The sequence below is a fragment of the Tiliqua scincoides genome, chromosome 9 (genome assembly GCF_035046505.1).
Source record: "Tiliqua scincoides isolate rTilSci1 chromosome 9, rTilSci1.hap2, whole genome shotgun sequence".
Taxonomy (NCBI): Eukaryota; Metazoa; Chordata; class Lepidosauria; order Squamata; family Scincidae; genus Tiliqua; species Tiliqua scincoides.
In genome coordinates this window covers 13,626,626-13,698,470 of record NC_089829.1, presented here as the reverse complement: position 1 = coordinate 13,698,470, position 71,845 = coordinate 13,626,626, and the positions used below count along the sequence as shown (strand labels likewise).

Here is a 71,845-nt window from a genome sequence, read left to right as displayed (position 1 = left end):
TTATGGAAATGGGCTGCCAAGGGATATGCAAGTGAAAAAGGTTGGCAACCACTGCAGGAGATCCATGAATCAAATGCACCTTTAAGGTGTCTGGTGTGTTAAGCCAGAAGCTCTACATACAACACACACATAACTGGGAGTGTATAACACATAACTGGGAGTGTGCAATTCAGTTCCCTGTAGAGAGATGCAGCTGCATATATTTGCAAGCCTTTTTACTCAGAAGTAGACCCACTGCTTTCCATGGGTGTTATTCTTAAGTGATGCTGCATTGAATTGTAACCTGGCAATTGTTGCTTCAAATGGAAAGGGGATCCCATCCTGGTATTGAAAAAAAAAGACCTCTGCCAAATGCAAAGCCTTTGCAAAAGGGAATCAGGTTGCAGCAGCAAAAGGGAATGGAGGAGAACAAAAGGTTAACTTTGGCTGGAAAGTCCCAGGAAAGTTATTATAGCAACTAACCAGCTGCCTGCCTAAGCTTAGAGGAGAAACAAAACTGTTCAGAGTTGAAAGGCTCTGCCTTCTGATTGACCCGGAGATATGGCGAAGTGAGAATTGGAGCTTGACTACTTGGCAAAAATTTCAGGTACTATACATGAGTATCTATGGTAGCTAGCATTGGGCTGTACAAGTGGACTAAAGGGGCATGTTTCAGAAGGGGAAGTGTGTGTGTTGCCATCAAAACAGCCAAGTCCTGCAGAATCCTGAACATTAACTAAGCATCTGTAGCACAGCCTCATCACCAAGCCAAATTACTGCCATCTACCTAGTTTTTCAAACAGCTGCGGGGCTCTGGGGCTGGAGCAGAGGGGCACAAATTCCTTAGGAAGCTCCGGATCAAGACATTCAGGGACGGCTCTGCTCCTCTGAACACGCGGGTCTGCGAAGGGTGCCTTCTTGAGCCCGTTCAGCTTCTTCACCGACTCCAAGGAGAACTTGAAATCCTCCACCTGCCAGGGAAACAGAGACAGAAGGTTGACACTCGCATGGGTCATGATATATGGGTCATGAGTGGCACCACTGCAGGGCACATCCGTGAGGCCACCTAATGTGGGTTGCATAAGGGGCAGATTGTGAGGGGTCTGAGGGGGCAATGGTTTGGGGTGCCTTTCACCCCGAGTCTGCGGCTGCCTCCCTCCTCCCTTCCATCAATGGAGGCCACAAGGACCTGCCTCCCTCTTGCTCGAGTGAGAAGCAGTTCATTCCCCTCCTTACGGTGCTCCTGGCATACACACATAAAACCTGAAAGTGTGGAACTTCTGAGTTCATTTACAAGGATGGCGCATTCACTCTGTCCATGGAAATGAAACTGGAGATCCCACACTTCCAGTTTTCCCAGCAGTGCATGAGGAGCATGGAAATAGATTTGTTTGTTTGTTTTAATAACACAGAGGTGGCAGATCAAAGATGGAATCAGGTCACATTCTGAGTTGTGCCATCCCAGAATAGCACTTCCTACTGAGTTGACCAGCTTCCATACTGACTGGTTGCAAACTCCATAAGCACCAGAGGGCCCAACTGGGCTGGACCAATCCCTGAACTCTCCAGTAGGTGGCAGCAATAGTACAGGTTGCTCGAGAGACAGACTTGGCATGTCCCTCAACAAACCTTGCGTTGTTGCAAGGCCTCTAAGGATGCTCCCATTGGTTAGTGTGGATAGTAGAAAGAGCTACCTGTTGCTCATCATCCATTGCTGGCCAGCTTGGATCCAGTGTGCCATAGGGGCTATGTATGCAGTGCTTTGCTCTATGGCAGGGGTGCCCAAACCCTGGCACTGGGGCCACTTGCGGCCCTCAAGGACTCCCAATCCAGCCCACTGGGAGCCCCAGTCTCTAATGAGCTCCGGCCCGCCTGAGGCTTGCTGGAGCCTGCACTGGCCCGATGCAACTGCTCTCAGCATGAGGACAGCTGTTTGACCTCTTGTGTGAGCTGTGGGACGAGTGCTCCCTCCACTGCTTGCTGTTTCGTGCCTGTGATTCAGCAGCGGCAGCGAAGGAAAGGCTGGCCTTGCTTTGTGCAAGGCCTTTTATAGGCCTTGAGCTACTCCAAGACTTCATTCATTCATATAAGTTCCATCTCTAATAAATTCATTTATGTAAATTTATTCAAATTTTAAATGTAAATTAATTCTTTTTTTTCCTCCTGACACAGTGTCAGAGAGATGATGTGGCCCTCCTGCCAAAATGTTTGGACACCCCTGCTCTAAGGCCTCAACAACTGGGGGGACGACGACGACGACTGACAGATGAATCAGGACAGACAAAAGGAAATATTTCTTTACCCAGTGTGTAGTTAATCTGTGGAACTCATTGCCACAGGATGTGGTGATGGAAGGAGTAGGTGTCTTGAAAAGGGGATTGGACAGTGTGATGTAGGCAAACTCTGTCACAGGTTACATAAGAAGAGCCCAGCTGGATGAGGTCAATAACCCATCTAGTCCAACTTCATCACAGTGGCTCACAGTGGCCCAGGTTACAAGCCATGGTGACTATACGCAACCTCTGGGTTTACAGTAAATAAACCTATCTCTGAATGCTCGATGCAAGGGAGTGACACCAGGATGCAGGTATCTTGTTGTATTGTGTGCTCTCTGAGGTATCTGGTGGGCCATTATGAGATACAGGAAGCTGGACTAGATGGGCCCCTTGGCCTGATCCAGCAGGGTTCTTCTGTTAACCTGTGGGTATTATGGGTGAGATAGAAAGAAGCTGCACTGGTGACTGAAACCTGGACCACAAAACTTGTGCCGCTCTTTTAGACCACAATTGGAGAGGATTTGAGTACATGAGGAGCCCAGGGCAGGAAGACCCCGGAAGAGTCAACTCTTGTTTGACTGCAGCTTGAAAGGAAAAAAGTGGTCCAATGAATGAACCTGCCCTGCAAGCAGATCCCAAGGACAGGGGTGCCACCTGCTGCCATGTACCATATTTGCAATGTATTGGCCAAAGAAATTGGACCCCATTCTAACAAGGTTGGCTTCCAGGGCTTTCTGTTTGTTGCCTATGTTGGTGTCCTAGAAGCAACCGAGCCCCATCAAGACTCTGTCTATTTGCTGAGACACTCCAGAGAACAACCTTTTCAGTCCTGTCTCTCTGTGCAGGACATTTGTGTCCCAATTGATGCTGACATTTACACACGTCCTTGCGGGTCCTTGTGTGACCCACTTAACTCTGACTTCCTGCACCATACCAGGCTTCAGGTTGGCTGGCTTCTTGCACAAAAAAAACCTGCTGTAATGTAATGACCTGAAGAGGCCACTGACTTCTAAAAAGGGGGCCTGACTAAATACTCAGTCTGGTGGAGCACCTGCTTTGCATGCAGAAGGTTGCAGGTTCAATCCCAGGTAGGTCAGGATAAACTACCTGTATGAAAGCCTGGAGAGCTATTGACCACACTGAGATGGATGACATGATATCATGATCCACTAGAAAGCAGCTTGCTATAAACTAATGTAGCACAGAGACTGAGCTGCATGCAAATCAGGACTTCCCATGTTCAAATCCCACTTGTGCCTCAGTCTTCCCATCTACAGTATAGGGATAATTTCTCTATTGTGGCACCACAATTATGGAACTCCCTTCTCTCATAGCTTTTGGTTGAGGGCTCAGCACATTTTTTGTTTCAACAAGCATTTGGGCCATGGATTGGTGGTTGCCTCCTGTGCCTCTGTATATGGGGTCTCATTTGCTGCTTTCCCCCTATAGAAACTGCTTTAAAAAACAAAAACAAAACTGTTATAGTTGGTTGGTCTGAACTGCCGACCCCTGGCTGATTTTTATTCCTTGTTTTATTTATTGCAAGTTTTATTCTTATTTTTATGAAACTTTGGGAGCCTCCTTGGGCATTTGCCTTGGCAAGGGAAAAACAGGGTATAAATGTCGGGTAGCCCAATCCAGTGGCGTCGCTAGGGGGGTGCGGAGGGTGCGGGCCGCACCAAGTGACATGCCCTGGGGGGGTGATGCGCTAAAATTGCGCCTTTACAAGCTACTACATCATGCCATACACTGTTGTATGCGGAATGACCAGCAGAACACAACGCAAAAAACCCCGTTGAAATTACTCCTTTTGTTCAAAAGGTATAGCCAAAAAACCAGAAGGAAAAAAATGCTTGGAGCCCTATGGAAAGTGAAAGTGAGCCACATCACGTGTTTACTCGCGAGTAGGCGCACTGGCTGAGAGGACTCTAACACCGTCGGAATGGTCCTGATCCAATGAGCGCAGCCCCCAAAACACCTGAAGAGCATGTCCCTCCCCCCCAGCTGAGAATGTATGGAGCCCTATGGGAAACGAAGCAGCCTCATGTAGCGTTTACTCTCGAGTAGGCAGACGTGCCTTGGCTGGTGGCCAGGTCAGGCAAAGAATGTGAGGACACCAGAATGGTCCTGATCCGATGGGATTGGAGTGCAACAAAAGCCCCAGAAGGCAGCCTCCCCCCCCCCCATTAGAAAGGACCAACAAAGAGGCTTGAACTGGTAAGGGGAAAGTTTTCTATTTTGCACTTGCAGTTTCCCTCATAGCCCAATCCTACCCATACTTTCCTGGGAGTAAGCCCAACTGACTCTAATGGGACTTATTTCTGAGTAGACATGCATAAGCTTGGGCTCTGAGGCTGGACTCCTATCCCCACTTTCCTGGGAGTAAGCCCCATTGACTCTAATGGGACTTAATTCTGAGTAGACAGGCATAGGATTGGGCTCTCAGACTTGTAAAGGCAGGTGGGTCTTTGTATTGATGTGCTTGAAATAGAAGAACTTTAAACTGGGCACTCCTCTATGGAGAACTCATGTAAGGAAAGTGCCCTACAGGTAGACCACAGCTGCGATACAAGGACATCTGCAAGAGGGATCTGAAGGCCTTAGGAATGGACCTCAACAGGTGGGAAACCCTGGCCTCTGAGCGGCCCGCTTGGAGGCACGCTGTGCAGCATGGCCTCTTCCAGTTTGAAGAGACACTTGGCCAACAGACTGAGGCAAAGAGGCAAAGAAGGAAGGCCCATAGCCAGGGAGACAGACCAGGGACAGACTGCACTTGCTCCCAGTGTGGAAGGGATTGTCACTCCCGAATCGGCCTTTTCAGCCACACTAGATGCTGTTCCAGAACCACCATTCAGAGTGCGATACCATAGCCTTTCGAGACTGAAGGTTGCCAACTACTACTGTAAACTGGGCACCGGGAGGGCTGAAGATCTCACTGATTCTTTTGGTGGGTGTTATTGCAGGCAGACTACAAAGAAAACTCACTTGGTGGAACAGGACTGGCTCCCCCTTATTTAATTATTTCTGTTATTTTAATTTAATTATTTATTTTAATTTGCTTGATGATGTCACTTCTAGCCATGACATCACTTCCAATGGGTCCTGGACAGACTGTCATTCTAAAAAGTGGGTCCCAGTGCCAAAAGTATGAGAACTGCTGCAATAAGGTGTTAGTAAGTTGACGTGTGCGTGCGCGCACGCGCGCACGCGCGCGCATGTGTGTGTGTGTGTGTGTGTGTGTGTGTGTGTGTGTGTGTGTGTGTGTGAGACTCCACAAGTTTTCAAAATCACTAAAATCAGAATTTGGAGGAATAATACCATCATGTTATATTTCAATCAATGCGTAATTTCATGCAGAATGCAATGAAACAAACCACATTGAAATATCTGTGTTCTATGAAAAGGTACTGCCAAAAAAACCAGTGGGGAGGGGCAATAGTACATCACCTCGCCCACCATCTGGGGTGTTGCCCCGCCCACTGCATGGGGTGACGCTCAGGCCTCCCGCACCGGGTGACACGAATCCTAGTGATGCCACTGGCCCAATCCTAACCTGCCCTGCTACCAGAGCGGGTTGGGGTCAGTTGCGGCTCAGCCTGGGGTAAGGAGAATTCCTTCTCCTAACCCCGGGCAAGGCTGCAGCAGCCTCAATGAGGCTACTCAGATCTGTGCCACCTAAAGATCTATGCCACCTAAAGAGGCTGCCCAGGACCAAGGATAGGTGCCAGATCCTAGCCCCACCCCTCCCCACTTACCAGCTGCCTGTTCACAGGTCCACCTGCTGCCTGCCCTCCTCCTGCACTGAAACGCCTCCTCCCAGACCTCCCCATGTTCCCCCCAGACCCACACACCAGCCTGACTCGGCTAGTACGGGCTTACCTCTTGTGTTGGCCAAACAGGGCTCACGTTGGCCTCTGGAGATTGGTGCAGGTCCACGCACCGGCCTCCCTCCTCGAATGGTGGTGGGCTTTACAGTACTTTTGTGACACCACTGGGCTAGAGCAAGGGACTTGTGCTGGCCCATCCCATGGGCTTGATTGTGCCCTTAAGTAATCAATTACAATACCCCTGCTAACTGGGTAAAGAGGCACTCTTAGAAGTGGTGCTCCTCTTATATTTAGTAGGGGAGACTCACTGTCCCTCTTCATCCTAGCACTTTGTTTTTTTAATGACTGTTTGCTGGTGTCTCTTCTGCATCTTTTTAAGATTGTGAGCCCTTTGGGGACAGGGCTTGTTATTTGATTGTGTCTGTAAACCACTTTGTGAACTTTTGTTGTTGTTGTTAAAAAGCGGTATATAAATCATCATCATCATCATCACTGGCATCATCTTGGCTAGATCCTGAATTCCAGACTATAAGTAGCCCAGCATAAGCTATGATGAAGCAGTAGTAGTAGTAGTAGTAGTAATACTTGGCTTGTAAAGACAACAAGTATTAGAAATGCATGAGCATGTACATGGCTGTATATATGGTGTCATCCTTTCTTTTTTTCCCCTGAGAAACACATTGTCCCTTCTCCGTCTTGTCCCAGGTTCTACTTGAATTAAGCTTTTATTCACTCAGCTATTGGGGCACTTCCAAAATTCTCCCTGTCCAAATTTCTCTCTGAATTTTGGAGTTTCAAATTGGGTGGACTGGGGTCTTCAGTGGGACCACCTGTCTTGTTGCTTCTTCTAGCGGACACCCAGAAATCCCAAGGCCTCCAGACTCCAAGCCAAATGTGATAGCCCCAAACAACTCCACTCTCCTGGGAGGATACTGGAGCACTTACCGTGACCGTCACCCCATCTGCAAAGGCTGCCACAGCACACACGCACAGTGCCACTGTCAGATAGGTATTCATGATGAGCTGCAGCTCCGCGCCTCACTCCAAAGTCTTGGGAAGGTTGAGAACTTGGGCTGCGCAGCGGACGGGCCAGATTTTTAAAAGCCCCTTCCGAGTTATTGAATAACCAGGGTGTCGTGGCACTGGCTGGGACGGTTTGGGCTTTTGACAATTATAAAATGACAACTAGAAAGAAATGACCCCCCCCCCCGGCCGCCAAAGATAACACCCTCATACATTTATGGTGGCCCTTCAGAAGTGTGCGTCAGTTTATGAGTGTCATTTGCTATTTTCCAGCTGGGATGGAGATGGTGGCCAGGTGATTGATGAATCAATGAGTCAGGTCAAGGGCAGGGGAACCACTCAAGGTCTAACAGTTCTGGCTGCTAAGCAACTCTGCTTTAAATTACTTGTTGCACAACAAGGACCCATCTACATTGGGATGTGACACATGCAAGGAAGACCCCGTGGGGTCCCTCTCAGATCACCTGGAGAAGATAGTGTGCTCTGAAATGACTGCAAAAATGGGGTGGGTGGATTCTGGGATTTTCAAGGGGCAGCAAAGCACAATGATCCACTTTCCAGGGGGATTTGGGAGACTTATTGGGGTGGTGGCACGATTGCTTGAAAAATGTTACCAACTCGGAGGGCATCAACAGCAGGGGAGAACCCCTACTGCAGCAATTTTCAACCACTGTGCTGCAAGTAGTCCACAAGTGTGCTTTACTCAAAGTATTTCTTTACTCAGCGCGTGGTCGGTCTGTGGAACTCCTTGCCACAGGATGTGGTGCTGGCGTCTAGCCTAGACGCCTTTAAAAGGGGATTGGACGAGTTTCTGGAGGAAAAATCCATTACGGGGTACAAGCCATGATGTGTATGCGCAACCTCCTGATTTTAGAAATGGGTTAAGTCAGAATGCCAGATGTAGGGGAGGGCACCAGGATGCAGGTCTCTTGTTATCTGGTGTGCTCCCTGGGGCATTTGGTGGGCCGCTGTGAGATACAGGAAGCTGGACTAGATGGGCCTATGGCCTGATCCAGTGGGGCTGTTCTTACGTTCTTATGTTCTTATGTGCTGCGGGAATTTGGGGGAGGGACTTACACTAGTAGGGCCATTGGGGGATGTGAGTCCCTCATTGGCAGTGCAATGTGCCTTGTCAATTGTCAAAAAACGGATGGTGTGCCTTGATAATTTTAGCACCTCTTCAGTGTGCTGTGAGATGAAAAAGGTTGAAAAATCACTGTCCGGGGGCGGGGGGGGGGGGGATGGCTGTTGTCACAAGGTCAAACTTGTGGAAGTAGCATGTGGTCACCCATGGAATTCTGGAGCAAGCAAGGCTCCATCTCAGCCAGCCTGATAGAGTGTTTTGAGCTTATTGCCTTATAAAAATCCTGATAAAAACAGCCAATATTTTAAAAAATATCAACCAATGGGACTTACTTCTGAGTAGGCATGCCTAGGATTGCAGTATTAGATCTCGTGTTTAGTTCAGGCTCCTTCCATGTAATTAGAAGGCATTCTAAGAAGGGGTCTGAGATATGCTTAATCCATGCCCCAAATTTCTAAGGGGTTGGCTCAGAAATATCATCCAGGTGGGCCCAGAGTGGATCAATTGTATTCTACCTGTATTATCTAAGCTTAGTTTGTACACACTAAACTGGGAAGGGGTAATATGCAACCCAGATAAGGTCAAAGATCAATGTTTGTGTGTTTCGGCAAATGGGAGAGAACCCAGTCAGTTCCTCTTTCCAGTGATATATTAATAGAATCTGCGTCAGTTGAACCACTGTCTGGAATTATAATTTGTCATTTTTTTAAAGAGTTTTTAAATAGTTAAAGTGAGAACCAGACCTTTCAACAGGTGTGTCCAGTGTCAAAGTTATAGTCTCCCCAATCCATCTTCTTGAGAAGACAGAAAAGTTATCAGGATCCCAGGCCATGAATTCCCTTATCTAAAGTTCATCGGGCCATATCAAGACTAGCAACATTTCATCTTTCTTGGCAGATGCTTTATTTGGACTACCTCCTCTGCAGGGATGTTAATGTTTTTGTTCAGATTTCAGGTATAGTGGGCCTTCGGTGTCCACCAGGATCAGTTCCTTGATCCCCCCATGGACACCAAAATCCATGGGTGCGAACATTCGTGGGAGGCCAGGGTTGTGATGCAGCAATAACTTACCTGGAGGCCAACTGGCCAGCCCCCCAGCCTCCTCAGAAGATCTCCTGGATGGAACCAGAGATCACCAATGAGAACTGGAAGTGGCTTCCGGTTGCTTCCGGGAGGCCCTCTGAGGCATAGGCATGGCATCCTCGGATGCTCAGATCCATGGATACTGAGCCCATGGATAGGAAGGGCCCACTGCATTGTGTTGGTGGTTTTTACCTGGCTTGGAGTACTGGCAGTTGAATAGTACCACTGCAGCTTCAGACAAGAAACTGCCTTCTCCCTGGGTGTGCATGCCTTTTTCTAGTGGAGAAACACCATTTAAGCTGGAACTTAATTATGGATGTAAGAGCAGCCGCTGTTCAGCTTGGAATGGAACTGAACTTCTGCATGTTTTCCAAGCGAATGCTCATGAGAGTTTTCTCTCGATACCGAGCTAAACAAACGCATCGGTAAAGCAGCTACCACGTTTTCCAGACTCACAAAGAGAGTCTGGTCCAACAAGAAGCTGACGGAACATACCAAGATCCAGGTCTACAGAGCTTGTGTCCTGAGTACACTTCTGTACTGCAGCGAGTCATGGACTCTTCACTCACAACAGGAGAGGAAACTGAATGCTTTCCACATGCGCTGCCTCCGACGTATTCTCGGCATCACCTGGCAGGACAAAGTTTCAAACAACGCAGTCCTGGAACGTGCTGGAATCCCTAGCATGTATGCACTACTGAAACAGAGACGCCTGCGTTGGCTCGGTCATGTCGTGAGAATGGATGATGGCCGGATCCCAAAGGATCTCCTCTATGGAGAACTCGTGCAAGGAAAGCGCCCTACAGGTAGACCACAGCTGCGATACAAGGACATCTGCAAGAGGGATCTGAAGGCCTTAGGAGTGGACCTCAACAAGTGGGAAACCTTGGCCTCTGAGCGGCCCACTTGGAGGCAGGCTGTGCAGCATGACCTTTCCCAGTTTGAAGAGACACTTGGCCAACAGTCTGAGGCAAAGAGGCAAAGAAGGAAGGCCCATAGCCAGGGAGACAGGCCAGGGACAGACTGCACTTGCTCCCAGTGTGGAAGGGATTGTCACTCCCGAATCGGCCTTTTCAGCCACACTAGACGCTGTTCCAGAACCACCTTTCAGAGCGCGATACCAGAGTCTTTCGAGACTGAAGGTTGCCAACTCAGCTCATGAGAGCGTATGCTTCTGCGAGCATTGGATGCAGATGTTCGCAAGGCTCAGAAGCGTTCACCAAAGCATGAACCTGCTGTGAGTGATCAAATTGCTTGAAAAGGCTCAGCTACAATGGGCATGGCTTCCTCCCTGTTTCCCTTTCCCCAAAGCAAAGTGCACACCTTCGTGGGTGAGAAGAGAGTAGGCACTCCTGGGAAACTTTGCCCTCGCTCTGGTTTGGCTTTGTCGCCTAATCACAGACACCCTTTTTAGCTAATCTTCAGCTGTTCATACAAGGTGTTATGGCACCGTGATAGTAGTAGTAGTAGTAACTTTATTGTCATTGTGCTACAGCACAACGAAATTGATGCACCTTTGAGATACAAGCATAAATATACACTGCAATTCCAACAATCACACTCTACACACTCATCCACACATTGTATACAACATGCATCATAATATAAAACAGTGTAACAGACCATAATGCCCAGGAGCATGGTGACAACTATATAGCCTTATTCAATGTAATTATGGCTGTGGGATAAAAACTGTTCAGGAGTCCTGTGGTGCTGCTCTGATAGTTCTGTATTGTCTACCCGAAGGCAGCAGTTCAAAGAACTTATGAGCCGGATGGAAGGGGTCTCTCAGAATACTATGTGACTTCTGCAGACAGCGAGATGTACAGATGTCCTCCAAAGCTGGTAGATGAAGGTTGATGATGTGCTGCACGATCTTAATAATTCTCTGCAGAGCTTTTTTGTCCCCTGCAGAGCAATTTCCGTACCACACCAAGATATCATAGGTTAGGACACTCTCAATGGTGCAACGATAGTAAGACACAAGCAGCTGCTATGACAAATTTAACCTCCCAAGCTCCCTCTGAAAATATAACCGCTTTTATGCCTTTTTTATCAACATGCTGGTGAATAGTCCATGAGAGGTCCTCTGTGATGTAAATACCTAGGAATTTGACACTAGCAACCCTCTCTGGTGATGCAGGCTCCACTACCCCCAGCCTATGCATTTTCATTGTAAAATCTGAAATGAGCTCCTGCATGCACAGCTTATGTGCAGAATGCTCTCTCTGCAGGATCTTTGGGAAAGCAGGTGTGCTGATTACATGGAGAGAGCCCTTAATGTAGACCAGGGATCTCCAAACCCCAGCCCAGGGGCCAGATGGGGCCTGCGGCGAGCCTCTGATCCCCTGAGATCTTCTGATCCCCCAGTTGACCAAACACAAACAGAGTTGTGCTTGTGGGGCGAGGGAAAGGGAGTCCATTTGCTTTATTTCTTGGGCTGTATTCATACTTGTACATTTGAGTCCATTCATTTATTCATTCATTTACGTTCCATCTCTAATGTATTTATTTAAATTTTATATTTAATTTTTTCCCCCAGCCCTCGACACTGTGCCAGATATTTGATGCAGCACTTTGGTGGAAAAGTTTAGAGACCCATGATGCGTAGTATACATTTGAAGATGGGTCCAAAGCTCAATGGTGAGGGGGGGGCGGAGCTAACTCTCAACGAAGTTGCAGTGAACTTTGGGGGTTCCTGAAGAGACTGCGAAATAGATGTGTTTTCATGTGCCTAAACAACTAAGGCACGCTTCGGTGCCAGGAAGACGGTACGAAGAGCTGAGAGCTTGAACGGGGGGGGGGGGTCCTTAGAAACAGGCAATTTCAAGGATTTCTCTCTGTTTTGCTCTGTGCTGAATCATATCTATCCTGGGCGCCATCTTGGAGAAGCTCGGAAAGTTGAGAACCCGTCCTCCCATGGCCTAGATACAACAACATCGCAGCGAAAAAATTATTATTATTATTATTATTATTATTATTATTATTATTATTATTATTATTAACAGTATTTATATACTGCTTTTCAACTAAAAGTTCACAACGGTTTACAGAGAAAAATCAAATAACTAAATGGCTCCCTGTCTAAAAAGGGCTCACAATCTAAAAAGATGCCAAGGAATACCAGCAGACAGCCACTAGAACAGACTGTGCTGGGGTGAGGTGGGCCAGTTACTCTCCCCCTGCTAAAAAAGGAGCCCCCTCTTGAAAAAGTGCCTCTTACCCAATTAGCAGGGGTACAAGCTATTAAGAGTAAGTGAACTTGGCTCATTAAAAAGTTTTACCGAGAACTGTAAGAAGTCTGGAGGAGGAGGAGATAATACAAGATTATTCACGCTGGCCGTTAGCCACCCAGGGGGGGAATAGGTGGATTGGTATTTCCCCTGCTGGAGTAAGTACAAGATTATTTTTTCAATGGTATGTATCGAAGATAAATAAATAAGTAATCTTCAACGAAGGAAATAAAGTCTACTTTCATTTTCCCAGCAAAACTCTTGATTTAAGTCTGGTTACGGCTACTTTCGGTTTCTCAGCAAGAGGCTTGAATTTTTTTTTTTTTTGGTCATTTAAAGGCATACTAACTTAATTTGTGTGTTGATTTGACTGATTTTTTTTTGGATATTAAAATTGGAAAGTAACCCTGGATACAAAATTGGAAAGTAGCCCTGCAGGAAGTGGTTCCAGTTGGTGTTGATAAAAATGGCTTTTGAAAATTTAAAAGATGGTTGTGAAAGCCAGGCCTTGTTGATTGACTTTGTGATGGATTTTAGAAGAGAAATGGAGCAACAGGTCAGAGAACTGTCTGAACAAATTGGGCAAATAAGTTCCTCCCTTGTAAACTCATAAGAACATAAGAACATAAGAACAGCTCCACTGGATCAGGCCATAGGCCCATCTAGTCCAGCTTCCTGTATCTCACAGCGGCCCACCAAATGCCCCAGGGAGCACACCAGATAACAAGAGACCTCATCCTGGTGCTCTCCCCTACATCTGGCATTCTGACTTAACCCATTCCTAAAATCAGGAGGTTGCGCATACACATCATCGCTTGTACCCCATAATGGATTTTTCCTCCAGAAACCCGTCCAATCCCCTTTTAAAGGCGTCTAGGCTAGACGCCAGCACCACATCCTGTGGCAAGGAGTTCCACAGACCGACCACGCGCTGAGTAAAGAAATATTTTCTTTTGTCTGTCCTAACCTGCCCAACACTCAATTTTAGTGGATGTCCCCTGGTTCTGGTATTATGTGAGAGTGTAAAGAGCATCTCCCTATCCACTCTGTCCATCCCCTGCATAATTTTGTATGTCTCAATCATGTCCCCCCTCAAGCGTCTCTTTTCTAGGCTGAAGAGGCCCAAACGCCGTAGCCTTTCCTCATAAGGAAGGTGCCCCAGCCCCGTAATCATCTTAGTCGCTCTCTTTTGCACCTTTTCCATTTCCACTATGTCTTTTTTGAGATGCGGCGACCAGAACTGGACACAATACTCCAGGTGTGGCCTTACCATCGATTTGTACAATGGCATTATAATACTAACCGTTTTGTTCTCAATACCCTTCCTAATGATCCCAAGCATAGAATTGGCCTTCTTCACTGCCGCCGCACATTGGGTCGACACTTTCATCGACCTGTCCACCACCACCCCAAGATCTCTCTCCTGATCTGTCACAGACAGCTCAGAACCCATCAGCCTATATCTAAATTTTTGATTTTTTGCCCCAATGTGCATGACTTTACACTTACTGACATTGAAGCGCATCTGCCATTTTGCTGCCCATTCTGCCAATCTGGAGAGATCCTTCTGGAGCTCCTCACAATCACTTCTGGTCTTTACCACTCGGAAAAGTTTGGTGTCGTCTGCAAACTTAGCCACTTCACTGCTCAACCCTGTCTACAGGTCATTTATGAAGAGGTTGAAAAGCACCGGTCCCAGGACAGATCCTTGGGGCACACCGCTTTTCACCTCTCTCCATTGTGAAAATTGCCCATTGACACCCACTCTCTGCTTCCTGGCCTCCAACCAGTTCTCAATCCACGAGAGGACCTGTCCTCTAATTCCCTGACTGTGGAGTTTTTTCAGTAGCCTTTGGTGAGGGACCGTGTCAAACGCCTTCTGAAAGTCCAGATATATAATGTCCACGGGTTCTCCCGCATCCACATGCCTGTTGACCTTTTCAAAGAATTCTATAAGGTTCGTGAGGCAAGACTTACCCTTACAGAAGCCATGCTGACTCTCCCTCAGCAAGGCCTGTTCGTCTATGTGTTTTGAGATCCTATCTTTGATGAGGCATTCCACCATCTTACCCGGTATGGATGTTAGGCTGACCGGCCTATAGTTTCCCGGGTCCCCCCTCTTTCCCTTTTTAAAAATAGGCATGACATTTGCTATCCTCCAATCTTCTGGTACCGCAGGAACAGATTATACTCGCAGGAACAGATTATAAACAATAGAGAAGAAAAAAGAATGGATCAGATGTCCGGCGAAGTTAAAGAAGTGGAGTATTTTGAAATGGACACGAGGCGGAAGAAGCAATTGTCATAATAACTAAGAATCTTAAGGAAGAAAAAAGAGGAAATGTTCAGAGAGCAAGCTATCTCAAGAAGAGGAAGAATTTATGGACTGAATTCAAGAATAACAGAATGAAGAAGAAGAAAGAAAAATACAGGGGAGCCAAGAAATTCAACAGACTTAAGATGAAAAAGAAGAAAAAGAAGAAGTGGAAGAACCAGTTGGAAGACTAAGAGGGAACACCAATAAGATAGAGCACAAAGCAAGCAATAAGAAGAAGGTCAAAATGGTTGAATAATAAGTAGAATTTTTTTTAATTATATTAAATTAAAATAGATTTAAATGAAAATTTGAAATATAAATATTGCGGAAATTAAGTGGTATTAAGATAAATATTTTATTAATTATATTAAATTAAAGTGGATGAAAAGGGAATTTGGAATATAAGTATTGTGAAAATTAAAGTGGTAATTATATGAAATAAATTAGATGGAACTGTAAATTTGGAATATAAGTATTGTGTAAACTAAAGTGGTGTTAAGATAAATAAAAGGGTTATTTTTTAAAAGAGAAGGTAAATAAAATTATAGATGTTTATTTTGGAGAAAATATTAAACCTGTATTTTGGGTTAATAAATATGTGGTGGATAAGTGAAGTATAATATTATTGTAATTGGAATATTTGTTTTTAGATGTGATATTAGAAATTAAGAATTAGATAAGAGATTTTATTTTAGAGGTTAGTTTAGTGGTAAGAAGAGTCTATAAGCAAAAATTTGAAGTTTTTTTTTGATTGGATAGTTATGGAAAATGATATATAATATGTTATAAGAGATTGAAGGGAGTAATACCATTGTAATCAGAGACTTCTTTTTTAGATGTGATATTAGAAATTAAGAATTAGATAAGAAAGATTTTATTTTAGAGATTATTTTAGAGGTAAGAAGAGTAAAAGTGAAGTAAAATTTGAATATGATGGGATAGATAAGATTAGAGGAAAAATATGGAATGTTAAAGTATTAATCAGTTGGGTTAATGAATATGATAATTTTTGTATTGATTAATAATTTCGTTTGGATTAATGTTTGTTGTAATCGATGGCCACCAGCCTTGTGTGTAACCTATGTAGTCCTAACCCTAAGTCTATCCAATTTTCCTTACCTGTATCTGTAATAAATAAATAAAGCATTTGTTGGCATCCTTCAATCTCGGAAGACTATGGTGTCACGCTCTGAATGGTGGTTCTGGAACAGTGTCCTCTCCAGTGCGCAAAGCCTGGGTAAAGTAGGTATGGAGGATAGGCTGTTACCCATGCAGCAAATTCCCCCTCTCCACGTCGCTGAAATGGTCCAATGGAAAGGCAGAGGCCAATACGGTTGGTTCCAGCGGCGTCGCAGGAGTTGCCAGAACGTGACTGTGTTCAGCCATGAACTGCCTCAGGGACTCCGGCTCCGGATTTTGCCTCGAGGTTGACTCCTGAAACCTTTTCCATAACTGGATGTAGCCACAAGGCAGTGGAGGTTTGGGATCAGAGTTTTCCTTCTCTCAGATGAGCTGCCTTCCCAGGCTGACGAGTCCCATCTACCCGGTGGCTGTTTATTTGCCTCTTAGGACAAGTACAGCCAAACTGAGGGCCTGTTCTTATCCCCAGCCCCCAGGGGTAATAAATAAAGCATTCTTTATTTATTATAAATAAATAAAGTTATATAAAGTTTATATTTATTTATAAATAAAGCATTATTAAAAAAAACAAAAAACTCAATGGTGAAACAGAAACTTTTCATGCAGAAGGTTCAGTCTCCAGGAAGGGCTGGAGATCCCGGGTTTAATCTCCAAGAAGAGCTGGAGATCCCCTCCCAGACTGCAGAGATCAGCTACCAGTCAGTACTGGCACTACTGACCTGAACAAACCAATGGCCTGATTCAGTATAAAACAGTTTAATATATTCCCCACCCTAGAAGATTTGTCCAGATCAGCGTTTCTCAGCATTGGTCCCCGGCTGTACCATTTTGCATGGTTCACCTGTACCACCAGAAGTTACGTCATCACAAGTTACTTCCAGTTTAGGAGGCTGAATGTGACACTACAACACTGGTAAGAGGCTCAGAGCAGACAGGAGGGATTTTTCAAACATGCAAAAAGTGCACAGTGTCCATGGAGCTGAGCCTTCTACCGCTGTTTGTTGGGTCATGTTCCTGGTCTCACTGCTGGGCAGCAGACGTCCAGGAGTACTTGCAGGACTGCAAGTACCACCAGTGGTACCAGTGTTGAGAAACACGGTCTAGATCATCCATTCTCAATGGGGGACGGATGGACCTGGAACTGAAGCTCCTAAGGGGAGCCCAAAGAAAGGTTGAAAGTGGCTGGTTTAGATGACCTCTTTGATGATACTCAACCATATTCAGGAGTGTGCAATTCTCTATGTATGTTCACAGTTTATCAACCTGCCAGTGTTTCAGTTCATCCTATTAAGAATCTCTTTAAGATTCATCTTAAGACAGTGACTTCAGTTTCAGCAGAAGAGAGGCCAGGAGGTTTGTGTTGGTTCCAACCCTGCAGTTGTTCAGGTCTTAATGCCCACAGCAGCCCAGCAGAAGTTGGCCATCTTCACAATGGTACTCTCAGAGCAGGCTGAGGTGCTGTTGTTCTTTGTGAAACACATGGATTATTTATACCCTGCCATTGGGCAAATGGCACATCGCACCAAAGAACAAGGTCACTCCCTTGGAGAACTCAAAATCAAGGTCAGCAGCTGACAACTTAGACCAAATCACAAATATCCAGAAGCACATTTGGGCATGTTAGATTTCCATGAGCTTTTTTGGTGCTCAAGGGCAAAATTGGACCAGAGAGAGCCACAGAGCTACTGTGGCTACATATATTTATCTCTCTTCCTCCTAGACACGCTTTCAAAATTATCTCTACCCTATATTTCTACTTAGATGTTCCAGTTTCTTGGGTCATGCTTCTGAAGTGCCATCAGTGCAATTTAGGATTCCTCAATTGTTCCATTGTTGATTTCCAAATGTTACGTAGGGCTCAATCCTAGCCTGTGCTAGAACAGGCAGGCTGAATGCAGATCTAAGCAGGCCAGATCTAAGCAGGTTGGGATCCAGCCTGTACTGCCATGGTCGACCCCAGCCCTTCCCGGGCCCAATCTGCCCCCTGGGCCGCCCTCCCCTGCCCTGAAACATCCCCTCCCTGCCTCCATTCCTCTCCCCTCTCCCGCATGCTTTCCTGGCCTGCCCGGGGCCGGCACAAAGTCACCCTGTCCAAGTGTCACTCCAGCTCTGCTGGGCCAGTGCAGTTCCATGCGCTGGCCCAGCCTTCTCCCAAGTAGCCACGAGCATGCTTTACAACATATTTGCAACACTCGGAAGCTGACACAAGGGACTTGTGCTGGCTCAGAGCAGTGATAGAATTGCACAGCCCATGTACTGTGTATGCCTAGTTTGTCACATAGGATCACATAATATTAGAGTTGGAAGGAACCATAGAGGTCATCTAGTCCAACCCTTATGCTTAGAGCAGGCAACTGCTACAACATCCTTGACATCTGGCCTATGCTTGAAAACATGCAACAAGGGAGGGCACACTACTGCACAAGGCAGACTGTTCCATTGCTGGGCAGCTCTTCTTCTTCGGAAATTCTTCCTTATGTCTAGTCTTACAATTCCTAGTGTTCATTCTTGTCTGCCTTGATCCATATTGTTGCAATCCAAATTCTTTTGTCTGGTGTTTTACCATTGCACAGGAGTCCTCCAATACGTTGGTTAAACACTGCACAAAAATAATCTTGATGCATATATTCCACAGGTGGCCAAACCTCAGCTCATGAGCCATACATAGCTCTTTGGCATATAATATTTGGCTCTTGGAAATATGTTGGCTAAGCTCCTTTATGCATCTCAATTAATATAAAACATATTTTCAAACTTTATCATTGTTTACCAGGCAGAAACCGAGAGTCCATTGGATTACAGCACAAGTTTAATTTTCAGGGTGGGTAAGTCTTTAAGTTTTTAAATGCTTCTTAAATATTCCCACTCTCAAACATCTCTCTTGCGGCTCTCAAACATTGGAAGTTTATTAACTTATTATTAATTGCTTATGCTAAGCAAGTTTGGCCACTCCTGATCTATACAGTCACAATGAGTTTGCTTGAGCAGGGTGCACAAATATCAATTTTATATATACCACTTTTCAGTTAAAAAAAAAGTTCACACCGCGGTTTGCAGAGAACATTCAATAATTAAATGAATGGTACCCTGCCCCCAAAGGGTTTACAGTCTTAAAAGATGCAGGAGAAACACCAGCAAACAGTCACAAGAAAGGACACAGTTTCCTTGCTAAATATAAGAGGCGCATCAATTGAAAAAGTGCTTCTTTCTCCAGTTAGCAAAGCATTGCAATGATGGAGAGCAGAGCAAACCAGAAAGACAAGAAATGGGTGTGATGGGGGAAGCTCATTCGTTCCTTTCCAATTCCTGGTCTTGGTTTCCATCTGAGTGCCCCACCTCTCACCTGGGATGCCTGTGTGCACGCAGCTGTTGGCATGAGAAAATTACCTTTCCATCGCAAACAACAGTGGGTTAGTTGTAGAGTCATGGAATGCCAGCCAAAATCACCCAACACACCCCAGTCTATCTAACTTCTGACTCCAAAGTCCATTTCGAAACAGATGGTTCATTGCCTTGCCAATGTTCAATTGCAGCACTTTTTACAGCCCCTATGAGGACAAAAAGGGGGAGTGGAACTGGTGTGAGCCTTTAATGACTCTGACCTCCACCCTTGTGAATCATTTTGTCTTAGTGCCTGGGTTTTGAGGGGAGGGGGGTGATCTTGGGCAAGGCATCCTTAGATCTGGAAGGGCAGTGTATGCAAACCAAAGATGTCATGTCCCAGTGTATGGAAGTGAAGAAGTCATAGATCCATGTTGTAAAAGCCCACAGCAAGTCACAGAAAGTGCAGCTTCTACACTCAGGTAAATGCAATGTTTGCTGGCAGCAAAGAAGTTCAGTGGCTCTCCTTACCCTGAAGCCTCAGTCTAGAAAAAAGACGCTTGGGGAGGGGTTGGGGGGACATGATTGAAACATACAAAATTATGCTAGGGATGGATAGAGTGGATGGATAATGGGGTGTTGTTTTTTCCCCCCCCTCTCACCCAACACCAGGACCAAGGGACACCTACTGAAACTGAGTGGGGGGAGAGTTAGAACAGTCAAAGGAAAATATTTCTTTACCCAGTGTGCAATTAGTCTGTGGAACTCCTTGCCACAGGACAGGGTGATGGCATCTGGCCTAGATGCCAAGAAAAGGGGGTTGGACAGATTGATGAAGCATCCGTCACAGGTGACAAGCCATGGTGGATATATGAAACCTCCTGGTTTTAGAGGTAGGCTACATCAGAATGCCGGGTCCAAGGGACTGGTAACAGGATGCAGCTATCTTGTTGTCTTACGTGCTCCCCGAGGCATCTGGTGGGCCTCTGTGGGATACAGGAATCTGGACTAGAGGAGCCCTTGGCCTGGTCCAGGAGCACTCTTCTTATATTCTTATGTTCTCACGTCTGGGTATTTCCCTCAATTCTTCCATTCCAGTCTTTCCACTTCATTCAAGGTCTTCTTTAGCCCATCAGGGAAGTGCAGATCTCCATCTATAGCCGGCCATGGTCATCTGCTTCTGTCAGTTGAGACCCACATCTCCCTCATGCTTCAGGTTTCTTGGGGTTTTCCAGTGGCCCAAAGTTGATTTTGGAGGGCACAGTTCCTATTTCATATTCAAGACAGGAAGGATCAAAGAGACACTGTTTTGAAGAAAAGCAAAGCTTTGGTATGAACTGGGTGTTTGGGCCTATTTTAGGGTGAAGTTTCCAGGTGTTGGGTGTCTGATATGGGGTGATCTGAAATGGGGTGATATGGGGTTTGTCTGTCAGTCTGTCTGTCTGTCTGTCCTCCAAGCAGCTCAGGGTGGTGTACATAGTTCCATTCCCTCCTTTTATCCTTGCAATTACCCTGTGAGGTAGGTGAGGCTGAGAGATAGTGACTAGCCCAAGGTTACCCAGTAATCCATCAAAAGGAGCAGCCAGTGTAAAAAGGATCTTTGCGGCTAGGAGCAGGGACCAGCATCACCAAGACTAAATTCTGGAGATGGGCAAGGGAGTGTCTTCAAAGTTTCAAGACTTTTGTTAAAGAACCAAACTGTTGCAAAGATATGGATGGGCAACCCAATCCTATCCAGCTGCTTCAGTGGGGCAACTTGGACTGGCAATAGATGGTGCAAGTCTGCATTGCCTCATAGCATATGGTGTGCTCTAGTGCTGCAGATCTATCTATCTATCTATCTATCTATCTATCTATCTATCTATCTATCTATCTATCTGTCTGTCTGTCTGTCTGTCTGTCCTGGGCCTGATCCGCCCACCCCCACCCCATTACTGCCCTCCTCCTGCCCTTACACCCCTCCCTGCCCTTCCCCCTCCCCTGTGCAGCCCTTCCCTGCTCTGGCCTGTGCTCTAGTTCTGGGCCTGGCACCGGTGGGATGGCGCAGGCCTCCCTGCTGGCAACTCCTGAGTGGTTGTGACATGCTTTATGGCGCCTTTTGCAGCAGCCTGTGCTGGCGGACTACTCACTCCACTAGCGCAGAGGCACAATAGACTTGTGCCATCTCGAGCAGTGGTTCTCAAACTTTTTAGCACTAGGACCCACTTTTTAAAATGACACTCATTGGGAACCCACCTAGCTTTATAGGGCTTAAATACTGTGATCTAGAAAGAAATAATATTTATTTATGTACAAGTAATTTATTTCATTTATTTGCAAAAATCTTGATCCGTTTCTCATAATGAGGCAGCTCTAATGAATAGCCTCCAGGCTTGGGGGGCTGAGTTCTATGACCCAGCCTTCACCTGCTCCTACTACCTGTCATGGATAGACTTGGAAAAAAACACCACAAAAAACACAACAGAGAAAAGATGCTCAAACATTTATCTCCCTATATTTACACAAACTTGCAAACTGCAGGAGCTCAGTTGTTTGCAGGGCAGTTAAGCAGCTGTCTGATTTTTGAATAGCCTCAGGGCTTGAGGCAATTAGTTATCTGCTCTTTCCATTGCCCGTGTTTTCATTGGAGGCTTTGCGGGACCCACTAGAAATCAGGTCATGGCCCAGCAAGTGGACCCTGAACCACAGTTTTTTCTCAAATTCTCCAGGAATGGAAACAGAAATAGGGGCATGTGCTGAGGAAATCCCAGGGGAAGGTGGGGATGCATGGGGTCGTGTAACACCAGGAACACGGGAAACAGAAGATATTCTGAGCCACCGGAGCTTTGGAACTGGTTCCAGGCTCTCACTAGGGAGGGTGATTCATGGTCCCATGGACAAGATCCAAGGACAGCATGATTTGGCTTGGCAAGTTGCCACACAAGAGGGCAGTAGCATTGGGTGTCCAGTCTGAGTCGCCAGCAGGTCTTGGACTCTCTTGGGTTATTTAAGGGTTGGAAATATAGGACAGAGCTCAAGAAAGGAGCAACACAAAGGGGCCAAATGCGCTCATCTTTTTCGAGGCGCAGGGCTCTCTGCCACAGCTCTCAGAAAGCAAAAGCAGTGAACTGAGACTGGAGAGGATGGAGGAAGAGAAACATTTGCAAACGTCTACCTGGCCTTGTCGGCACACAATACTGATGTTCGCCTGTCCTGCTGCCAGGCCTTTTGTTCCCATGGAAACTGACTGCTGTTTGCCAGCTTGTGTACAAGGTCTCTCCCTACACACATTGTGCAAATGGGGGTGATCATGTCTTGCATCAGGAGGTCTTGCTTGTAAATATCAGCAGCCCACTTCGGGTAGGCTGTAGGCTTATACCATAGTCTTTCGAGACTGAAGGTTGCCAACCACTTCTTCTCTGGGATGGTGTTGATGTACTGCCCTGAGAAGACTGCTGTCCTCTGGAACCAGGGCTGTAGCGAGGGGGGCTTTGCCCCCCCAGCCAGCGGTTTGCCCCCCCCCAGCATTTTTTCCAAATCTGTCCTCTTTATCTGGGGGCTCACTCCCAGGAAAGCATGGCTAAGACTGCAGCCTGAGAGGGCTGCAGGGCTGTAGCTGGGGGGGGGGGGTGTTTCAGGGGGGGCTTTGCCCCCCCAGCCAGCAGTTTGCCCCCCCCCAGCATTTTTTCCAAATCTGTCCTCTTTATCTAATCTGGCGTCAGTTGGGGGTGATTTGAAGCCCTTTTTGCAACATTTTTTGTGCACAGGAAGGTGCTTCTGGCAGGGATTGGGGAGGAGAGAGAGAGTGCATGTGTATAGAGTGAGTAGAACAGGGTCCTGGGGGGGCTCCTTGGAAGTTATGACCTCTGGTCACCCTGCCCCCATCCAGAGCACATGGAGAGCAGGGCTGGTCAAGAGCAGCTACAAGAAAGTTGGGAGAGATTTCTACTTGTACTGGCTGGGGGAAGGGAGGGGGCTATTTCTTCTACTGTGGAACACGCTAATTACTATAATGGTACTGCTGTGGGGGGCAGGAAGAAATGTTTCTGTTTGGAGAAATCATGGGGGCAGGTTCTTGCCTTTCAGATATACTTTTAAAATTAATGGCTGCTGCTTGGGGGCTGGGAGACCCCTTTTCTGGTGGGAGAAAACATGGAAAGCTTTGAGCTAAAGAGAACTAAGAACTTAAGTGTCGGAAAGGTTCTAAGCAGGGGCGGATTCGGGGGAGGCCATGGGTGTATCCCCCCCAACCGTCCTGCCAGCAGGGAAGGGCGCCCACCAGGATGGAGAGCAAAATCAGGTGTCAGGGGAACACCCACTGGGTGGGTGTCAAGGAGATTGGCTGGAAAGGGAGCCCAGGTTTACCCACCCAGCAAACAACCAGAGAGGCTTTAAGCTCAATCAGGAGCCCAGGTCTACCCAAATACATAGACCTGGGCTCCAAGTCCAGGTGGGAGCCCAGGTCTACCCACCCAGCAAACAGCCACAGAGTCTTTAAGCTCAATCAGGAGCCCAGGTCTACCCACCCAGCAAACAGCCACAGAGGCCTGAGGGGGAACATGATTGAGACATATAAAATTATGCAAGGGATGGTTAGAGAGATTTTCTTTTCCCTCTCACATAACACCAGAACCAGGGGACAGCCACTAAAATTGAGTGTTGGGAGAGTTAGTACGGACAAAAGAAAGTATTTCTTTACCCAGCGTGTAATTAGTCTGTGGAACTCCTTGCCACAGGAAGTGGTGATGGCAACTTGCTTAGATGCCTTTAAGAGGGGTTTGGACAAATTTCTGGAGGGAAGTCCATCACAGGTTACAGGTTACACAGGTCATGAAAGGTATGTGCAAGCTCCTGATTTTAGAAGTAGGCTACGTCAATGCCAGATGCAGGAGAGGACACCAGGATGCAGGTTGTGTCTTGCTGTCTTTTGTGCTCCCGGAAGCATTTGGTGGGTCACTGTGAGATATAGGAAACTGATTCAGCAGGGCTCTTCTTATGTTCTTATGTAGGCTATAAGCTTAATCAGGAGCCCAGATCTACCCAAGCAGGTAGACCTGGCCTCCGAGTTCAGGTGGGAGCCCAGACCCAGGTCTGCCTGCCCAGCAAATGTCCACAGAAGTGATAAGCTCAAGCAGGAGCCCAGGTCTACACAGCAGGTAAACCTGGGCTCCAAGTGCAGATGGGAGCCCTGGTCTACCCACCCAGCAAATGGCCACAGAGGCGTTAAGCTCAAGTGGCAGCCCAGGATGGTCAAGAGCAACTCAGCTGGTAGACCTGGGCTCCAAGTTGAGAGCCCAGGTCTACCTGCCTGGTTGACCTGGGCTCTGAAGGTAGTGCTCATGGTCCCCTCCCAAACAGATACTGGATCCACCCCTGGTTCTAAGGAGAATTCAACTCTCAGAAAGCTGGGAGGATTCAGCTCAACCAGGTTGATTCAATACCTTCAAATCTTCTGTACTTTGCTTTTTAAAAGTCATGAATATTGTAAAAAAAACTAGTGTTCCAATGACGTGACTGTATCTGACTAGCATATCTTTCTACTTGCTGTTATGTAAAGTAAATAAATTTTATTTTAATATGTATCACTGCATCATCAATGTGTCGTCGACAAATGTTATCTAGGTGCCAGATAGGCGCTAGATAGGCGTTATATAGGTGATAGGTGCTAGACAGATGCTATATAGGTGTTATAGGCACTATAGGTGCTAGATAGGTGCTAGGTGTTAGATAGTTGATAGATAGGTGCTAGATAGGAGCTAGATAGGTGTTATATTGGTGTTACATAGGTGTTAAATAGGCACTAAATCGGCGCTATATAGGTGCTAGATAGGCGCTATATATGTGTTAGATAGGCATTATATAGGTGCTAGATAGGCGCTAGATAGGTGATAAATAGGCACTAAATAGGCACTATATAGGTGCTACATAGGTGATAGGCGCTAGATAGGTGCTAGATAGGTGCTATAGGTGCTAGATAGGTGCTAGATAGGTGCTAGATAGGTGATATATAGGTGCTAGATAGGCACTATATAGGTGCTAGATAGGTGCTAGATAAGCACTATATATGCTAGAATAGGCGCTAGATATGCGCTATATAGGTGGTAGATAGGCACTAGATAGGTGCTAGATAAGAGCTAGATAGGTGCTAGAAAGGTGTTAGATAGGTACTACATAGGCACTATATAGGTGCTAGATAGATAGGCGCTATATAGGTGCTATATAGGCAATCTATAGGTGCTAGATAGATAGGCGCTATAGAGGTGTTAGAAAGGTGCTAGATAGGTGCTAGATAGGCACTATATATGCACTGTGTTGTTTGGAACTTTGTCCTGCCAGGTGATGCCGAGCCGATTTAGCGCCGATTTAGTGCCTATTTAACTCCTATGTAACGCCTATCTAGTACCTATCTAGCCCCTATCTAGCACCTATCTAGCACCTATCTAACACCTTTATAGCGCCTATCAAACACCTCTAGAGAGTACGTATCTAGCACCTATATAGCGCCTATATATCTAGCACCTATAGATTGCCTATATAGCACCTATATAGTCCCTATCTAGCACCTATATAGTGCCTATGTAGTACCTGTCTAACACCTATCTAGGTACTAGATAGGTGTTACACAGGAGTTAAATAGGCACTAAATCAGTGCTAAATCGGCTCGGCATCACCTGGCAGGACAAAGTTCCAAACAACACAGTCCTGGAACGTGCTGGAATCCCTAGCATGTATTCACTGCTGAAACAGAGACGCCTGCGTTGGCTCGGTCATGTTGTGAGAATGGATGATGGCCGGATCCCAAAGGATCTCCTCTATGGAGAACTCGTGCAAGGAAAGTGCCCTACAGGTAGACCACAGTTGCGATACAAGGACATCTGCAAGAGGGATCTGAAGGCCTTAGGAGTGGACCTCAACAGGTGGGAAACCCTGGCCTCTGAGAGGCCCGCTTGGAGGCAGGCTGTGCAGCATGGCCTTTCCCAGTTTGAAGAGACACTTGGCCAACAGTCTGAGGCAAAGAGGCAAAGAAGGAAGGCCCATAGCCAGGGAGACAGACCAGGGACAGACTGCACTTGCTCCCGGTGTGGAAGGGATTGTCACTCCCGAATCGGCCTTTTCAGTCACACTAGACGCTGTTCCAGAACCACAATTCAGAGCGCGATACCATAGTCTTTCGAGACTGAAGGTTGCCAACACATGAAATCGGCGCTATTTAGGTGCTAGATAGGCGCTATATAGGTGTTAGGTGCTAGGTAGGTGTTAGATAGGTGATAGATAGGTGATAGATAGGCACTGTATAGGCGCTAGATAGGTGCTACATAGGCACTAGATAGGTGCTAGATAGGTGCTACAAAGGCGCTATATAGGTGCTAGATAGGCACTATATAGGTGCTAGATAGGTGCTACAAAGGCACTATATAGGTGCTAGATAGGCACTATATAGGTGTTAGATAGGTGCTAGATAGGCAGTCTATAGGTGTTAGATGGGCGCTATATAGTTGCTAGATAAGTAGTCTATAGGTGTTAGATAGGCGCTATATAGGTGTTAGGTGCTAGATAGGTGCTGATAGGCGCTAGATAAGCGTTATAGGTGTTAAGTAGGTGTTAAATAGGCACTAGTTATGCATTATATAGGTGTTAGATAGGTGCTAGATAGGTATTAGATAGGTACTAGATAGGCGCTATATAGGTGTTAGCTAGGCACTAGATGGGTGCTGCATAGGTGTTAAATGGATGTTAAATAGGCACTTTCAATACAAGTAAATACTACCTGCATCACAGTGATATGTTTTACTTTTGCAGGGTTGCAGGCCTGTGTATTGCACTGGTGTGTAAATGAAAGGATATGTTGCATGTTATTTCTATGTAGGCAATACATTTTACATGGCATGCAGAGATGCATTTATTCTATGCAAATTATTGTTGCATTGCTTTACAGCTAATGAATGCATCTTCTAAAAAAAATACCAAATTATTTTCTCTTCATGAAATTTGGGGTAGTTATGGGTATTTGATGTTTCTCCATATCCTTTCATTTTGCCCACCAGTATAGATACCTGACATCATTGCCCCCCTTGAAAAAATAGTCACACACCCCCAGCTCTAGAATCCTGGCTACAGGCCTGTCTGGAATGCTACCTCTGGTCATGGTTGGCCCAAGATCTCCCACCCCAGTGCCTGAGTATATAAAATGAAACCCCAAATACCCTACAATCCTCATTGGCATATTAGTCACTGCCTGTGCCAGTCCTTGGTTTCTTCCTGCTACCTTGATTCAAAACTCCTCTTCCTTTTCTGGAGAGGAAGTGTGAAAGATGAAGTAGAGTGGTGGCCTAGAGTGTCTTCGAAGAGAGGCTACTCTACTCTGTATACAACAACAACAACAACAACAACAACAACAACAACAACAACAAAAATTAAGTGCAATCCCCAAAGCCTTAGAACAGTGGTTCTCAAACATTTAGCACCAGGACCCACTTTTTAGAATGATCTGTCAGGATCCATCGGAAGTGATGTCATGATCGGAAGTGACATCATCAAGCAGGAACATTTTTAAGAATCCCAGGCTGCAATTCTACCTACACTTTCCCAGTAGTAAGTCCCATTATCATTGTTGAAAGAATATACGTAGTAGCGTTTTAAAAGTACAGGTCTGTCACATTCCCCCAAATGCAGTCACATACCACGGCAGCATCAAGTCTAATATATTAAAAATAAAATATTGAAATGAATGGGGACACACCTGAAATTGGCTCGCAACCCACCTAGTGGGTCCCGACCCACAGTTTGAGAAACACTGCCCTGGAGAAATATCTGGACAACACAGGCATTGAGAAGATGCATTTTTTCAACTGCAACAAGTTGCACTACTAGGAACAGCAAACATTATAGGGCAATATTTCACCAGTTCTTTTTTTTTTTAATACACTTTATTCAAGTTTTACATGCACGCACACACGCACACACACACAAATACACAGAATGACAAGTGTAACACTAATCTGTAATGACTCAAAACTATTGAAAAGTGCACATCTAAACTCATACATTCAGTGAGTGTGATTAATCTAGATTTTTTTTTTTTTTGGCGGGGGGAAGTTACCTAGGTTATCAAGTATAAGTATTACTTAAATTCCACCACATACTTGTGATATATCTCACCAGTTCTTAAACTCTTGGGTAGAGTTCGAACTAGTGGGTACTTGCAGAGCACACGCTGCACCATAGCTAGAATCCAGTTGGACCCAGTCCAAATATCTAGTGGGTTGTGGAACAATGATGATGATGATGATTACCTACTGCCACAGGGTGATCATAATTATGGAGTACAGAGTGTTATGGGTTTCTTTGGTAGTAAAACTTCCTGTAGCTTTTGTGCCCATGAGTTGCACAGACCAGAGATGGGCTTTGTGAAGATGCACCTCCTTTTCTCCGTCCTGAATCTTCCGCCAATCCATTTCATTGATTGTGGTATTGTGAGAAAAGGAGAAAGTGTTCTCTCTCTCTCTCTGCTCTGTAAAGGGAGGAAGACAGGCGAAAAGTGGCTTTCATGGGGACTGTTTTCCTAGTAATAACATTCTCAGCAGGGTGGGAATAATGGGCAAGGGAAACCACCTTCAAGTAACTAGTATTTTGGCCAGAACACGATGAGATAGTAATACTCATAGACTTGACCAGCTGTGAAGAAGCAGAATTGCCGTGGTGGTGATTTCTCCCCAGCAGATGGCAGCAGAGTGCTGATGGAGACCTGTGAATACAAGCAGCAGCTTCTCCAAAAGTGTTTGCAGCTGGATATGGAACTACCAACAACTAGATCCTAGCTACGGTGCGCTCTGCAGGGTTGCCAACTCTTCCCCAGACCCTTTGTAGCTGTCTCTTTTAACAGCCACAAAATCCGCTAATCCACTAGAACTGAGTGTTGGGAGAGTTAGGACAGACAAAAGAAAGTATTTCTTTACCCAGCGTGTAATTAGTCTGTGGAATTCCTTGCCACAGGAAGTAATGATTGCATCTTGCCTGGATGCCTTTAAGAGGGGATTGGACAAATTTCTGGAGGAAAAGTTCAGCATGGGTTAAAAGTCATGGTAGGTATGTACAAGCTCTTGGTTTTGGAGGCAGGCAGCCTCTGATTGCCAGATGCAGGGGAGGGCACTGGGACACAGGTTGTGTCTGTTGTCTTGTGTGCTCCCTGGGGCATTTGGTGGGCCACTGTGAGATACAAGAAGCTGGACTAGATGGGCCTTTGGCCTGATCAAGCAGGGCTCTTCTTGTGTAGCCATGTGTGGGTGATAGGGCCTGCTTTAAGCTGATTGAACCAATTTTCCCAATTGGATCTTGTGCCTAAGGGCCTCCCACACTAGGGTGGTCTATTCTAGTTTTGTCAAGTATGCACAACAACCATTGCAACGTATACCACTTTGCAGATTTTATACAGAACAGCAACAATTTTAATTTTCTTCAGAATTTGTTAAAAAATCCATTGTGTTTGTTTATGCTGTTTATGTTTTGACATTTTTTAAGTACTTGAATTAAATAATATGCTAATTCTAGAACAGGAAGTTTATTCCTCTGGAAAAGTTAAAAAGACAAATATGTAAAATTCGCTTAGATCCATTTGGTCCATTAACTCACTTGCATTTTTTTAAAGCCCAAATTCTGATTGCTCTCTATTCTACCATAGATGTATAAAGACTATAATAAATTTTAGTTATATATCTAACATTTTGCAGACCTGGGCTGTGAACCTGGGGCACCACAAATAATGGTTCCAATTGGGCCTCACAGCTCCTAAAGTCGATCCTGGTGGGTGATTTAGAGCAGGGCTTTTCCATCTGTTTTTTTGTTTTTTGCAAACCCCACTTTTCCAAAAACCTTTCCCACCAGGGATGATGGCTGCTGTGTGTAGAAGTGGGTACTGAGTCCCACAGTTGTCCTTGTAGCCTGAAAGAGTCTTTGCTAGTGTCTGCTGCCTCCTGTGACCAGACTAGAAAGCAACATCACACCACTTTCAGAGTAGGCATCATCATCATCATCATTTAAAAATCCCAAAACTTGTCAACCAACAGCTCCAACAGGAAAAAAATTCCCAGTCAATCCCCATTCTAGGTAATCTTCAAGTGAGTGGGTAGGTCTCTTTGCCTCCATGTGAGAGCCCCAACTGAGAGAAGCAGACCCAATGGCTGCTCAGACATCTCCCCCCCCCCCCAACTCCCAGTCCAACCACTGGGATCCATTTGTGCACCTTACCTGATGCCACAATGGGCAGTATTCACAGAATCATAGAATGTTGGAGTTGGGACCATTAGAGGTCATTTAGTCTAACCCCCTGCTCAGTGCAGGCCAAAGTTGCAGCATCCCTGGCTGGTGGCCATCCAGCCTCAGCTTGAATACCTCCAGTGTGAGAGAGCCTGCTACTGCACAAGGCAGACTGTTCCAGTACTAGACAGTTCTGCATACGGCACAGTTACACCCTCCTTCTCTTTGGTGATCAGGGAAAGAACAAAGGCAGAATATTGTATTGGCAGTTTTCCGAGAGAGGCTGAGAGCGACTTGATGTGATTCTTAGCCTGAAGATTAAATGAGAGCTAAGAGGAGGAACTGACATCCAGCAACATTGAGGCAGCTTCAAAGGAGACTTGAAACACATGGCTGCCTGCTGGAGCATGCTGCAATCTGTTTTTGTTCAAGCATCCGGCTGGGATATTTGTAAATAAACCAGCATCACATTTGGCTTCAGTATATTGGCCTGTACTGGGCAGGGGGTTGGACTAGGTGATATCTAAGGTACCTTTCAACTCTTAACATTCTATGATAGTCTGTTCTCTACTCCCAAGGAAGCCAGAACCTAGGTACCTCTCTATGGAACATCTCACCACTTGGGGAAGTGGGGTACAAGCACTCCCCAGATGCCAGTGTTTCTCATGTCTGAGTCCTATCCCCAATATGCCCACTTGCCGTGGGTATATTCTCCATGGTTCCATCTTTCATTTCTCAAGTTTGGTACAGAACGCTGAGTTGGGTGGGACACTGGTGAGGCAGGATCCTGGGCTCTTTCCTTCCAAAGGTACCCTCCCCGGTCCCTACGGACCATCAGCAATTAATTTGCTTCCATGCATAACATGAGGGAGCTAAAAAAGCAACAGCTGTTCTTAAACGGCATTTAAAATGTGAAAGCTCTTAATGCGTCTGATCAAACCCTCTGGCTCTCTTTCAGTTGCTGAAATGAGAGCAAGAGATTGCACCGAGGAAGAGGAGGCCTGTCTGCCGTGTGCTACTATGTCCATTCCGGTTAGGAAAAGCCTTTTATAGCCTCTGAAAGGATGTACGGCATATGCTCCAACTGTCTTTCTTCTCTTGGGACAGATTCTGTGGTCTGGATTCCTGTTCCAGGGAAAGGCCTACCTCTTTTTTGTCACTAGTGTTCCCTTTGCGAGCCTCTTGCTAAAATGTTGCTAACGTCCCCCAGAGTTCTGCAAACAAATTCTCAAGAAGGCAGGATTAGGTCTTCTTCCAGGCTACATGATCCAGGGCCTAATCCTATCCAATTTTCCAGTGCCGGTGCAACCATACCAATGAGGCAAGTGTTGCATCCTGTGGTGGGGATGAAGTCACAAAGGACTCCTCAAGGTAAGGGGACATTTGTTCCCTTACCTTGGGGCTGCAGTGCTGCTACACCAATGCTCGAAAGTTGGATAGGATTGGACCCCCAGTCAATTGCATAACCATATGACTCCACAGCACTGCCCTCTCCAAACCGATACGATTCGATTAGCCAATGTGACTGTGCCCCAAAGCCAGTTTGGAGTAAAGGCAAAATGCTTTCCGCCTTCACTCTGAATGGATAATTGCCAAGCCAAATAAGTCTTGACTACCTGCTGACTTCATAACATGGCAAATCTCCAAATCAATAAAATTAGATCATGGCTCTTTCCCAAAGCCAGTTCATAGTGAGGGCAAATGCTTCCAGGATGACAATCGCAAAGGTAATTCACTGTGGGGGCAGGAAGTACATCCCTTATTCTGAGCAGATAAACACTTTTGCCTTGGTCATCCTCCCAAACATTGTTAAAATGGGGGCAACTTAACACAGGGAGACATAGTTCCCTGGCTGGGCTCTACCCCAGTTGTAAGAGTAGGTCATCCTTTGAAGTCTAGGTGCAAATTTTCAGCAGGCATCAACCTAGCTTGTTCCTTTTTCTTCAGATTGCTTCCTGATGGAAGCCTGTTAGTTCTTCGCCCCCTTTTTGCCGTGGGCTTTCGTCTGTACAGAGAACCGGTTAAAGCTGATCAGTGATAATCCAGCTAGAGATAAGTGAAAGTGTCTTGTACCCTTTTATCTACGTTCACTTTTTCTCAACCATTCCAGGGATCTCAGAAATACAGGGTACAAAAGCAAGGTCCTTTTTGTTTTTGTTTTAAACACAATTATTTTGCCGGGAGAAGCAAGAGCCAAACAAATCAACGATCCAAAGAGGGTTTTATTGCTTTGTTCAATGCAATATAAAGCATCTGAGGATAGAGGAATATAGAACTCAAAACAATGACAATCATTTTACTTTTTTTGTTCCTGAGTTTTCAGATGTCCTACTTCAGCTATTCTTGACCCATTGCCAAGTTCAGGGCTATCAAGGCTGAGTCCTCCTCCCCCTATAAGGGCCTGAGTATTCTGCTCCCCCCTGCCTGCCCACAAGAAAGGTCTACATCAAGCTTTCAATCACTGTTCCATTTATTTTCTAGGCAATGCAAGCCTGAACCACCAATCTTAAATAGAGTATCTCCTCCCTGATCGCCCTTCTTGTTGAAATATTGGTGCAACCCTTCCTCCTGGACTGGCATTACTTTATCCATACAGCTGAGATCTCTGACCTGCTCCCTTGGCAGCAAACTAGCCTGGGTGGTGGAATTCAGCCTAGGAAAGGGGGTCTTCTCCACTGGTGTTCCCATTGAAGGGCTAGGCTGCCAGTAGGACCTGGGAGGGGTTAAGCACCTATCCTCTAACCCAGCAGTTCTCAAACTTTGGGTCACAACCCAATTTTTAGAGGGTTGCAAGGCATTCTGGGGTGCTACCTGGAAGCCACAAGGCATTCTGGAGCACACCTCAGCTGACAAAATGGGTTGTGGCAATAAGAAGATTGAGATGCACTGCTCTAACCAGCCTCTTCTCAATGAGATGTCTTCCCCTCTCCATGCGCCTGCTGGTCTCCCACTCTTTTCCCTCCTTGATCTCTTGCTCCTCCTTGGTCCCGCTTTCTCCTCGATCTCTGCTGGTCCTTCTTATAGGACATGGAAGCTTGATGTAGCCCCCATGACAAGTAGCTACTGGTAGTAGACACACATGTGGATGACAATCCAACCCCCTTTCAAAGCCATCACTAAGCTAGTGGCCATCCCCACCCATGGTGGCTGTGCATCATTTTGGAAGCCTCCAACTCTTTCCTTGGCTGCCTTCCTTTGAAACCAAAAAGTTCCAAATGCCTTTCCTTTTAAGGAAGATGCTCCAGTCCCTGGATTGTTTTTGGTTCCATGCCTCTTCCGAGTCCTCAGGTTGGAGCAACAGTTCTGTCTTAGAACCTACAGCTTACAACTGCTGAGCCAAATCACTACTAAGGATGAAAAACAGTTGGTGATCTTTAGGGTAAATGCATGAGATCAAATACCCTGATCATTTACATCAGTAATAATGGATAACACAGTCTTACAGCAGAATGCTTCTCCTATCTACTCAGAATTAAACCCAAATGAATTAAAGAAGACTTACTCCCAGGTAAGTTTGTGGCCTTACTGGCTGCACTAAAGCTGCTATCCTATGCATGCTTACCTGGGAGTAAGTCCAGTGGCAGTCAAGTCAAGGGGCCTTTCTTCTGAGTAGACACACATAAGCTAGCCCTGTCAATTGTTGAACAATGTCATGAGACAAATGGTTGCCATTTTTTAAGCCAGGGGTCTCTAAACATTTCAACCAAAGGGCCACATCAAATATCTGGCACAGTGTTGAGGGTCAGGGAAAAAAATTAAATATAAAATTTAAATAAAGATATTAGAGATTGAACTTAGATGAATGAATGAATGAATGAATGAATGGGCTCAAATGTCCAGGATTTCCCCAAGAACAAACACAGCCCAAGAAATAAAGAGAACACTTAAATGGACCCCCATGCCCCCCCACCCCACAAGTACAACTCCAGTTCTGTTTGGTCAACTGGGCCAGAGGCTCTCAGGGGATCATAGGCTGGCCACCGGCCAGATAAAGGCTCTCCACAGCCTGCATCTGGCCCCCAGGCTGAGGTTTGGAGACCCCTGCTTTAAGCCAAGTCTGTGGGGCTCAATATGGCTTGGATTGCTGGGGGAAGAGATTTGATAAGTAACCCCAAATCATGCAGATTTACCACGCGGTGAATGGCTTTGGGTCCTTTCCAAATAGACATTGCTCAGCCTGTGTAGATCGGACTGACATACACGATGATTGTGGCCCCTGAAAACTGCCTGTTTCAGCATTTTGCCCAATTTTGGGTAATATATATATATATTTTTTGGTCCCCAAATGTTTCCTGGGTGTTATTGGACAGATCAGTGCATAATCCTTGCTGGGTGCAGATTCATAATCACCCCCCCTCCATTTTAATCCTGAGATTTGAAATTGCATTCCCATCATATTATCTCTCAGCCCTTAATCCTCCACAAAACCCAGAGGCTGACATGCCCAGGCCTCAGATTTGGCCTCTGACTGCGATTTTCATTTGTTCATCCATAAGATGAAACATCAAGATTCAGGTCACTGCAGCTGAAGTCAAATGATCCATGGCGCTGGTCAAGTTTCCAGGCAGTATGACGCTGAAATAAACAGTCTTCTGGGTCAGCTAAGGCAAAGCCCCAGCAAGGGGGGGGGGAGGGAGATACCCACAATAGCCAAAAGCTTTGTTTCATTCCCATCAGTGTTGTCATCATGGGTCCAATTTAGCACAGTGTCTCTTATCAACCATGAAACAGGAAGTTATTCCCCTGGGTTGCTCTCCTACCAACCATGAACAAGAAGTTTGTTTTTCTTTTCCGGCTCTCTTCTAGGAGACAAATAACAGTGGCGTAGGGTAGGATGGGGAAAGGGGGCACCTGCTCCACAATTGTAAGATTTTGGCTCCATTGGGCCAGCATCTAGGCCACATTGTGCACACATATAACATTGACAGGATCTCCAACTTCTGAGAAAGGGCCAGGGAGGAGCCAAAGGACCATCTCCTTGCCCTGTCATGGTATAAGAGTTGAGTCTGGACCGGTGAGGTCCACAATGATGAGGAGGAGTGGCAAACTGGTTAGCTGCTTATGTTACTCCATTTGCACCTGTGCATCAACTGCTAATTTGGGTCTTGGCCTTTGACTTACCTAAGAGTATATCACCTACTTCTCCTAGAGGGCCCTAGCTCAGAGGTTTAAACACATGCTGAAGGCCCGAGGTTAAATCCCTGGCCAAGAGATCTCAGTTTGAACAGAAGCAATCTCAGACCTTGGAGAGAGGTGGCCAGTCATTGCATCTGCTAAACCAATATCTGATTCTGTTCAAGGCATACCAGACATATATGAACACCTGGTGCTGCCTTCTCTTTGTATCCAGGTCACAAATGGAGACCCACAAAGACAAGGGTGGGCAGTTAGTGATGGCAAGATTGGTCAGTGTCTCGGTACCCTGGACAGCTCCAAAGGAGGCATTGTCCTGACATAGGTCAGAGGTAAACTCAGGCCTTAAATCATTGGTGGCCAACCCTTCAACTTAAGGGCTTCTGGACTTTTAACAATTGTGTAGAGAAGGGAACTTCAGAAGGTGCAGCTTGTCATCTCACAGGCTGCACCTGCTGAAGTTCTCTTTTCTACACACATTGTAAAGGTCCAAGAGCAATACAGTTGAGGGGTCGGCCACCCCTCCTTTAACTGCTTCCACACAGTCTACACCAGGAGTGTCAAACTTGTTTCATGTAGCCGGCCAATGCCAGCTGAAGGCCAGAAGTGATGTCATAAAGCAGGAAATGAGGTCGTAAAGCAGATCATGACCAGAAATAAGCACTTTTTCGCTTAGGAACTCATTAGCTGCAAGTGATAGAAGAGAAAATTTGCAAGTCTTGATTAGATTTTCAAGATAGGGGAGAGTCCAATTATCATTCAGGTTGCCCTTTCAACAGTGACGCCTCAGCACAGCTCAGCAGCTGAGAACATTTGATGGTAGTGCTGAGAGGGCCTGAGGGCTGGATAAAGAGCTTCTGGGGGCTGCATCTGGACCAGGGGCATTATATTTGATACCACGGGTCTATATTTTCCCCCTGCTTCAGGGCTTCAGTGTGTGAAATGAGTGAGGCAGTGCTAAGAAAAAGTTAAAGGGTACTTTTAAATGTTGTCAGCGTCTTTGAGGACTTGACCGTTGAAACACAGGAGATGACCTACCATAGAAATGCATCAAAAAAGACCATCAACTCTAACACTTCAGATCAAAATTCTTTATTGTCAAGGTACGTTCTACAGGTGGTTTAACATACATCAATGTGGACACCTACAGAGCCACAATCACATACAGGATGTGTAAACACCCTGCCCAGACCAGAAAATAAAGGCCAGATTCCAGTGTTGTGTAACTGATGAGAGTGTTCGACTGGAGTCCAATCCGGGGTTCAAGTCCCTACGTAGCCATGAAGTTCACTGGTGGTTTGGGGACACCTAGCATCTCTCCTAGCATCACCTACCTCACAGGGTTGTCGCAAGATAAAATGGGGAGAGAGAATGAATGTGTACAGTGTCCCTAAGCTCCTCGGTGAATGGTTAGGATAAAACTGTCATAAATAAAAAACACCTTTGAATATGGCTGGTGCTCTCCTGCTTGCCATGAAGACAAGGTCTATCCATTTCTCCGTACTGCTGTGAACATTTCCATAGCAAAAAAGAAGACTCACTCTTACACCTGAAAAGGCATGCACCCACCCGGTTACAAAGCCCACACTCTAGGACTGTATGTAGAACTGTTCTACATATAGCATCTCAACTTCAGTTTCTTTCATGGCCTCCTTATGAGTAAAAGAATGATGATTGCACCTCCCACAATGGCACAATGATCTCAGCTTACTGTTGGCTGGTGGGTCCTACAGCCTAACTGTGCATCAAACACATTGCCTCTCTTTCTCCAAGGTTGAAGAGTAGCTCAAAGCCAACTAGAGCAACATGAGCCCAAAAGCCACCTGGCTAAAGAGGGCAGCTGCCCCCAAAGAGCTTGTGTGTCAGCAGTTTCATGTGGTGGTGTGCAGGTGGACATCTGTGAAGGTCTATGTGCTGCTGAACAGATTTCAGTGGAGGCCGCGAATCAATTCAGAGGAAAAGAGAAAAGTGAAGCCATTCCTGGGGCAAGGTCATGGGCTTCTTGACATCATTCTCTTCCTTTCTAGTCCCTGTGGGACTCTCCAAGGATCACAGAGGAGACGTTGTCCTCCAGCCATTGGGAGTTAGCTGTAGAACACAGGCTTGCGTGGGATCCGCACCACATTATATGTGTTCAGACCCGGGGCATCGAAGCCGGGGGACACACCCTTGCGGTCAAAAGGATAGAAATTGAAGAGTTGGCCATCTTGGGTCTCCAGGGAAACTGAAGCGGAGCCTAAGCGCAGGGTGCATGGGAACTCCTTGTCAAACACCACCTGGAAGACACGGTCCTCCAGGTGGTGCAACCGGATGGTTCGGTAATTCTCTGGAATCAGCTCCTCAATGTGCAGTCCAAACTGTTGCATGACAAGGACCCCACCAGAGCCAACCTTGATCTCATAGAATGTCAGGTTGGAGTAGGTATAATAGCCGACGTAAGGGGTGGGGCTCGGAGGAGGGGTGAGGCTCTTCTCGGCTTCACGGAACGCAGTCTCCATGGCAGGGATCAGGTGCTCGTATGTCTGAGCGACAATGTCCCCCCCTTGAGGGCGAGGACCGGCCATCAGCACAATGAAGCTCAGCCGGAGCTTGGGCACCAGGGAGAAGGTGGCCGAATAGCCGTCCAGGTCACCGTCCTTCCGGATGATGTCATAGCCCAGCTGCTCGTTGACTTCCCAGGGCGTCCCGGTCTTGTTGGCAAAGTACTCACTAGAGCACTTGAACAGCGGGGTCAGCATGGTTTTCACGGTGTCAGGCTCCAGAACGCGGCGGTGGTACGTGCCTAAGAAAACCATGGCTAACTTGGCCAGGTCAGCAGCGGTGGAGTACATCTGCCCAGAAGGCCTGTACCAGCCTAGGTCATACAATGGAGCAGGCTGCCCGCTGCCGTAGAACCCAGCAGCCATCTGGGAACGGATGGGAGGCGTGATGTCAAAGCCAGTGTCCTCCATGCCCAGCCGGTCAAGGATGTTCTCAGAGACCCAGCGCTGATACTCACCCTCTGCAGCATGTTCTGCTAGCACATGAGCCATGAGTGAGAAAGCCAAGTTACTGTAATGGCACCTGGGAAGAAAAAGCAGAGGAACACTCTTTTGGGGTGCCCACCAGTCTAGACCTGGGAAGATTCAAAGCTGGTCCAAAACGTCCCAGCATCTGAGGCAGTGTGCCAAAGATCACCACCATCACCTTGATGCACTATATGCCACCCTCCCTTAGACAGCCATGCGCCTGCAGCCATGCGTCACTGCTCCTCCTGGGTTGGGAGAGTTAGAACAGACAAAAGAAAATATTTCTTTACTCAGCGTGTGGTTGGTCTGTGGAACTCTTTGCCACAGGATGTGGTGATGGCGACTGGCCTGGATGCCTTTAAAAGGGGATTGGACAAGTTTCTGGAGGAAAAATCCATTACGGGGTACAAGCCATGATGTGTATGTGCCACCTCCTGATTTTAGCAATGGGCTATGTCAGAATGCCAGATGCAAGGGAGGGCACCAGGATGAGGTCTCTTGTTATCTGGTGTGCTCCCTGGGGCGTTTGGTGGGCTGCTGTGAGATACAGGAAGCTGGACTAGATGGGCCTATGGCCTGATCCAGTGGGGCTGTTCTTATGTTCTTAAGAGGGAACCAGAAGAGGAAATGGAAGAGGGGGAAAGAGTGGTTAACTAGAACAGTGGTCCCCAAACTTCTTAGTACCTGGACCCACTTTTTAAAATGACACTCTATCAGGACCCACCCAGTTTTATGAGACTTTTAAAAAAGGTGAGCCAGAATATTTTAATTATTTATTTACAAGTAATATTTTATTTATTTATTTGCAAAAAAAAAAAAAAAAATTGATCAATTTTTCATAATAAGGTAGGCCCTAATGATTAGCCTCAAGGCTTGAGGGGCTTAGGTATGTGGCCCAGCCTTCACCTGCCCCCACTACATGTCATTGATGGACTTGGGGAAAAAAAAAAAACCAGGAAAAAGAGGCTCAAACATTTATCTCCCTGTATTTACACAAACTTGCAAACTGCAGGAGCTCAGCTGTTTGCCGGGGAATTAGCAGCCATTCTGCAAACCTCAGTTCTTTGCAGGGTGGTTAGCTATCTGATTTTTGAGTAGCCACATGACTAATTAGTTATCTGATCTTTCCATCACCCGTGTTTTCACTGGACTGTCTGCAGGACCCACCAGAAATCGTGTCACGACCCAGCAAGTGGGTCCTGACCCACATTGAGAAATGCTGGGCTAGAACATCTCCAATTCTCCCCCAGGATACTCTAAAGGTGAGAATTCTTCAGGTTCAAATCTGGGGACTTGTGATATTCTCAGGCTCCTCACATGTTGTGACTCTAGCTGCTTCTCAGCAACCCTCATTCCACTGTGTGTGCATTGCACTGATGCCAGAGATGGCACAGGCCCAGTGGATGTGGCAAGGAGATCATAGGTCACCGGGCCTTGGCTGGAGCCAGGTTTCACAAGAATCAACGGATTCTAGAATTGGAGGGGACTTGTACACCATCAAACCCTCTGTTCAGTGCAAGAAATTCAGAGCTAGAGAACTGCATCAGATGACTGTTCAGTCTTTGCTTGGAAACCTTCAGTAAGGAAGAGCCCACCCACCTTCTTGATCTTTGGTTCTATTGCTCAACTGCTCTTACCATTCAAGAGATGTTTCTCCTAATGCTCAACTGAGAAGACTGAAAAACTGGATTAAAGTCCAGAGGGCAAAAATGACTCTAGAAAGCAGTAATTGTTGTCATCAAGAAGGCAACACCCAGTTTGTTGAACACGAAAGAAAAAGAGTTTTGTAACCTCCCTAACACAAAGCTCTAAAAGATTTATTTATTTAGTGTATGGCATATAACACATGGACTTATATATCAGTTAGACTAGATCAGGGGTGTCCAAACTTTTTGGCAGGAGGGCCACATCATCTATCTGACACTGTGTCAGGAGCCGGGGGGAAAAAGAGTTAATTTACATTTTAAATTTGAATAAATTTACATAAATGAATACATTAGAGATGGAACTTATATGAATGAATGAAGGTCTTGCAATAGCCCATGTCCTATAAAAGGCCTTGCACAAAGCAAGACTGACCTTTCATTTGCTGCCACTGCTGCATCACAGATGTGAAACAGCAAGCAGTGGAGGGAGCCCTCATCCCACAGCTCACATGAGAGGTCGAACAGTTGGCTGTCACGCTGAGACCAGTTGCGTTGGGCCAGCGCGGGCTCCAGCAAGTCTCTGGAGGACCAGAGCTCATTGGAGACTGGCGGCTCTCAGAGGGCCAGATTGGGAGTCCTCGAGGGCCGCAAGTGGCCCCAGGGCCGGGGTTTGGGCACCCCTGGACTAGATCAAATGTCAATGTCCAGTTCATGCAGCCATTCAAGGACAGAGTAACTTTCACTGAAAAATTCAGACCATGGGCCAGTATATGCCCTCAGTTTGCAGCCACACACAATGTGGTACGTGGTTCAGTGGGAGAACCCGCAATCACACTGAGGGGTAGATACTAGCCCCCATTTGAACATTGAGTCCTGACAAACACCATGAAAGGGAAGGGGTGCTCACACTTTTTTGGCTCAAGAGCTACTTTGAAACCTAGCAAGGCTCGGAGATCTACCAGAGTTTTTTTTTACAATGTTCGCACCATCATAACATATAACATTTATGTGTACAATGTATGTTGGTGTACCTTGAGCCCCACTGAGTATAACAGGACTTACTCCTGAGTAGACATGCCTAGGATTAGGCTGTGAGGCTGCAATCCTAGCCACACTTACCTGGGAGTAAGCCCCATTGAGTACAATGGGCCTTACTCCCGGCGTTTCCTCCCAGAGGCACCTGAAGGGGGGGGGGGGTCGGCACTCCGCAATCTACTCATTTTGCCTCGCGATCTACGGGTAGATCGCGATCCACCTATTGAGCACCCCTGATGAAGGGTATGGATCCTATTCAAAGTTTTCCAGTGCTGACAAGGTAAGTCGAAACCTGGTCCCTTAAGTGTAGGATCGTCTATATATCTGCCCAATTCTGGGCGTTTGAAGAGACACTTGGCCAACAGTCTGAGGCAAAGAGGCAAAGAAGGAAGGCCCATAGCCAGGGAGACAGACCAGGGACAGACTGCACTTGCTCCTGGTGTGGAAGGGATTGTCACTCCCGGATTGGCCTTTTCAGCCACACTAGACGCTGTGCCAAAACCACCTTTCAGAGCGCGATACCATAGTCTTTCGAGACTGAAGGTTGCCAATATATATGACTCTGGGCGTTTGACTACCCATTTAGCTTTCCATTGGGCATTGATGTTAAAATTGTGCAGATGTTGTGTGAGTGCCAGAGAAGGTTTCCTGGATTTGAGCCTACCAATTGATAGATGAGGAAGATTGGCATGCACTGGTAAAAGTGGGTTGTTGGTGATTCTTGATGGAACCGAGTATGCAATCGCATAAAGATGGCTTTTGTGCAGGGTGCTAGCAATGCACACTTGCCCTTTTGAGAGGCAGAGAGAGAAAACACAGTGGAAAACTGTGGAAAACTGACATCCAAAGAGCAATGTGGACAACAGTTTCAGAAGCATCTCTATGCTAGTGAAGAAGTGAAACATTGGCCTGTTGCCAACCGTAACTGCATTCTGATGAGGACGTCTTGCTTGCCCCAAAGAAGCGTGCCTACCTGGTTCCGGGGTCAGCCACAAGGACGTCATCTTTCAGCAGTGCCAGTGCTTCTTGGGTGGTCCCTTTCCACAACAGGCTGGTGGAGCGCAGCCGCCGGGGCAAACCTGAATCACCAAAGACATTGGCATTGGAGACGCACCTGACAGAATGGTCCTGGGAAAGTTAGACTCATACCAACCTGGTCTTCTTTCCTGTCATTTTATTAGATGTGTTTTGGGTTACCCTTCAACATCAGGCCATGATTTGCAACATCAGTATCAGGGTTGCTCAGTGCTGGGAAGAGTCAGAGTGACAGGGCTGGTGGATTCCTGTACCTCCCCCATCTGCTGCCCCATAATTCAATCATGGATAGGGAGCAGATTCAATACTGTCAGTTGTTTCTCCTCAATTAGGACTAATCAGGAGGGCTAAAGTTCTATCAAGGTTGGCATCAGGGGTTGGCCAGGTTGGGCACTGGCTGAAGACCCACATCCATCAGGGAGCCCACCTGGCCAGGCCAACCCTTGAATCCCCAGTGCTGGTGGCCATGGTGACACTCAGTGCCGGACTTTTCCCCAGTCTCCCAGTAACCTGGTGACATTACAGAATCCTGTGCAGACTTCCCTTTCTGTGAAAAGAGAAATGCTTCAGCTGGTCCTGACCCAATAAGAACATTAAAGTTATTAAAATTATCCCCCCCTTCTCTCTGTTCTTCACACATTCTCCGCAGAGACTGATGCTGAATATGAGGAAAGTTTGCCCTGTGACTGGAAACCCGTAAAGCTCTCATTCACCTAAGAAATGATCCCCCAAATCCTGAATGAGGGCTATGGAGGGATGGGACAAGGACCCACATCATCAGTGGGGTTCCTTTCCCTTCCTGATTTTTGTGGGGCTGTGGAGATGTGGAAGTGGATTGAACTGTAGATCTCTTCCACCAATTCTCACCCCTCTAATGTACCAGCAACATTAATAGGGCTGTATCTCAATGGGAGAGTACCTGTTTTACACGCAGAGCATCTCAGCTTTAGACCCTGGCAGCATCACCAGGTGAGGCTGGGAAAGATTCCTTTACAGAACACTGGAGCTGCTGCCGGTCAGTGCTCAACAATACTGAGACAGCCGGACCAAAGGCCTGACTCAGCAGAAGGTAGCTTCATATAGAAAAAGCACATTTTCTCTTATGGAAACCAAATGGGTTCCCTTTCAAGGAAGGCTTCTTAGAATTACAGGCTTATTGAAATGTTTAGTTCATGGTTTCAGAAACAGATCCAACTATAGGATGAGCAAGATACTTGTTTGGGATGGGTGGGTGATTGACCTCCTTGCCAGTCGAATCGCCAGGGGAGTGCAGGGGGTGTGGGCCGCACCGACTGTCGTGCATAGGGGGATGACACCACTACTGGCCAAAATTTTTTAAATCTTGTTTTTTTTGAATAATGCCATCATGTTACAGATCATTTGATGCATGATTTCATGCAGAATCCAAAGAAACAAACTGTGTCGAAACCTGTCTATTCTGTCAAGCCATTTATAGCCAGAAAACGAGCAGGGTTGGGACAGTGGTGCAGCACAACACCTACTGCCCAGGTTGTTGCCCCACCCGTTGCATGGGAGGAGGTCCATCATGGGGGGTGACATGCCGGCCTCCTGCACTGGGTGACACGAACCCTAGTGACGCCACTGCTCCGTGCCAAAGCCAATGATATGCCACAATGCAGCTGAGTAGCATTCTCCAGCAGAGGTGTGGCTAGGGGTTGCATTACCTTGCCTAGATGCCTTTAAGAGGGGATTGGACAAATTTCTGGAGGAAAAGTTCATCGCGGGTTACAAGTCATGGTAGGTATGTGCACAGTAGAGGTAGGCTGCCTCTGATTGCCAGATGCAGGGGAGGGCACCAGGACGCAGGTTGTGTCTGTTGTCTGGTGTGTTCCCTGAAGCATTTGGTGGGCCAGTGTGAGACACAGGAAGCTGGACTACATGGGGCTTTAGCCTGATCCAGCGGGGCTCTTCTTATGTTCTTACCTGGTGTGAGAGCTCATTGTGTCATCCCCATGGTGCACCTCCTCCCATACCAGACATTTGCACAAATGAATAAGGGCCCTGTCCTAGCCAACTTTCTGGTGCTGATGCAGCCGTGCCAATCCTGAGGTGGGCAGGCAGTCACGGATGTCTCCTCAGGGCTGCATTGTGGAGGTATCAGCACTGGAAAGCTGGATAGGATTGGGCCCTAAGAGTTCTAGGATTGACTCTGATATATACTGACTCATACTAACACCTTATTGTGCTGTGTCATAACAACACCTCATTGGCTTCAGAACAATCAGTCTGATTGGTCAGTTTTGAGTTAAGAAAATCCACTTTTTGTTACATAAGGCAGTTGTAATTTTCCTTTATGGTTCTTTGGCTATAAGTTTTGATAGAATACAGGTATTTCAACGTGGTTTGCTTCATTGCATTCTGCATTAATTACCCATGCAATGATGTATAACATGATGGTATTATTAGAAAACAAAATATTTTCACCATGATGGCTAGTAGTGGTATCACACACACTCCAAGGGTGTCACTTGGTTCTGTGTAAGGTAGCACTCCCACCAGAGGCTGTGGACAATTGGCAAGAGAGGGCTGTCGCCTTTAAATCCTGCTTGCAGGTTTTCTAGCGGTGTACAGTTTACCCCTGTGGACTAGAGGATGCTTAGACTAGATTTAACACATTTTGGTCCCACCCACCCCCACTGCCCCATAGGGTCTGGCCTGATTTGTCCGCACCTCCTAGTGGTGCCACTGTTCTCCAGATAACAGCTGAGATGAGCCTCAATCTTCTGCCTGCTCTAGTTCCTAAACGTCCTTGTAGTATTGAGGAATTCCCCATCCCCCTCAGCCTCAGCCATTACTCTGCAGCTCCTCTCAGCTCCCCAGAGAGAAGACAGCCCAAAGGCACCCAGTCTGCACCCAGGAATCTGCTTCCAAGGGATCTGAGATGATTCTCTTCCTTGCCCAATCAGGATGATTCATGGCAGCCCATGGACCTGGCAGCCTTCACCACTCCATGGAATTCTTGGCTGGATTGTCATGGGATTCCAGGAGCAGGTATGAGGGTTGAATTTCACAGTACACAATGGAGAGGATAGGTTGGTTAAACCAAGTTACTCCCTTTGCAAAGGAGCAGCAATCCAGACTGCAGCCATCAAAATATTAATAGCTCCAGCTGAGGAGAGCCAACCAGTCAGCTAAACTTAAACTTGTCACGGAGATGTATTCTCTAGCTTAGACTTGTCATGGAGATGCATTCTCTAGCTTAGACAGCTTTAAGAAGGAATTCAACACATCCACCGTCCATCAGTGAGTACTAATTGTGATGGCTACATGCGACTTCCGGGGTCTGTGGGAATATGATATCATATAATACTAATATCAAAGGATATGTTAACTTAGATGGCAGTATTCTTTATTTATTTAAAGACTTTATACCCCTCTTTCTATCATAGCCAAGGATACTCAAGGAGACTTACAGAATAAAAACACCAGAACACGTATCAATAAAATACTAAGATGTTAAAACATAAAAACAATTAAAGCAAAACACAACTGTCTCCAGTGGATCACAGTTAAAATGACATTTCGTAAAAAATGCCAGGCCCTGATGTCAGCAGTTGTAAATAAAATAGAAATAAAAAAGTCTTAAACCCCCGCAGAAAGGACCCTGATTAATTTCAGGGAGACGGAATTCCACAGATGGGGCGCCACCACCAAGAAGGCCCTATTTCTTGCCAGTATCCCCCTTACCTCGGCTGATGGCAGCACAAAGGGCCCCCTCTGATGACCTGAGAAGACAGGTGGGATTCTATGGAAGGGGGCAGCCCCTCAAATACCATGGACCTGAGCCATAAAGGGTTTTAAAAGTCCAAATTAACACTTTGAATTGAACCCGGAAATGAACCGGCAACCAGTGCAGCTGTTGAAGCAGTCACTGGACCGAGTCAAACCGATGAGCCCCAACAACCACAAGGGCGACTGCTTTCTGCACTAGTTGCCATTTCTAAGCTGTCTTCAAAGGCAGCCCAAGTAGAGCGTGTGTAGGACTGTTCTGTGTAAGGCAGCACTCCCACCAGAGGCTGTGGACAATTGGCAAGAGAGGGCTGTCGCCTTTAAATCCAGTTTACCACTGTGGACTAGAGGATGCTTAGACTAGATTTAACACATTTTGGTCCCACCCACCCCCACTGCCCCATAGGGTCTGGCCTGATTTGTTCTCACCTGAGAGCTGACTGGCCATTCTGCGCAAGGTCACAGGGGACGGTTTGAGGGGCAGCGTGCCTTTCTCCAGGAAGATCAGCCCATCCGCCGAGTACCTCTGCTCCGACTCCCTGAGCCGCCCCAAGGGGTTCTTAATTGTGAAACTCTGGGCGTAGCGTTCCAACGGGTCGTCAAGCGACATCACTTTCCCTTCCTCCCACAGCTTGTATAGCATGATGGTGGGGAAGATCTTGGAGACACTGGCAATCCTAACATGCACAAGAGGTATAAAATCAGCTGGAGTGACCTACCAAAGTCCCTGGGAACTGGGGATTCATTCCAGGGTATGCTATCACTCTCACAACAGTAGAGCTCAGTCCAAAGGTTGAGCACTCTTTTTTTGCCCATACTTCCATTAAAAAATGAACCAGTATTATAATTTCAGAAGCTAACTCTTGCTTCTCAAGTTTGCCCACACTTTGGGGCCATTTGTCCCTTCCTTTGGGCCATCAGTCATCTGAAATATGCAACTGTCTACTTGGTGTGGCCATCCTGTCCATAAAATTTCAGGTGATGGACTGGCAGGAGAGGGGCTTCCACCCCCCTGCTCCACTGTTCCTCCTCCTGTTCCCTCCATTTGAAAAGGAAGAGGAGAATAGAGCAGAAGAGAAAGTTGCAGACATTCTAGCCCCCTCCTCTTTTATCCTTCAGTTTACACTTCCTCTTTCTTGTCATACCCATTGAGTGGAAGGGAGAGGAGCAGCTTCAGAAGCAGTCATTGATGTGCTGTCTAGTAAAGAGGGCAGCACCCCAAGCACCAACAGGTCTTGAGCTACCTCTTTAAGCAGATGGGACAGTGCGCCACCCCAGGGGCCTAACCTGTCTGCTTTCAAGGGAGCGGCCGACTCACCTGTAAATAGTGTATTCATTGGGAATACCAGAGAAAGGATCAGAGCCATTTCGTTTCCCAAAGTTGCCTGTCCAGAGAACTGTGTCGTTGTAGATGACGATCGCCGACAGAGCTGGCAGGCCAGGACTGTGGATTTTGTGACGGAGAAGCATGTCGACCTGTGAGAGATTTGAGAAGGAGAGGAATGCGTTTGCTCATGTGGATAAGGAGCGAGGCCCACACATGTCCACTAGTTTGATCCTACCTCCCCAGAGGATATCCTACTGCACCATTCTAGGCTGGGAGACAACAGGGCCAGCATATCCACAAGGCAAACTGAGGCAGGGAGCAGGGTCACCTCCACCTTTCTCTAGATCTCCTCTGCCACCATCCTTTGTCACTAGTTCCACCTTCATCACTGCTCCCATTCCTCCTCCTGATCTTGCTGTATTTGAAATGTATTTGCAACAGAAGAGGAAGTGTGGAAGAGAGAAGAATGGACTAGAGCAGATCCCTGGAGACAGTCTAGTCCACCACTCTCCTCTCTTCCACACTTCCTCTTTTGTTCCATACTCCTGTTTTTCAAATACAGTTCGCACAAGAGGAGAACAGAGCAAAGAGCTTTGTGCACTTCTGATGGGCCAGTCAGAGGAAGCAGGTGATAGTGGCACCAGCAGAGGGACAGAGGATGAGGAGGTAGTAGCAGCTGGAGGGGATGGGTCAACATTTGGTGCCTCTCCTCAGGCACCCAAGTCCTCAGTCACTTCTGAATAATACTAATTTAAGTATAGTATACACAGTACTTCTTTAGAGCAGTGAATTTCAACATTTTTTTTCCTCATGGCATACTGATGTCTATGGTCTTCTCTATGGTCTTTACCTCTTGTAGTGTCTCTTGTCAGAGGCCCTCCCAGGTTCTGTAGCTCTGTTTTTAGGGCAACAGCCTGTAGTAACACATTGTTTCTTTTCCCGGTGGAGGAAGAGAGACAAGCAATTTGTTACTACAGACAGTTGCCCTAGAAACAGAGCCACAGAACCCGGAAGAGTTTTTCCACGGTTTTCAACTGCCATGCTCCAAATTCCTGTGGCACACCCGTGAACCTTTCATGGCACACCAATGTGCCACGGCACACCGATTCAATATCACTGCTTGAGAGCATTCAAGATGCATCACATATGTTATTAAACCATCCCACACTGCAAGCCATGATAATCCCCATGTTGAAGAAAGGAGGTCACTAGCTTGTTTAAAGCTATCAGATGTCAGAGCTTGGATTGTACTCCCTTCCCAGCTGAGAGTCTGAGCCACTTGGTTTAATGATCCAGATGCCTACAGAATTTGTGGGAACAGACAGTCCTGCAATGGTGCAGGACTGGTACGGGTCCAATCCTACTCGGTGATGGGAAGTACTCGCACTCTGTACTCGCACTGGATGTCTACCAGACATCCCAAGTTTCATTACAAAGACAGGAGCTCATGATCTGCTCTGACACCCCCTCAGGCATGGGACCCGGGACCCTGTACCCCCCAACACCCCTTTAGCTATACTAGTGGCTCTGAGAATGGCTTCTTCAAGGCAAACCATGAGCCAAACTTTGAGAAGACTCCCAGATCCTCCAATTGCACACTGCATCACTCCCCATTGAGAAAGTTAGATCTAAGCCAACTAATCCCAGAGGATCAGGATGGAATTTTCCCAGATATCACCAGCTGAATCACAGGTGCCCACGTGTCTGAAGGGTTCCTTCCTCTTCAGCCTTATCGTAACACACCTTCTCCAGAGCATCCTTCAAGATTGGGATTGGGTGGTCCAAAGGCACAGGGTCTGGGAACCGAGGGCACATCTGTACTGCTTCTGGCTTCACTTCAACCACTGATGGGCCTAAGAGGAAATCCACAGAAAACCGGATGGGAGGACAGGTGTTTTTTTAAACAGACATTGATCCAAAAGAGTGATGAGGCTAGCTCACCTGTCCAAGGCGTTGATGCATTAGGTAGTGGTGGGGGAATTCCATTTGTTACAAATTCAGATCTGTCCTTTATTGCTACAGTACCATGTTAGAATGGTGGGGAAGAGCTCTAATCATTTGCTCTAACTACAGGAGAGGAGGGGGTTTGAGAGACAAACTGGGAGCTTGCTCTTTAAGCCTGCAATTGGATGGATGCCCAGCTTGACCATCATTGTGAAGGGATGTTCTAGTTCACCCCGTGTTTCCTTTGCCCTAAAATACTCTTGGATTAAGTCATGCATTAAAACATTGTTCTTTAGTGGTCAGGAGTACTTTAGGATATTGGAAGGGGCTCATGGTGCCAACATCTAACTGTTGCTCATGACATTTGGAGAGGGTTGCACTGGCAGGATCTAAGCAGACATAGCCCCTGCAGGTCAGGATTGGGCCCCTGAAGGTTTCCACAGCCATAACAAGAATTCTCCCATGGATCATATACCCTGAGGAGCATGGTCCCAATTCTCCTGCAGTTTACACCTCTGGGAATCCCTCAGACATAGGGGATCTGAACACCATCCCAAGCTGGATCTCCATTCCAAACCCCCACTCCGTAGCTCGCAGGAGTGATGTCAGTGACCCAGGACAAGCTCCAAAGCACGTAAAGGACTGCCCACATGGCTGCCTGGGGTTTACATCTAATAGGGCTACTTGAGAGAGAGAGAGAGAGAGAGAGAGAGAGAGAGAGAGAGAGAGAGAGAGAGAGAGAACAAATTTGGATACATGTCCTGGATTGGAGTCTGGCTAGCTCTAGGAAAGGCAACGACATACTATACATAGTAGCTCCATTCCAGCCAGCTCTTTGCTGGTGTTTCTTTACCCAGCGCATAACTAATCTGTGGAACTCCTTGCCACAGGATGTGGGGGAAGCACCAGGCCTAGATGTCTTTGAAAGGGGGGTTGGACAGATCGATGGAGAAGTCCATCAGTGGTTACGTCATGATGTCTGTATGCAACCTCTGGGTTTTAGAGGTAGACTGTCTCTGAATGCCAGATGCAAGGCAACAGGATTCAGGTCTCTTATTGTCTTTGTGCTTCCAGAGGTAGCTGGTGGACCATTGTGAGATACAAGAAGCTGAATTAGATGGGACCTTGGCCTGATCTAGCAAGGCACTTCTGACATTGGTGCCAAAGCTTCAATCCTTTGCTCCATCTCTACTCTAGTTTCATGTCCTGGCTTGATCTGGTATCCAGACTCACTTTCTGGCTCCTCACTGACTACCATGAATTGTCTCTCCAGCTGCCCATTGTGGGCTGGCATCTAATGGCATATGACTCAGCTTCCCTGCTTTGCACTCTGTGCATGGGCAATGAACACACCAGGTCTGTAACAACTGCATAGCTCGAGACCTTCAATCTCCATCAGCTTGACGGGGTGGGATTCTCATTCAGTACTTACTCGGCTCCATTTTGGGAAGGCTGTACTGCCAGAGGAAGCAGCTGGTCATGGCAACGGAGAGGAGGAAAAAGACCAGCAGGGCCACATGGACCACTTTCACTTCCATGCTGGATAGCCGGAAAAGACCATGCCCACTGGAGGCCTGCTGTGAAAAGAGACAGCTGGTGGGACTTTAGGACAGCAAAGGAAACTTTGTTGGGTCACTTAGAAATCAGAGAACATTTGAATTGGAAGGTACCTTGGAGGTCATCTAGTCTAACCCCTGCAGGCAACTGCTGCAGCTTCTGGTGATAGGGAAGTCGGGTTCTATCCTTTTCAATGGAGAGAGTCTCCATGGAGTCAAGCACTAGGAATGTCCAGCACTGATGTGGAGATTCCATGCATTCAAGCTGGAGCATGGATAAGAAGGTTGCTGAGAGCTCTCACTCGTCCCCCCTCTCTGCCCTGAGGCCAAAACAGCCCCCTTCTCCATCCCTGGGTACTTCCCTATGGACACAATACAGCCACACTGTGCCACTCTTGCTCACACCCACATCCTGCAGTTCTGCTGAAGCTATCAGATGAGCCATAATTAATCTGTGGAACTCCTTGCTGCAGGATGTTGTGATGGCACCTGGCCTAGATGCCTTCAAAAAGGGATTGGACAGATTGATTGTGGAAAAGTCCATCTTTGGCGGGCTGGCTGCCAATTGTAGTCCACAGTTTCAAGCAATTCCCCCCCCCCCTTTTCTGGAAACATCCCAGATACCAATCAGGAACATGATTTATGGTCAGTCACTCGAGTTTTGAGCCATCGGCTTTTCAGTAATTGAATCATGACCTATGAGTGGATCACTACCTGACTTAACATGGGTGACATGAGTGGTGTCCCAATACTTAAAAAGAGATGTTGAAATGCAGATGGGTGGAGAGAGAAAGGGAAGGAGAGAGATGGGTGTCTACACAACAAATTTATAACATTTCTGCATGGGTCCGGCCCAAACATGAGGCCAGCGGAAGCTGCTGCCTCAGGCAGTAGATTGGGGGGAGCGTCCATCTCTATCTACCTACTTGCCTCCACTGCTCTTTGTCTTCCTGTCACTCACTGGATTGGAAAAGGAGGAAGAGGACACAGAGGAAGAGGAAATGCAGGCAGGAGGAAAGCGCTGAGCTAGAGCAGAGTTTACCAGCATCTGTCCTCTGCTGTAACACTTCACATGGTTCACATATTTGAAGTACCATCAGAAGTAACTGGCAATGACATCAATGCCAATTACTTCTGGGTTAGGAGGCCAGATGCAATGCAACACCAGAAAGAGGCCCAGGGTGGACTGGAGAGCTTTTCGAGCATGGAAAAGCATGTTTTAGAACCTCCTACCACTGTTTTTTTTTGTGGTCACATTCCTGGTCTCGCTGCTGGGCAGCAGAGGTCCTGTGGTTGCATGAATACCACCAGACACCACCTGAAGTACCACTGGTGGTACCTGTACCAATGGTTGAAAAACACTGAGCTGGAGCATTGGAGAGCAGAAGGAGCAGAGGCTGGCACAATATGGGGTAAGGGGAGGGCCATCATTTGGCCATTATTATTATTATTATTATTATTATTATTATTATTATTATTATTATTATTATTATTATTATTATTATACTGCTTTTCAACAAAAAGTTCACAAAGCAGTTTACAGAAAAAAATCAAACAAGTAACGGCTCCCTGTCCCAAAAGGGCTCACAATCTAAAAAGATGCAAAACACCAGCAGACAGCTATTAGAAAAGACACTGCTGGGGTGAGGAGGGCCAGTTACTCTCCCCCTGCTAAAAAAAAAGAGGAGCACCCACTTGAAAAAGTGCCTCTTACTCAGTTAGCAGAGGTCAAGGGGCCATCAAGAGGTCTTGGGCCAGCCCTGCTTCTACATTATTTTAAGTTGCACGATTTCTTCTGAAAGGTTTTGAAACTGTACTTTGGTCCAGGGGCTAAGAATGTTATTTTAGAATGAAGTATCTATCCACACACAGACACACACACAGACACACACACAGACAAACTCTTTCCACACAACAGAAGGACTGTTGAACCAATACATTAGCAATTGTGGATAGGTATGGGGGGGACGACAGAATATGTACATTAAACACTTAAACTGGGTCCCAAGTTGGCAATTGGGGGTTAAAGGTGAGTCCCAGGACCAGACTAAAGCTTGATGCTCTCCACAATGCCACAACAATTTGATTTGTCATTTCACGTCAAGAATGCACATCTCAAGGACTGCCCTCACACCTGTGGCCTGTCCTCACAATCTTTTGCTGCCTCTCAGCCATGGTGGTGTCAGGCAAGGAAACTGGAAACCCTGTCCCGCTGCCACAGGTTCCTTCTCCTTTGGTGCTTCCATTTTGGCCAGCCCAGACGTGGAGCTCTGCAGGAGCAGGGATTACAGCTCTGAGGATGAGAGACAGCCGGGAGGGAGGAGCTGTTCCCTCCCCCCACCACCACCACTGAAAGATTGAATATTAATTCTCTCTAATGCTTCTCAGCCATGTGGGGCAAAAATGGGGCCGACCTCAGCTATTTATATGCTCTTCATCTCCTCTTGGCATCTGCTGGGGAGGAGATTACGCCAGCCAGCAGGCAACCCCTCCCTTCCTCCCCCCCAGAAAGCAGCAGCCAAGAGAGCCAACTGATGGGAAAGCAGAGAGGTTTGATGGGGGGGTGGGGGGTGATGGTGGCTGGGCTGACTTCAGCCTTGCAATGCCCATTGCATTTATTAGCTGCCTCACAGCCCATTGACGTGCTTCAGGTCTGGAGGTCTGCACAGGTGCACTGTGACTGCAGTGTGGCAGTTAAGGTGTTGGGCTTGGGCCCAAAAGAGCTGGGTTCAAATTCCTGTTCGGCTGTGAGGTCTGCAGGGTGACTTTGAGCCAGTCACCATCTGTCAGTCTATCCTTACCTCACAGGGTTGTTGTGAGGACAAAATAAGGGGAGGAACCATGTCAACCACCCTGAGCCGCTTAGAGGAAGGGCGGTATAAAAAGTCCCAGCCACAGGCATTTCTTGCTTCTCATGTTTGACAGGGTGAAGGTCAGAGGGCTGTTGCCTCAGGATGCTCAAGTGGTCAATATATGGTTTACTCAGAGTTCAGTACTTGTTTCCTCATCCAGAAATTGAGTGTTTGTGAAAATTAGGCCCAGTCAAGATTTCTGATATATTTGGGTTCAGAGTAATTGCCTAGGAAACAGACGCTCCCTACAACTCCTGGCATAAGCACCAATAAAGGGAGAAGAAACTGTCTTGAACTATTGTAATATATAGCATTGCAGCTGCTGCCACTCTTTGTGTGAGCAGCATTTAGCTTAGGTAAATAGGTATCAAGCTTTCAGAGGAGAAAATGAAGAAGCCCATTGTCAGCTTCACACAACCTATGCAACACCTTGGACTGAAATCTTCCCATAAAACCTGCTGAGTGCTGCAAAGTGGGCTTGGAGGTTTCTGAACAATATATCCAATGAGAGATGACAAACCTACAGAAGGAATTTTAGGATTTTATCTAGCAAGAATACATGCCAAGACAATTGAGGTTGGTTTCTTCCTTCCTTCCTTCCTTCCTTCCTTCCTTCCTTTCTTTCTTTCTTTCTTTCAGTGCTGCCTTGCACAGGAAGCAACGCACCCTGACCATTTTTGGAATATATGTCTAGTTCTACATTTGAAACTCCCCCTTCTCCCTCTTCCTCACACTGGTGTAGTGGTAGTGTTGAAACAATGCTGTTGCTCCATCCTCCCCCCCCCCTACCATGTACTACATACCATATTTCAAAAGGGGGAAGCATGAAGAGTGGAAGCAGAGGGCGTAGTTTGGAAGAGTGGTGAGGGGAGGGGAGAGTGGTAGGTTTGAGCATGTCAGAATCAAGAGATGGTGAAAGAGGAGGGCAGGAGATTGGCAGCTGAGACAGCAGCAACGCCAGGGGTAGCAGTTGGGGCCTTTCTGCCCCTGATAAAGCGTTATCTGAGATGACTGTCTCAGTTGGCCCCATAATGAGCTCAGCCTGTAATTTGGACACTCTAAATCAGGGGTGTCCAAAATTTTTGGCAGGAGGGCCACATCTTTTCTCTGTCATTGTATTGGAGGGCCAGGGGAAAAAAGAATTAATTTACATTTCAAATTTGAATAAATTTACATAAATTTACATAAATTAGGTGGCACTTATATGAATGAATGAAGGTCTTGCAATAGCTCAAGACCTATAAAAGGCCTTGCACAACGAAAGGTCAGCCTTTCCTTCACTGCCGCTGCTGCATCACAGACATGCAACAACAAGCAATGGAGGGAGCCCTTGGCCCGCAGCTCGCACAAGAGGTCGAACAGTCACCCTCACAAAGAGAGCAGTTGCGTCAGGCCAGCATGGGCTCCAGTAGGTATCTGGAGGCCAGAGGCTCATTGGAGATTGGGAGCTCCCCATGGGCCAGATTGGGAGTCCCCAAGGGCCACAAGTGGCCCCCAGGCTGGGATTTGGGCACCCCTGCTCTAAATGTAGCAGCGCAGCGAAGCCATGGCCAGCCTTAGGCCAAATCTAGCCCCGTGTTGCCACGGCATGGAATCATCCATGCTGAGATGCAGTGAGCAGAGCACTGTGTCAGCTCTCAAGCCTGCCCACCCCAACTCTGTTTGGTCTGAAATTTGCATCCTGGAAGCAGTTGGTCCTGATGTCATCACGTCACTGCCAACTATTTCCAGGTGCCACACTTCCCATGTGGCGCCATTAGCACAAAGATCACTACAGTCCCTGGTTGGTGAGTGGGGATGTGTCCACTGCATTGGGCCCTGCTGCCTCTGGGGCTGGGGTGACAAAAATTTATGGGACCCAGGTGTCAAGTGACCGAGTTACACCTCTGGTGAGGATACAAGGAAGGGGACGAGCCATGTACACTGGCCTGAACTCTTTGGAGGAAGGGGGAAGGTACACAAATGTGGAAAAACCACCAAACAGCTATGGCTGCAATCCTACATTTTTCTTGGATTAAGCCCCACTGAATGCAAAGGATTCTGGGTAGACAGGCATAGGTTTGTGCTGTAAATCTCACAAGGCATCAGTTGTGATCCAAGCTACAGCACAAGCCTATTCATGTCTACTCAGAAGTAAATTCTGTGGTGTGCAATGGGGCTTACTCCCAGGATTAGACTGTAGCCTTAGTATTCCTGCCCCAAATCATGAGAAGCACCTTATAGGGTTGGCACTGACATTTCACACTAACTAGGATTCAAAGCAAATTTCAGAGTTAGGAGAAAAATTTCCTAAACATCAAAGGGACCAAGTGTGGTTCTACAATTCCCGGATAACTGGACAAAAAGGGACGTCACTATCAGAGATCACAATCACTTAATATCTGAGATCTACCATCAGTGGTGATTCTCTGATATTGAGGAAGGGGAGATGTCTCTGTTCATCCAGGCATAGGGCCAGTTCAGGTGGTATTTTATCCCACATACTAACCCCCTGTGATAAGAGATGTATTTGCCCTATTCACATAAACGAGGCCTCTTCAAGTGAACTTACAGTTATGAAGAATTTTCTCTGAAAAAAATGAAAACTTTTGTTTTCTGAGCCCCAATCCAAAATGGCTGGAGAGTAGTGGTCTCTCCACACCCCCACCCTCCAAACACTAGGTTGTTCCAATATCTTCGACAGTGTGATATCTTGCACTGCTTCCCTTCCACTTTTCTGCATTGGACTTGGTCATCACCACCAGAGATAATCCTGAGTAGGTGGGCCTGAGGATGGCCGTGGTCCCGCCACCACTGTCCAACCTGGCTGACTGCCAGTACCACCCCAACTCCACCTTGTTGACGCTTACCCGAAGCTGGAGGCCATCCATCGCTTGCTACAGTTTGTTCCTCATGACGTTTGCTGCTACCCCTGCAGATCCCAGGAACGGGCCCTGAAAGAGGAGGAAGACCTGTTAGAACTGCTGATGCTCCGATGGAAAAGAAGCCATCCTTCACCACACACACAAAGATCACAAAGACACACACAAAGACGTTGCTTTCAGATCCAGCAACGCTTCCACGGATGCAGTGGCTTTCTTTTCTCAAACTTAAATCTTCCAGTCAGGGTAGGCCTGGCCCAGTGATGGTCTACATCTTCTGGTTTACAAAAGCATGCAGACAAACCAGCACAAAACTGCCCAAGGTCTGTTCCAGGATCTCCCCCTCCCAAAAGACACCTCTCCAAGGGACACAGAACACAAAAGAGGCCTGTTTCTAAGAACCCCCTCCCCCCGTTCCCTCCATTATACCCTTTCCTGCTGAGCACAGCAAGAGATCCCCAAAGTTCTTACCAGTCTTTCTGCCGCTGACTTGTGTGCTCCGGCAGTGCTGGCCGACAGTTTGGGAACTGGCTCGCCGCTACAGATGTCAAGAGTGGACGGGAACTCTAATCCGGCCTGGTACAGATTATTCCTCTTGCCAAGCCAAAGTGCAGGATGCGGAACATCTGGTTGGAGAAGGAAGGATTCTAGCGGCAGCCTGGGGCTTGGGGGGGGGCAGATGTTAGGAGGGAGTCTTTCAGCCCTCCCTAATAATTTACTCATTCAGTGCCAAGGGTCACAGGTCACCTGCAGTATGCACTGCTTGGAGGAAAGTGGGTGAATCGATTGATGCAGCAGAATGGGGTTCAATGAACGCCCTTAGTGCAGTGGTTCTCACACATTTAGCACCGGGACCCACTTTTTAGAATGATAATCTGTCAGGACCCACCGGAAGTGATGTCATGACTGGAAGTGACATCATCGAGCAGGAAAACTTTTAACAATCCTAGGCTGCAATCCTACCCACACTTACCCAGAAGTAAGTCCCATTGACTATCATTGTTAAAAGAGTATACATAGCAACTTGCTAAAAGTACAGATCTGTCACATTTCCTCAAATGCAGTCACATACTAGGGGAGCATCAAGTCTAATATTTTAAAAATAAAATACTAAAATGAATGGGGACCCACATGAAATGGGCTCGCGACCCACCTATTGGGTCAGTTTGAGAAACACTGCCTTAGTGGGAAAACCTGCCTTGCCTTCGCAGGTGAACATGGAGGCTCACCTGTCACCTGCCTCTTCTTGTATCAAGGTTCACTGCCTGACGCCTGCTCCCCTCTTACATCTCACTAAACGCTGTGGGCTGCCTGCTCTCTTTTAGTTCCTCTGTGAAAAGCTTGTCCGCCACCGATTTACAAAGCCAAGAGGACAAGCTGGCACCTTTCCAAAATTCCTCCTAAGAGCGTCTGGCTGCAGAAAATCTAGAATGCTAAGTTGACAGGATGAGGGCAGAGAAGGCAACGAAATGTGGATGACAGGAGAGAGTTTAAATGGATGTGGACCCCAGATTGGCGCAACCGTTTTAGAAGTGACAGCCAGGCGACAAGTTTTGGGAGCCGGCGCAGTGGCAAAGACTAAACTGAAAATTGGAATTCTGTCAGTTCGAATCTCACCTCTGCCCCGAGCACCATCATCAACCCTCTGCTTAGGGCAGACAATGTCTACAGCATCCCTACCAGGTGGACATCCAGCCTCTGCATGCAGACCTCCAATGAGAACCTGCTACTCCATGGGGTAGAGAGTTCCAGTGCCTCACAGTTAAGAAATCCTTCCTCATGTCTAGCCTGAACTTGCTTCCTTGTAGCTCCACCTCATTGCCTCTAGTCCTGCCCTTGGAAGCCACAGAGAGTAACAGCACAATCCTAACCATGTCTTCTTGGAAGTATGTTTCATTGAATTCAATGGGACATACTCCCAGGGAAATATATGTAGGATTGTAGCTCCTCCCTTTCTTCTGCATGACCCTAGAACAGTGATTCCCAAACATTTTTGCACTGGGACCTGCTTTTTAAAATGTCACTCTATTCCAACAGTTGGTGGCATCAAAAATTATGAGTACTTTGTTTCCAGTGAATAAGATACAACCACAAACCAAGTCTAACTGAAAACAATGGGCTTAGTTCTGAGTAAAACAAATAGCACTGTTTTCAAACACCTCTAGTTATGGGGGGTGTGGGAGGGACCAGTAGAGTGGGGGGAGGGCCACCTGGTTTATTCAAGAAGGAGGAAGATTCAGATTCCGCAGGTGAGGAGCTGCCCTCCAAACAGAAGAAACTTGAAGACCCCAGAAGAGCCCTGGCCACTCTCAAGTCAGTGACAGGCCCTCCCTTTGTGACAATGGCCGGGGGCTGTATAAATAGGGGGGGGACTTGAAGTGACTGAGTGTGGGTTGTTAGAGGCGAGGTGGTGAAGGAGAGTGGGTTTGGATTTGTTTGGTTGTTTCCAGTGATTTTGATTAATCACCTGACTCGAGTTCCCATCCCTGCCAATAAGACAGTTTTAAGTAAGAGGACAAACATCTAGAGCAGGGTGGCCAACCTTTCAACTTTAGGGCTCCTGGCCTTTTTCACAATTGTGCAGCAGAGGGAATTTCAGCAGGTGTAGCCTGTGAGATGACAAGAAATTCCCTCTTCTCACAATTGTTAAAGGTCCAGGAGCTCTAATCTTGAAAGGGTAGTGATATCAATATGCCCAGCTCACAATATGGAAATATCCCAAGATGCCCAGTTCACCCATAAGGCTCTTCTCCGACCAAAAAAGCTATCCCTCTCAGAGAACCAGTTAACTGTGGTATGGGCCTCCAAGGGTGAACAGAAAGGTCATAGATAAGGGCAATCAACAAATGAGATAAAAAGGTTAGGGTAAAAGGGAAGAGTCAGAGTACCAAACCCCCTCTAACGGATATCTCTGTAAACAAACTGCCGATGTGTATTGAATTGCCATCCTCAGATCAACATCCTGTACTGATAACATGCCAAATGTTGTTTTGGGTGTCTGCCTGTATGTTATTTTCTCCTGGATATTTTTTCTCTCTTTGTGTCCTCTTGTCCCCCTCCCCTATCGGAAAGACCCTATAAAACCCACATCATTGTAATCCTTCGGGGTCCTCTACATGCGTGTGGAGGTCCCGTTTGCAAACGAGTAAATATTAGAAGTCCTTTGAATTCTCCTGTCGCCTGTTGATTGCCTCTCCAAAAATCCAAAGAACCATGTGTGAGTTCATTCGGGGTCAGTAGCCAACCCTGATCTAGAGAAAGGGTAAATTCCTAGCTAACTAACAGCCCAATCCTATCCACACTTTCCTGGGAGTAAGCCCCACTGACACTAATGGGACTTACTTCTGAGTAAACATGCACCGGATTGGGATGTAACAGAGAACTGTAGCCTTGTTGCACCTAGCACTATAACCATCAAGTATTGAGCGGCTAATTCCTTATAGCCCAATCCTATCCAACTTTTCAGCACTGGTGCAACCGCAATGCAGCCCCAGGGGTAAGGGATCAAATGTTCCCAAACCTTAAGGAGGCCTCTGTGTCTGCACCCCCAACACAGGAAGCAGTGCATACTCCATAGGCACAGCAGCATCAACACTAGGAAATTGGATAGGAGTGGGCTGTTAGATGCCACACCCTTGAAGGCCCAGCCTTTTCAATCATTTAGAAGAGTAGGGAGAGGAGCTAGATAAGGGTATAAAACCGGGACCTCCTTGAAGGTGAGCTCTTCCTATGACCAGTGAGTACAGCTTTTGGGACCAAGAACCAGGTAAATAAAGATACATGCAAGCAAGTTAAGCACCTGTGCAAGTTGAACAGCAGTGGAAGGGAGCTAGGATTGAAAACACTTTCTTTCCCTTGTAAAGGGGGTACTGCAAATCTCTTAATTATCCTACAAGCCCTTAACAGGGCATGTATAAAGAATTCTAATTGAATTGAGTTTGCTTTGCTAAACTCAACCAGAGAGGCAAAGTGCCCCGACAAAACTATGAGGACTGGAATCTGACGCCCAGTTCTCTGGAGCTAAGTCCCATTGAACTCAATGGGTCTTACTTCTGAGTAAATAGACATAAGATAGTTGGTTTGGCAAGTTTGTCTCGTGGAGTATGCAAAGCAGTGGTTCGCTCTGTGTGTGTGCGTGAGAGAGAGAGAGAGAGAGAGTTTGTGTGTTTGCAGACACATTAGATGCCCTGTTCCTGGAAATCCTCACATCTATTTCAGGCAGCCTTCAGAATACCTGGAGGGGCCAAGCTGTCTCCAAACTCCTTCATTAACTGCCTGCCGGCAGCCCGTTTACAGATAATGGATATCGCCCCTGGACGCATCAGTCCCATGGCAACAAGAACCTTAATGGCTATTAGTGCTTTATGGCTGACTAGGGTGCAGCAGCCTCAAGGACACTCTGTGGGGCAGGGGGGGTTATTGAGTAAGCATGTGTTTTCTTCTCCTCTGTCGTGTTCGCAGGCACACACGCAGAGAGATGCATGGGATATACAAAAACCGCACGAAAGACTCACAGCTGAACAATTTATTAATTGGCTGAAACCCAGGGCACAGCACTTTTTTCTTTGTTTTAAAAATAGCTTAGCTGATCTTTGAACTGTCCCAAGTTCTAGCCCATCTGGGCCTAGGACTGCTCAAGCCTCTGAGATCACACCCCCTCAACCAGCCGCACAGATTCCTGTTGCAAAACTGAAACTGTTTTCATTCACGTGGCCATTCTCACCCTGAGGCCTTCTGCCTAAAGAGGCACTATGCAGCAAAACACACACACACCCTTGGACTTGCTGAAGTCCCCATGTCACACACAAGATGCATTTAGCATTTATGTGGTGTATTTTAAAGGGTGCCATTTAGGGCCCATCCAAAAATGTCTGGCAGCCTTAGGCAGCGTGCCAAATATCAACCCTCCTGTAACTGGTGGTGTGTCAGTCATTCCCACTCCCATTTGTGCTCCTTCTACCTCCTGGATTCAATAAAACAGAAAGGAACAGAGCAGATAAGGAAGTGCAGAGGAGAAGAGAGCAGTGGGCTAGAGTGTCATTCCCCACTTCCTGTGTAAATGCAGGAAGTAGGATGAGGAAAGTGAAGGCAGATGAAGGGCACCATTCTCCCCAGTCCTCCACCTGAGGCAACTGTCTCATGTAGCCCTGTGGGTAGGAAAGCCCCAGATAAGTTCAGTTGCTAGATGGATACCATCATACTATTAGTTCTGCAGACAATTCTCCCAGACTTGCTGATTCTCTGAGAATATCTGGTGTGATTTATGTGGGGAACATAGTCGGTGCTTGGCGCACAAGTGTTTGCATGAACTTTAGAGAAGTGGTTAAGGATGAAGATGTGCCCCTGACTCTGAGATACTCGTTCCATTCAGAGCCAAAGACAGTCACTGCTTTTGGCTGGGCATCTGGCTAAATTCCTTACCAGAAGCCATGGGGTGAGCATCTATATGGTGGTGCCTCCAGAAATCTGTTCTGATGCACATTTTGTGGGCAGCAATGGAGAGTTGTCATCCCCCTACGTGCATATTTAAATATTTATCTGGCTTGTGCAGTGGTGTAGCCAGCCACTGTGGAGCCCAGTGCAAAGCTCCAAATTGCATCCCCCCCCCCCACATCACACCCAGAAGTGATGGAGTCCAGGGAAATTGCTCCCCTGCTTCTTAGCAATTCCACTGCCACTGGGCTTGTTCATCTTATGATACAGAATAGTCAGTTTCCCTCACTTAGGGCACAATCCAGAGAAGTATTTGGGCTGGCACAAGTCCCTTGAGCCAGCCCAGGAGGGTAGCAAACGTGCCTTCCCTGGATTGTGCCTCCTTGTGAGTCGGCAAGGCCGGTACGCCAAGGCGCGCTAGCCTGTGGAGGCTGGCACAAGCCTCTGCACCCATAGAGGCACTGGGTCTTGTGAGGATACCCTTTGGGGTCAAGGTGCCTTACCCACAAAAGTTTCCCTTTACCTCTGGCTGAGCCACTTTGGGCCCGTATCCTGATCTGGACACAGCACAAGCCTCTTGGCTTACCTGTTCCAGAGCAGGATAGGATTGCATCCTTAGTTGTGCACACACTCTTTTTTTTTAAAGCACTGGATACATGGATGGCACTGCCTGATGCTGTCCTTGGGGTTTGCTGCTGCTGCTACATACTTTAAAAAAAATAACCCACCTTCAGTTTGCTCCGCTGTGCTGTTTTTGCGATGCGGGGAAAGCAGGACACCTTGCAAAACAAAAGGGGGATATTTTGCACATCCTTTTCATGGCACAGCTCCTCATCCGCGTTCTCTTGGGAAAAGATTGTAGTCCAGTCATCCTCGGCACGCAGAAGACCCCAGGATCAAATGTGATCCCAGAAACTCTCTTCCGGCTTTCTCTCTGCAGCTGATGCTCTCGAACTCTCTCCTGATACTGAGCGGATTTTGGATTGGCAATGTATTGGATGCAGGAACACCTTTTGGGCATATCAAGACCTGTGCCTGTCCCACGAGGAGGACTTATTTTGCTTTTGTACTCATGTGTAGATGTATCAGTGTTTGGAGGGGGCCCACACTTTCCAACCCTGTTTAACTTAGCCTTTTTTGGTCTGCTTCACTTCAGTTTGTTGGAGTCAAAGAGGTCCTTGGGACTGGGCAGTTGTGGGCTTCTGCTGCCACCTTCAGGTGACCGCTGGACTCAGAGCATCAGTATACCATAACACCCAAGTATGTTCAGACACAATGGGAAATGAATCCATGCGTTTAAACATATGGACCGGTGGTTGGGACCCTTGGGTACTTCCATTACATTTGCACAAATGTGTGTCTCTTTCCACAGGATGCTGCCTTGTGGCCAAGGGGTATAGATGAGGATGATCAGGAGAGGGGGCAGTTCTGGGACTCATCCTACCACAGGTGAAGTGATGTAGTCACCAGGAGCACTCTGGTGCAGCCTTTGAAACTGTTTTCAAAGGATCTCAGCTGAGATGAAGCCATAGGCTCATTAGGAGGTAAAATGAGAAATTTGCCTAAGGGCACAAGTTAAAATTTAAGCAATCAGCTTTTCAAGGGCTACGTGGGAAATCATGTGTAACCCACCATACATAAAGAGGGCAGACTTCTCTGTTGCCTGTTTCTTGGCCGATTCCAACACCATTCCAATCGCAGGCATACTGTTTATGGCTTATGGTTTATTGTATCGTATACATACAGTATATGTACCCTGCACCCCCAAAATTCCTGTTGGGGGCGAAGCCCACCTGTGCAGGAGACTCTTTTGTCCTAGAAGTCCAGTTTCCCACTGAAAACATTTAGAAATGAAAAGTGAATGATGGAATAATGAACAAGAAGTGAATCAGATGTGATTTTAATAAATGGATGAATAAATGAATGAGCCTTTAACTCAGGGATCTCCAAACTCCAGCCTGGGGGCAAGATGTGGCCCACGGCAAGCCTCTATCTGACCCGCAGCCAGCCTCTGATCCCCTGAGAGCCTCTGACCCAGCTGACCAAACACAACCGAAGTTGTGCTTGTGGGGTGGAGGAATGGGGGTTCATTTAAGTGTATGCTTTATTTCTTGGGCTGTGTTGGAACTTGGAGAAGTCTTGGACATTTGAGCCCATTCATTCATTCATTCATTCATTCATTCATTCATTCATTCATTCATTCATTCTAAGTTCCATCTTTATTGTTTTTATTTAAATTTTGTATTTAATTTTTTTTCCCCAGCCCTTGACACTGTGCCAGATACTTGATGCGGCCCTTCAGCCAAAAAGTTTAGAGACCCCTTTTCATTAATAAAATTAATGAAAAGTCCTTAATGAAAAGGAATGGAGTAACAAAGCTAAACAAAATTATCACAGAATACTTGAAATTGTGCACTTAGAAATTGGAAATGTGACAGCAGGTGAAATCTCACTCCCTCAACTACAGAGCGATACTGAGACTCTAATTATGCTTCACATCAGAATAACAATTGTATTATCCCTTGTATTATGCTGTAGTCCTGACAACAGACTTCTAAGATAAATATTATTAGCCCCATATTTCAGACAGGGTCAACTGAGGCTGAGAAGGGCATAGGTTGCCTCTGGGCACCTTGGGAGCTCATGGCAAAGACTCGAACAAGGGGAGCCTTGTGGTCGGATGCCCCGACTCACCCCACATTGAGCCACAGAGAGGAAGACCAGTCGTCCTTGAACCACACGCAGCCTCCATCTGTGTCTGCAGCCGAAAGCCATTCAGGGCCTTATTGTGCAGTTCTGCGAAGAGGGCATCCCCACTGTGATGGGGAGAGGGAGCATGGAGCATAACTCGAATACCCCCGCTGGTGTTGATGATGAGATAGAGGGCTTGTGGAGGGCTCCCACCTGGAGAGAAGGAGGTCCCCAAACAGCTCTGGAATAGCTGACAACACCAGAAGGAGGAGCAGGGTGAAAGTTAATCCCTGCCCCTCCACTAGGAGAGAGGGAAACAGAGAGCTGTGGTTCTCTGTAGCCATAGCCTGACCCCACAAACCTCCACATTGTTCCCCCCTAGAGCACCCCGAGTTAGACCAATAGGACTGCAAATATCACATCTCGGTTGACAGCACAGACTTTTAGGTACTGTACTGGAAGTTGACATCATGCGATGTAGAGGATGCGCCAGCCCACACCCTATGGAAGAGTCGCAGTGCAGGGGAGCAGCTGTGCCACTTTGGAAAGATACTGATGATGTGCATTCCGGCACCAGGGAAGGGCGCCACTCATTCTTCAAAGTCCATCCTTGAAGAAATGGCTTGTGCAAGCGTCCTTCTTCATTGCTGAATCTCTCCCCACAGATCCTCCTGCAACGGCCCCCTCCCCACCCACCGCCCAACAGGCCAAGCGCAGCCCCTTTCATGTGCTCATTAAATGGGTCACCGGTAGGTAACAGGAGGAAATTACCCTTCATTTTCTTCCAAGGAGCGGCAGGCCCAGCGCTTCCCTGTAGCTAAACAGCAGGGTTTGCGAGGAAGATTGGAGAACTGAAGCTGGCAAGGTGAAGCTTTAACCCCTTCCGTGCCTTGTCGTTCTGCCTGGGGAAGTGGAGCGGCACAGTTGGCTCCTGCATGCTTTGTCGCGGATTGCCTAGTGGCAGTGGCGTAACTAGGGTTCGCGTCACCTGGTGCAGGATGCCAGCACGTCACCCCCCCATGCAGTGGGCGGGGCAACACCCCAGGTGGTGGGCGTGGTGATGTGCCATCATTCCGCCCCCACTGGTTTTTTGGCTGTACCTTTTGATAGAACAAAGATAGAACACATTCTACATGAAATTACGCACTGATTGATATATAACTTGCTGGTATTATTCCTCCAAACTGTGATTTTACTGATTTTGGTCACTAGTGGTGTCACACACACACACACACACACACACCCCAGGGTATCAACTTACTTATTGCAGCAGTTCTCAAACTTTTAGCACTGGGACCCACTTTTTAGAATGACAATAAATCCAAGACCCACCAGAAGTGATGTCATGGTGGAAGTGACATCATCAGGCAAATTAAAATAAATAAGTATAAATAATTAAAGTAAAACAATTAAATAAGCAGAAGCCAGCCCTGTTCCACCAAGTGAATTTCCTCTGTAGCCTGCCGGCAATAACAACACCCGCCCCCTCCAAAACCAGTAAGGTTTTCAGCCCTATCCAGTGCTCAGTTCAATTTAAGAACTTCTGTTTAAACCAGATCACTGGCAGGATCCAGCTGGCTTTGCAAGTCTCAAAAAGGTTCACCTTATCAGCTGAAGCCTCTGTTTTGATCCTTTTGGGGGGGGGGGGAGGCTGCCTTCTGGAGCACTTGTTGAGCTCCAGGTGCATAAGATCAGGACCATTCTGGTAGCCTTGCACTCTCCTTCACCTGATCTTCCACACCAGCCAAGGCACATTTGCTTACTTGCGAGTAAACGTGACCATGAGGCTTAGTTTCACTTTCCATAGGGCTCAATACATTTATCTGCTTGGAGGGAGGGACTTCCTTCTCAGGTGTTTTTGGGAGCTGCATTCATTGAATCAGGACCATTCTGGTGTCGTTGGATTCCTCCCAGCCTGCCCTTTCCAATGGACTAAGACAAGTTTGCCTACTCACGAGTAAACGCGCGATACGGCTCACTTTCACTTTCCATAGGGATCCATGCATTTTTTGTTCTCCAGTTTTTTGGCCATAACATTTGAAGGAAAGGAGCTGTTTCACTCTGGTTTTTTTCCATTGCGTTCAGCTCGTAATTCCACATCCAGTGGTATATAACATGATGGGGTTACTCCTAACCACCACGATTTTAGCGTGCCACCCCCCCATGCGTGTCACCCCCGTGCGCATCACCCAGTGCGGCCTGCACCCCGCTAGCGATGCCACTGCCTAGTGGCAAAGCAGCCATGCCCTGCATCTCTTGAGAACAAAGAGGTGACATCTTAACAGGCAGAGCACTTCTGGATTCTGCATAAGCTTGCAGTGGTGGTGGTTGCTGGGCAGAGCCAGCTGTAGCCGTACTGGCCCATCCATGAGGTCAACTGAAGCTGCCGCATCAGGCAACAGATTGGTGGGGGGGGCACCCCTTTTTGTCCATCTACTTGTGTCCACTGCTCCTCCTCCTTGAACTGGATGGAGAGGAAAAGTGGAGGATAGGTGAGTACTGAGCTAGAACACTGGAGGGTGGACAGCAGAAAATAGTGCATCATTGGGTAAGGAGGCAGCACTTGGCATGCCGCCTGAGGCATCAGAAGATCTTGGACTGGCTTTGCTTCCTAAATACCTAAGGCTCTGTCCAGCCACCCCCCGCCCCAAAATTCTCTCCCTCCCCCCAGAAACTCTCAAATTGTTGCCACAGCATAGCACATTGCTGATGCATTCTGGGGAAAAATGGTGGAAGGACAGAGCTGGTCACTAACTGGTCACTAGGAAAGGTCTAAAATGAATCCATCATTGCTATAGCCCAGGGGTGGCCCGTGGTCTGAATGTGGGTCCCAGAAGCAATGTATCCCCCCCCCCCGTTATAAATGGGTTTGATAATTGGGATTGCTCATATCTTGACATTATGGACAAGATTTGCACATTTTCTCTTCTGTCATTTGCAGCTAATGAGTTTCTACGCAGGAACCAAGTGCTTCTTTCTGGCCATCATCTGCTTAATGATGTCACATTCTGCTTAATGATGTCACTTCTGGCCCTCAGCAGGCACCATGAATGCTAACTTCAGCTCTATGAAATGAGTTTGACATCCCTGTTATAGCCACTGCTGCCTGCAAAGGCTTGGTGTATGTTATTTTTCAAAAGAAAATGTATCCCTGCCATTGCTGCCCCCACCAGACAGTGCTGTGCTCCTGACCCTTAAGAATTTCCAAGACTTTCTTTCCCTCTCCCTCAAAACCACCATGTTTTGTCTCTCCTCCTTGAACCTTTTTGACCCCCTTGATTTTCACTGAAACTGCTTGTAGGAGAATCTTGGGATCAGCACAAGCGTAAAATAGGGGTTGGTTCCGATCATATATTTCAGTTGTATGTTGGTGGTTTGGGATTTTCTTCCACTTGGGGTCTCCCTAGTGGAGTCTTGTCTAGCCAGCATTTCTGGTCAAAGTTCAGCTGTAATTATCACCTCCCACTGAGGTGTAGCTATGGAGGAGCAGGCCTCATTTAGAAGCAGAAGAGACATTTCCTTTGTCATCGAGCAGCCCACCCCCCTCATTGCTTGTGTTAACCAGTGTAACGGATGAATGGGAGAGCAATCATGAATCCTCATGAACACAATTCATCCTGCCAGACCATTTACGTTAATTCATTGAGATCCCTTTCAAAGATTCCATATTCGGTGCAGCTGATGAGTTTCCCCGAAATCTTCCTTGTTGGGCAGAGATCTTCTGGGGGTATTCATTGCAGTGGCTTAGTTCAGGCATCTGGCAGCACAAAATTTTTTAACACCCCCATTTGCCCCCATATTTTGATACCCTCCCCACACTAGAGGCCCTTCTGAGGCTCTGGGTACAAAACCCTGAGGGGTTGTCTTAGAGGCCTCCAAAAGGTGCCAAAATCAGAAGTATGTTTCAGAGGCTTCTAAGAAAACCCCTTAAGGCATGGTACCCAGGGCAATGTAACCCCCTGATCCCCCTTAGCTATGCCACTGACTCTCATGGGACTTTTCAGATGATGCTGTCCAAACTGACCACATGTAATGGGGGGAGGTGAGCTTGCATACATCACTTTACCTCTACTGGCAAGCTTTTCCTGTTCTCCTAAGCGTGTTGTGTTTAGATCATGTGCAAGGGGCATGGATTAACCACTTCCACATAATTTGGAGTAAGGGAATAGCATTCCAGGAGGGAGAATGGGGAACACCCCCAATTAAATGGGGGGGCAGCTCCGATGGTACTGTCTAGACCTGGGGTCGGCAACCTGCCATTCTGGAGCCGCAAGCGGCTCTTTGAGCCTTCGGCTGCGGCTCTGTGCGGGGCCAACCCGTCCAACCGCGACGCAGCCGCCGCTCACCAGCCCGAGCATACGGGCTGCGGCTGCGCCCCATAGGAGAGGGTGCGAACGGCTGGTGGAGCAGCTCCTCCACCGAGAGCGAGCCCCTGCTGCACGTTCCGAGCCACAGCCCGAGCACATGGGCTGCAGCTGCGCCCCATTGGAGAGGGCGCGAACGGCTGGCAGAGCGAGCCCCGCCCCCGCCGCCGCACATTCCCTCCTGCCGAATCCGCAGCCCGAGCCTGTGTGTGTCTCCTCAGAAGTAAGTCCCATTGAACACCCTGATGATCCCTCCTTCCCACAAGCAGCCCTGACCCCAGGGATCCAAGGCAAAAGCAAGCAATTGAATGCAGTTGCTCTCTCCTCCTCCCAAGCTCAGAGCACAATCCTGTGCGTGTCTCCTCAGAAGTAAGTCCCATTGTGCTTGCTCCCAGGAAAGTGTGCACAGGATTACAGCCTTCAAACTCCCCACTCAGCACCCCCGTACTCACTCACACTCTCACTGCTCCATTTCCTTCACTTGGAAACTTGAAAGGGGTTTGGAGACCCCTGCACCAGATGGTATTCTGTATATGTTTGTATACTGTATGTGAAACATACTGTATATGTAGCACCAAAGCATATTTCATGGTTGTAAAGTAATCACTGTTAGTATGCCTTTTATTTTATGCAGTTTTGAACTCTTAGCTTGTTTGTTCAGGAGCACTTTTGTGAATAGTACTAAGTGGTCTTGTTCAGAGGTAGTATTGTGTGGAAAGGCATTTACAGAAGTACAGAAGTAAATGACAGTAAAGAATGACAGTATCCTTCACAAGCAGTTCACCTGTGCACAATCTAAAACTGTTGTTCTCCAACTGTGGGTCTGGACCTGATTTTTAGTGGGACCTCTAAGAGGGGAGTGTATTATATAACTGGGACCTATAAGAGGGGAGCGCAAAATATATATGCAGTGTTATCTTCATTTTAGATGTCAAAAGGGTTTTGTGGCTCCCAAGGTTTGCTTTTATCCAGAAAATGGGTCCAAATGGCTCTTTGCCTGTCTAAGGTTGCCGACCCCTGGTCTAGACCAGGCCAAGGTAGCTTCAAAAGACAATATGGATGCCATTCCTAAATAGCCTGGATAACCAAATAGCCTGGATAACCATATATCAGCGGTTTCCATACTGTGAGCTATGGCTCCCTGGGGAACCACAGAGACCAGCCAGGGGAGCTGCAAAATCCTCAAGAAAAACCCGCTGTCCTATACAATGTATAGGATGGTAGCCCTAACAGGGAGCCACAGCAAATGGTCCAATAGGTCAAGGGAGGTGCCAGTCGAAAAAGTTTGGGATCCACTGCCTTATATCAAGCACAGAGTCTAATAACCTGGAGGTCTGCAAAATTGTCTTTTTTTGGCTTGAAAATTCCCTTATGCTTTTTCTTTGGAAGAAACCCTGAAATTCCCTTTAAATTTCATTTGATGCAGAGGGGCTAAGCAGCGAATGAAACAGGACGGTCTCCAGGATCAGCTCTTGGAGCTTACCTGTTTTTCACCTGAAACTGCAGGTCTAGAGACCTGGTAACGAGTGCTAGGAGAAGCACTGTTATCCTGGCAGCTTTTAAAGTTTCTGGAAAGTTTAGAGCTCAGCCAGAGAGCTCTTTTTTCAGGACTTTGCCGGTAAGGCTGTAAAGGAGGTGTAAAGGAGGTTTTCCGCAACAAGTTGTTGAATCCCTGTGGAGATACCATCTGACTGGAAGAAGATATTTGGAAGAACTAAGTAATTGCTGTTTATGTTATGCAAATTCCGGATATCAAGGATTGATGTAGCTCAAGGCTTTGGAAGATAAAGAAGAAAAAGATAAAGAGGGGGAGGATTCCTCCACTTTACTGCGGAGAAGATTATTGAGCACTTGAGCAGATTATATGGAGCATGATTTCATCGATATACATTTATAAATGCGTAACGCTGTACTGGATATAATTTCCTTTTATTAGACTTTAGATTTTGGATTATTTTGGATCCTTCGCTGCGGCAGGATTTCGTGAAATATGAACTGGTGATTAGGCTTTGTTGTGTCTACTAATAGAGACAAAGAAATTCTTCAAATTCCATAGGAAAAAAACACAAAAGGAACTTTATAGTAAAAGAGAGTTGACATGTAGTGGACTAAAAGAAAATTGTAAGAAGAAATGATGGAACTCCTAGAAGAATGGCGGATCCTGATCCACAGACAGCTGGAGAATCTTCTTGTGATGAGCAGAAATCAGGTGATTCAAACTTTACAAATACAAATTAGTGTGGAAACTTTAAACCAACAAGTATCTAAGCTGTGTGAACTGGAAGTAACACTGGAGAAAACTAATGAGCAACCATTTGAGTTACTAATTGATGAAGTAAATTGGAAGATAAGAATTCAAAAACTATTGGATTGGAAGGGAGAAGAGATACCACGAAAAATAGATCTTGAAGGGACTGATCAAGAAATTGCTCAAAAGATGGAGAGAACGTATCAGGAACTGGAGTTGCTGGGAGGAACAAGAAGAGGATGGATTTTCAAGAGGCAATTGTTGAGAGATGTTGATATGAAGTTTATTAGGAAAAGAAAGAAAAAGAAAAGAGAAAAAAAGTTTAGAGATGGTATGCAAGATTTGAACTGATATTCAAGATAATGACATGATTTGGTGGTAGAAAGTAAAGTTTAGAACAGTGGTTCTCACACTGTGGGTCGGGACCCACTTGGTGGATCATGAGCT

General features: G+C 46.9%; 2 protein-coding genes across 2 annotated transcripts in view; both read right to left on the bottom strand.

The window, feature by feature from the left end:
• GUCA2A (guanylate cyclase activator 2A) overlaps positions 1-7,099 on the bottom strand; it is an 8,685-nt gene extending 1,586 nt beyond the window's left edge. Inside the window, exons 1-2 of the mRNA XM_066636773.1 lie at positions 7,028-7,099; positions 767-950 (exon numbers count right to left, since the gene is read on the bottom strand). Coding sequence (XP_066492870.1) covers positions 767-950; positions 7,028-7,099 — 256 coding nt within the window. The remainder of the gene's footprint in view (positions 1-766; positions 951-7,027) is intronic.
• A 30,633-nt stretch (positions 7,100-37,732) lies between these two features.
• On the bottom strand, positions 37,733-56,671 carry LACTBL1 (lactamase beta like 1). The gene is made up of 7 exons (XM_066637906.1): positions 56,651-56,671; positions 50,826-50,967; positions 49,193-49,302; positions 47,441-47,598; positions 46,552-46,799; positions 42,311-42,416; positions 37,733-38,711 (listed from the first exon to the last, which is right to left on the bottom strand). Exons 1-7 carry the CDS (start codon positions 56,669-56,671, stop codon positions 37,733-37,735), a joined length of 1,764 nt encoding a protein of 587 aa, XP_066494003.1.
• Between the last annotated feature and the right edge of the window lie 15,174 nt (positions 56,672-71,845).

Excerpts from the sequence above, each read along its gene's own strand:
- LACTBL1 (XM_066637906.1), bottom strand. The coding sequence starts at position 56,671 with ATGGATGGCCTCCAGCTTCGG. Across the intron at positions 50,968-56,650 it reads TGGATGGCCTCCAGCTTCGG|GCCTCCAGTGGGCATGGTCT; the intron begins GTAAGCGTCAAC and ends TTTTCACAGCAG. Across the intron at positions 42,417-46,551 it reads AATGGCCAGTCAGCTCTCAG|GTTTGCCCCGGCGGCTGCGC; the intron begins GTGAGAACAAAT and ends TTGGTGATTCAG.